We start from the raw sequence: 72,089 nt of genomic DNA on the forward strand, positions 1-72,089 counted from the left end.
AAGGTGTAACTGAAGGGGCATCGGGGATTTCAAAGGGTGTTCCTATTTTCCTATATAATGGAGGAGTCCTCCTTGTACGCATCATTGAGTGTTCAATCATTAATAGAGAACATGTCTTGGGATGTCTGGTTATCGCTTCTCTCTCTATCTCTCCCTCTTGCTGTGTTTATCTCTTTGTAATTCTTCTTTATCAACAACATTAAGGGTGTGTGGATGATGCTCTTAACACTTGGCGACCACGCAGTTGATCGAACCTCCACCCTTTGGTGATGATGGCCATTGCCGAGAGCAAGAGATTGAGGGGACACCATGCTGAGGGTGGCCGGGGTATGCAGTGTCGAGGGAATACGGTATGAGAGAGGGAGATCCTCTCTGTGTGTGGGTAACCAAAGAGCAAGAGAGTTCTCATGATGAGCCAGGTTGGGTGCATCTATATATGCAGACTGCCAAAAGCAAGGAATTCCGGGAGGAATTGTGGAGGTTATTGACAAAGGCACAGAAAGTGCTCAATGAGTTTCCTACATAGGATGTTGATCTCTTGGTCTGCACTGATTGTGGGGTTCCTCCAGCCTGTGGCAGGTGTGCTGCATTGCGGGGTTCTTCCAGTATGCGGGACTTTATGCATGGTTACGATATGACTCTCTCTCCAGATTGCGGCATTGAGGAGGTGCCAAAGAAGGGTGGGGAATCAGAGCGGTCTGTGAAGCGAGAGAGCCTTTTGGGACAGAAAGTGAAGGACTTAGATAGAGCTCTTGCAAAGAGGGAGACCAAGTGCAAGAAAGGTGAATCGGACTTTTCCATTGAGCGGGCACTCTTGGAAGATAGCTTGAGTGTGTGCAAGCTTGATTGGAGGAATAAGCGGCAGGTGAGAAGCTTCTGGCAGCACACATGGCATTGCAAGCGGTGTCGCTTGGTGGTACATGAGCACAGAAGGAAGTGTGAGCAGTTGGAGGCCCAATGGGTGACGACAACCAGGGGATGGACGATGGGCTGGAGGTAAATATGGTGGCGCCTACGAGCAGCTGGTGTATGGTGGTTTAGTAGGGTAGTGGGTGGCAGCTTGAGCACACAACGGCAGAGCCAGATAGAAAGAGAAAATCGAGGGAGCATGGGAAGCACCGAGACTGACTGGAGGCAGGAAATGATGAAGGAGCACTGTTTTGAAGTGCAACCAAGCAGCAGGATCATAATCCAAGAAGCAGTAGTAGAGGATGGTTGGTTGAGGGTCAGATGAAATAAGCAGTGAAGATTTTGAGCGAGGGTTTTCTTGTTCTAATGCTGGGGCACAGAAGCTGGAATGTGTGAGTTCTGCAGGGTTCTTCAAGGGCAACAAGGCAAGATTCAAATGAAGGAGAGTATTGTCTGCAGAGAAACGAGAGTGGGAATGCAGGAGTAGGGAGAAACATCAATACTGTAGAGAGAAACCAAGTAAGGAACATAGAACCGGATGAGGCAGAGGATCGATTCACACATGCGCCCAAGACGAGCCAATCGACCTGAGGTGGGGAAGTAATAAGCGTCTCAATGTCTGACGCGCCTGAAGGTGAAGCATTCTGAGATGCGACAACTGATGCAAAGGAGCCAGGGTCTCTCTCTTTCTGCAGCTTGCCCACTCTGCCACTTGCTCTTTCTCTCTCTCTCTTGCTTGAACCGGATGCCTACGGTGCCTGCTGTGTGGGCGATATCGTGACTACATCGGGAAAATATCTATTGTGTGTGGTGGCTGCCTGTGTGGTGGCACATGAGCAGGATAAATCATAAAAATAATATGTAGTTACCTTTTCACACACACTTAACTATTAAGCAAGGATTTCCACAGTTCTAGATGCGGCAATTGCATAAGCATTTTGCTTCGTAAATAAAACATGTGCGCATGTTGATGGCAAAATGTGGAACAACGCGGCAAGGGGTTCGCAAAGTTTGCGGCCAATTACAGGAAAAATTTCACCGAGTCCGAGATGTGGGTAGATGAAGATGATTGGTCTAGGAGCAAAGAGCCAAAGAGCCTGGAAGCGGCCTTGACGATCATTCTTGCGTCACACTTCTCGAATTCCAACTGAGCCAATCAAGGGATGCACTTGTGGGTTCGCACAGTCCACCGTGCGTGCCAAGTGTATGTGCCCAAAATGTACCGCACATGACCGCATTGGGAGTGTCGAGCATGCCTCGTGTACCTTCACGTGGGAATGCACTCTTAGTAGAGGGGATCTCAAAAGGTGTAACTGAAGGGGCATCGGGGATTTCAAATGGTGTTCCTATTTTCCTATATAATGGAGGAGTCCTCCTTGTACGCATCATTGAGTATTCAATCATTAACAGAGAACATGTCTTGGGATGTCTGGTTATCGCTTCTCTCTCTATCTCCCTCTCTTGCTGTCTTTATCTCTCTGTAATTCTTCTTTATCAACAACATTAAGGGTGTGTGGATGATGCTCTTAACATGAACCGTTTGTAGTATCCACAATGCCCCATGGAGGCTTGTACCCCCTTGATTGTTGTTGGTTTAGGCAATTCAACAATGACATGAATTTTTTCAATATCAATAGCTATGAAATTTTTAGACACTATATGTCCAAGAAATTTTCCTTGTCTATATGAATGTACACTTTTCAGGATTTAAGCAAATCCTATGAATCCTACATTTTTCGAATACCTTTTTTAGGTGTTCAAAATGATCACTCCGGATTGATGAATGTACGCATAGATCATCCATATATACTTCTAAGAATTTCCTAAGATATTCTTTAAAAGCATGGCTCATCAATCTTTGAAATGTGGCTGGAGCATTAGTTAACCCAAACGGCATAACCCGATAGGCAAATATACCCCATTCTGTTGCAAAAGCAATTTTATGATGATCTTTTGGGTCAATCAAAAGTTGATTGTATCCCGAAAAGCCATCTAAGAAGCTATAAGCTTCTTTTCCCGCAACTCATTCTAAAACATGCTCAGTGATTGAAAGAGGAAAGTACTCTCTAATGGTAGCGGCATTCACCTTTTTGAGATTAACACATACTCGTAATTTTCCATTCTTCTTGGGTACTACCACAATGGGAGACACCCTCTCTCTGTGTTCAATTTCGTAAATGAATTTGGCTTCCTTTAGTTTTTCAATCTCTTCTTTTATCTTCCTGGCAAATGGTTCATTATACGTGTATAGCCTTTGTCTACTTGGTTTCGCATCATCTCTCATGGGTATGGTATGTTGACAGATTTTTGGATCAACACCCTTGAGATCCTCGTAAGACCAAGCGAAGATATCTCGGTATTCCTTTAGTAAGATTAGCAAAATCTCTTCTTCTTTTTTTGTTAGGTCATTTTCAATGTAAGTAGGTCTAGGCTCTCTCCTAGTTCAGTCAAGTCTATTTTTTTAGCATTTTCAGGCCCTTCGTAGGACTCGCCCTATTTTTGTAGTTCCCTAACAGGTTGTTCGACTATGATTTTTCAATCTTGGAGAGTATACTTTTTGTAATGGATGGAACACTTATTACATCCTTACCATCCTCTTCCTAGTTTCTATTTCGATCGTATATATTTCCTTTAGAGTTTTTTTAACTCTTGATGTTTCTTTTTCCGCTCAACTCGTGTCATGAGTGGTTTCTTATCCTATGGGTTTGCTTGAGTATCCTTCCTTGTTTTCCTCGATGTTTTAGACATTTCTGAATTTTCGTTTGAAGGATATCTGCTAGTGATTTTGTCCTTGACACAATCATTTTCATCTATCTGCATCAGGAATTGTATTCTACTGGATACTGATGGCATAGGTCGTGTTTTCACATTTCTGGTGTCTCTTTTTTGTCTATACCATTTTTGTCTTCTTGATTTCTAGTTTGGAAAGTCAAAAACTTTTCCTCTCCTCCTTTCAAGAGTAGCTTAGCTCACATATTCTTTTTATGACCCCGAATCTTCTAAGGTAGTTGAGTGTTCATATAACTCATCTGTTGCATCGTAGTAGAGGTCTAAAAAGATTTGTTAAGCTTTCATCAAGTCCTTGGGTTCCTCATCTTCGTCTTCAATGTTGAGAGTTGAAATCATTTGGATGGGAATTATGTCGTAGCCATCCTTATTGAAAAATTGAGTAGGCATAGACGTATTCACACATACATGCATGGTCGCTAAAATTTGAGTCCACTCGAATGGCTCAAAAAAATGCGGGTTCAGGTACATAGGCTTCGTATGTGGAGTCCCTTTCTAGGATACATTCTTCTTGTTTTAAACTCCTATTTTCTGAAGCTCCACACATCCAAATATGAGTGTCTTTGTTTAACCAAGGTGGAAGCTTAGTTTCAGCCGAAGAGACTGAATCAAACTCTTGTATGGGTGTTTTCAAGATATCTCTATAAGTGTGATCTTTTAGATTTACTCTTGTTATAGATCCCACTTGCTTCAAGTACAGATAATTGTTTCCCCAATCTTGGATAAGTTGTACCTATCTCATGAAAGGTCTTCCCAATATGATTTATAATTGAGTTTTTTTCCAAAGTCTACTATGGCAAAAGTGTGTTGATATTCAATTCCAAATGAATTGACTATCAAGTTTTCAAGCAGCCCTAATGGTCTCTCAATGTGTTCGTCAGCCAATTGCAATTTCATTCGAGTTTTTCTAATGGTTGGTTGTCCCCAAGATTCCCATACTGCTTTCGTGGCTATGGCTATGCCTGCTCCACTATCCAGTATTTCCATGGTTTCAATGTCATTATATTTCACTGGAAGGGTGGTGTTTCCTTCTTCCCCTTCGTAATATTCTCCGACTTTGTTCATGGGAAAAGATCGAATCTCTTTATTGTCCATTTCGTTTTTTAATTTCTCCAAATTTTTCTAGATTAACCCCGGTATCCCCACCTTCTTTAGGGTTTCTTGTAGATCATTCCATAAGTATGTTCTGAGTTTTAACCGTTCTCCCAAGGTAAGAGTGCATTGGATGGGTGTAGACATGATTGAATGAATTTTGTCTACTTCTAGGGTCTGTTCAACTCTTTTTACTTGAGTGGTCTTACACACTATGGATTCATCTTCGTTATCTCCCAAGTAAGAAGGTAATGTTTTCAAGGTCAATGGTTTCGACATTCCTAAAGCTTCAGATCCGCAATCCCCATACAAGGATTGTACATCCATATTCATATCAGAAGGTAGGTTATCCAACCAAACTTCCTCTATAGGAGCCGACTTTAGGCTCCCATCATTGATCTCTCTAACTTTTTCCCATAAGTGTCCTGGCTAGTCTTCCTCTACGAACGGAATTCCATCTAAGGCATCTTTGTTGTCCGGCACTATAAGTTCTGGTTCTTTTGTTTCAAGGTGGGGTTTTGCCACCACATCGGGTTTTTCCTTTGTGTCTCTTACCACAAGCCCCTCAAGTTTTGCGATACTTTCAAGCTTGGGTTTTTGTTTTTCAAACATTTCTTGCATGATTCTTACCAAATTTTGATAATCTTCCAGCTTAGCTTCTTCCATGTCTGGAGAAGGATAGTTTTTCCATTTGTTTTCCATGTTTTGGCCTGCTTTAAGTCCTGCTTGGTAGGCTTCCAAGGCGGCATTAATAGGCTCAAAAATTCTATCAACGAGAATGGATCCTCCATATTTCATGATTGTTTCCTTGATGTCACTTCCAGTTTCTTTCAACTTTTCCTTTTTTTCTTTCTCCTCGATTTCAACCCGTTGTTTTTGTTTTCTCATCTCATATCTTTTGCTTCTGCGTCTTTTGATTCTTTGAGAGAAACTTTCGTATTTTCCAAATCATCAAAGGAGTTGTGTTTCTTTTTCTTGCCCTGTGCTCTGGTGATTACCTTGATTGGAACAATTGGTTCACTCTCTGACGAGCTACTAGGTATCACTTGGACTACGTTTACTACTGTTTTACGCTTGTTTAAAGGATTTTTAGGACAATCTTTCGGAAAATGTCCTCCCTTTTTGCAACATTGTATGCAATAGGCTTCAACTGGTTTGAGGTTTTTGTCAGGCTCTGGACATTCATTTTTCCAATGATCATCCACACCACAGTTGTGACAGTTTCCCGTTCTTAGCTTAATCAGGGGTCTTACCATGGGAGGTCTGACATTTTGATTAGCTACATAATACATTGGTGCGAGCTCTGGTGGAGCATAAGTCACGGTTTCTTCCATTGGTGATGGATGTGAATTATACCAATCTCCTTCTACCATTATTGTAGATGGACTAGGCTTTGCATAGGGTGTAATAGGCACTAATGCTTGTTCATCTATGACTTCTTCGGAGTGCATATACTTTACAGGCACTGCATTATGTCTTGGGTATGGAGGTTGTTGACCCATAATGACAGTCTAAGAAAGCTCTAATATTTATCTCATATTAATCTAAAATTAATTGGTAAAATTATCATTAATTTATGGTTACAATGATTAATTTCAGCTCTAATATGATATAATAATTAATTAGCTTAGTATCCCTAAGCTTAATCACAATGATCAACAAAGAACATTTAATTAAGAGAGGATTTTTGAGTATACATAGGATTAATCTTCAATTAATTAAGAAATTTGTAAATAGGTTAACCTAGCTTTGCTAATTAAGAAAGGTTAGTGCTAATTACCATTGATTAACCAACTACAGCTTAAATCTGTAGGGATTTTTGTGTAGAGGTCTCTCTAGATGAGAGAGAATGTACCAAGGCTCCGAGTCTCCCTGAAATTATGAAGCAAGGGTCATATTTATAGGTTTTTGGGCACTCACAGGCTAGAAAATGGTAGTAACTTGCATCCCAAGCAGCCCTACAGAGGTTGAGGTCTTTCCATACCCATTTGTGGTCTTTGAGCTTGGGACATATTAGGCTGATATCTGTACATGGGTTGTCCTTGTGGCGTCATAGGCACGTACTGAACATTCCCATCATACTTTGGTCTAAAGTAGCACTCTTGGGTCTCATGGTTGGTCCATTTACCCTCAATTGTGCACCATTTTTGTGGCCTAATTGGTTGTCCCTTTTGAGGTGTCCCTTGTCCTGGTCCCCTCATAGGTGCTTTTTGCATGTTGTTCATCATCATGTCGTTCATCCTTTTGAGCATATCTTCTATGGTTGAAAGTAATGCTGCAGCAGCCGTTCCCACTTGTGCTAGTTTAGTGGATGTTGTTTTCTCGCTTTGGTTATCCTTAGGGACATCTTCTTCGTTAAAAATATCACAATTGTCTCCTAAGTCAATAGCATCTGACACACACTCTTCTGGGGTTGTATGCTTTTTACTATAGAGTATAGCATGAAGTTCTTTGTTTAGCAGTCCCTCTAGAAACAAAGATACAAGTCGTTCTTATGCGGGTATCTCTAGTCCTGGGCATCTGGCAATGTATTATTTCATTCGAGTTGCACAATCCCTAACAGAATCACCCTGTTTCTGTTTAAAGCTATAGATTTGAGCTACCGTATTATGTTTGATCCCTGTTGGACGGATACGCCGCGACAGACATCATCACAGCGAGAACTCACCTAACAAGATTTTTCAGTTAAGGACGAAGCTTGACCCGTAGGCGCGTGGAAGCAAGCATAGGGTGTCAATCTATACTTGACCGACTCTCGACTAATTCCTTCAGAGGTCTCTACCCAATGTCTAAGCTACAGCCTTCAGGAGTGCATAAGAGGAGATTTCCTACAACGCTTTCAAGAGCCAAATACCCATCAAACGGTCTCGAAACGCCACATAACTTGAAGGAGACCCTACTAACACCAATAGGTTGCTCTCCCTAAGGTCTATGAACCAAAATCCCAACCCAAAACACCTGGTGTAAAATCATGTAGGATGTTTGGCCGAAATTTTCAGGTCATCGTTTCCAAAAACTAAAGTGCCTAATGTGTAGCTCTACTCAATGCAAACGCGTGGATATGCTGCAATGCAAAAACAGACAACGTATGCTCAATGAATCACCAGATGAAGCTTGTAGGTCGAGCTTGAAAAACCGAAACCATACGCACGCAATGTAGGTATTGGCGTGTAGCTCTCATTGGGGGCAACACGTTGCACTTCTCCGCACTTGATTCCGACCACCGGTGCATGCGTAGCATCAAGATGAAGCTCTTACTCTCTCTCGTACACAGTACGCTCACTCACAGATAGTACTCTTTTTAAAATGACAAAGGTTTTTCATTAAGGTCAAAAAGTGGTATAAATACCTTACAATGTCAAACCCTAATGTTCCAATTTAACCATCTACTCAATCTAAATGTCAAAACTGGGATACAATCTGGAAATTTCTGTAAGCCCCAATATTTACAAAGGTGAAACGTCGGGTTTTCTCAATAAATGATTACAAAAAATAATAATCCTCCAAGCAGTCATTTTCCGTAGGGTGTTTCCAACTTCTAACACTCCCGCCCTCCTTGTTCATGTCGTCCCCGACATGGCTGTTGAGCTGCTTCTTTAGCGTAGGCTTTCTCTCATCTTGAGCAGTGACTCATATCTTGCATGTTGAGCTAGTAGTGTCGGGCCGAATATGTATGTGATGATTGTGAAGAAGCCGGTGTAGAAGGCTTCTTCAAAGGCATGGAGGTGATAGGATGGCAAAAACATGATCCTTTGATACAATGCATGTATCACCTTGTGAGAAGGCTGACCAGACAGATCGTATGAACATCTGTATGTATCTTGAAAGAAGAAGATATTGTCTGTCGTGCCTGGCCTGGTTTGAATGTCTCGAAGACTGCCAAAAGTGTTTTGCAAATCTTTCTCATCATAATGCAAGATAGGTCAGGCAAGCCAGTGAACAATTTGATGGCACCCGTTAGGGTTTTCACCATGTATTACTCACTTATTCTCTCGCCTGCCTTCGAGCCTGGCAGCTTCGGGTAATTTAGCCAAGTAGGTTGGCTTCTTTGTAATAGCTCATGGGCCTTCCACGTCCTCATCCTTGGTAGAGGGCAAAAACTTAGGTTATCTCTGATGACTTTAGGAGCCTCTACCAAATGGATTAGATACTATGGATACTTTGTCAGTCATGCCTTTCTCCACCTGGTTTAGAGTCGACTATCAACTTTACCCCTTCAGGCTTGGAGATGTCTGCTTTGTACATTGTCACTGTTGGCTCCTCTATGATCCACTTGTTGATTGTGGCAGCTTCATATTTTAGCAGAGGATATGGGAGAGAGGGCTGTAGCCATTCACGCCGAAGGTTGCTGGCATCTATCTTCTGAATAGTCATTGATTTAAAGACCCTCTGCTCCCATTCCAAGGCTTCTTTGGCGGTTTCTCTGACTGCTCCTTTTATTGCCTGTTGCAGCTTCTCTTCTTCTTCTTGCGTCAGATCTTGTGGCTCTTGTGAGGGTCCTACAAGGATTTCCTCTTGCATGGTGGTGTCCACTGGATCTGCCACATTCTCTATGTCTATTCCCTCCATGGCTGCTGGCCCGGTGCTAAACTGCTCTTCTATTTGTTGTTGGCCTTTCAGCTCTTCTATTTGCTTCTGAAATGTCTTCTTTTCTACTTCAGCTTGTTCTCCCATATTCACAAGGAGGTCGTTTAGATCCGTGTTTATCTTTTCCGCCTCCTCGAGCTTTCGCTTGATGGCTTCTAGCTCATTCTTCATGGCTGTGTTTTCTTCTTCCATGCGGTTTTGCATAACCATTGAGCCCTCAGCCAAAATCATTCTTTTCCGCTTCTCCAGGGTTAACTCCTTTTGGAGCTTCTTCATTTGCTCTTCATATAAATCTGTCTCAGAAGTAGTGTGAGTCGAGCTCGTAGCTCTGACTCTGGCAGGAGATGCCCGTAGCCGTTGGATGGTTTGATCTTTGACTTTCGTCTGGTCTTTAAGCTCAATAACCTCTGGCTTGCCTCATTCTCTAGCTCTACCTTTTCCTTGGCATTTCTTAGTGTTTCCACTTCCTTGGATTCTTCAACAAGTTGTAGGGTTAGGTTGTCCCTTTCCCTCTCTGCATCTCTGCCTTGCTCAGTTTTCTGTATTCTTCTTCAGCTCTTTGCAGTCTTTGATCTGCTGCCTAATTTTCTCGTTCCATCTCCTGGCATCTTTGCAATGCTGTGGCCAGACTGGCTTGCAGCTCTGCTTGTTTCTCTATCTGCTCTTGGCTCTATCTTTGTAGTGTGTCTACTGTAGATTTGATTATAACTTCATTGGCTTTGAGATTGTCAATCTCACTTTCCATGGCCAATGATTTTTCCCTGAGCCAGGTTAGCTTGTTCATCACCACATCCCAATCATTGGTAGGTGGTTGTAGGTCCACTGTATCAGTGGCCATCTCTTTCAGTTCCACTAACCGCAGGCTCTGCATCTGTTCTTTGGGCCTTGTTCTTGCCAAGTCAAATGCTACTGTAGTTGCCTCTTCTCTTGAATATCCTGTAGCTAGTAGATCAAGAAATGTGTCAAACCTTCTTTCCTCTGGCTCTGGCTGCTCATCTTTAGGCTTGGCTTCTTCCTTTTTCTCTTGCTCTTGGATCTTCTCTTGCCTTGAATCTTCTTGATCATCAGATTTTTCTAGCTCCTCCTTTTGTTGGGTTTGTGGAGGGCTAAGAGGAGGTGGTGATGGCGGTGGGCTGGACTCCGAGCTTGACGGTGGAGTTGCTGGCTTCTTCTTGAAGTCCCCGTCCGCCTTCGTCTTTCTGTCTCTCTCTCTCTCTTGGCCTTCCTACTCTTCTAGCAGTTGCCGTTGTACTTCATCCACTTCTGCTTTTGTAAATGGTACATTTGGGATATTTTCCGTTGTAGCATCCAGGATCTCAAAATTCTTGATGTAATATTCAAATCTATCTCTGTGCACCCTTCGGGATGATCCCTACATTGCTTCTATTGAGGGCTTCCATAGCTCACTCAAATCTCCCTTGAGGGCTCTTTCGTCTCTAAAGCTTTCCATTAATCTTTCAAGCCATGCAGCTTTCTGAGATTTGGTCTCTTTGATCGGCACTTGTATCGTTTCCTTCTTTCCTTTCTTCAACTCTGGCTGCTCCTCTTGCATGGTCTCTAACCGACGCTTCAATCGTGTGGCAACTCTAGGTGCTTTGGGCTGTTCATCCTCTTTATCTTCTTTGAGCCTTAGCCAGTCATTTTGTGATGGAGGGTCAGGCCATCTTCCCTTGGTGTGCAATGCTCCATAAACCACTTTTGTTATCAGTTCACCTGACACAATGTAGGTGGGATTCTTGTTGCCCATCTTCATCAGATTGTCATGGATATAGGAAACATAGTTGATCACCTTTGGCTTGCTCTTCTGCATTGCCCAGGTGAAGGTGTTAGCAATGGCTCCAGGCGGCATTCTGTACTTCTGTGGTTGCATTGTGTACATATGGAAGTACTGGTTATAAAGCTGGCTCATGACCGCCACTTTAGGTTTGCTATATCTTCAAAGGTGTAGTTGCTCTTCTTTTCAGAGTATACCTTGACTTCATCTCTTCTTTTGGTTACACTATCCCCTTTGTTGGAGAGGTCTAGTGCGACTGCGACCACCCTTTCTGTGATGATAATCATGGTGTCTGGCTTGTCCAGATGTAGACGGCTGGCGCGTCACCATGTGGGAACGTGTTCTTAGAAGATGGACAGTGAATCACTTAGTAATTACTATGGTAAACCCGAAGCATATAAATAGGGCCCATTACTTTGATATCGGGGGGGGCAATTGTTATCACTTGTATTAGCGCTTTGAGCTATAATTGCACTTGAGCATCAATGGCAATATTATCGGCTACACTTTCTCTCTCTGTAATCATATTCACTGTAATCTCAATCATGATATATATATATATTCCAGTGATACTGACTTCTCGACAGTCTTCTGAGTCTAAATCTGAACTTTATTCCAGTCTTTAAGTCTGATTCTCATTTCAGTATTCATATTTCAGTCTAGTCACTGATTTCTGTCTAGTCTGTTGTTTGAACTCTTCCTACTCTAAGTAGCTGAAATCCTTCAACACTGGAATTAGCTGTCTCAAGAGATCAGCTCCAATTCCATTTTGGCGATCACGGTGGGACGAGCTGAAGCTCGTTGACTGAAAGACTCTTCTCCCAGTTGAAGTTTTCAGCAAATGGCACCAAAATCCAATCGTGGCCGGAAATCTACCAATTGTGTGGACCCCATTCCTGAGGAGTCAGGAAGAGAGTTTGACCCCAAGCAAGAGAAAATGACTGACACGGAGGCTCAAGAGGAGCATAGTCAGGCTGATGAGGCGCAGGACTCACATCACTCCAGTCATTCTTGACGCAGACGGGCAGAACGAGAAGCACGAAAGGCAAAGAGTTCCAAGAGTTCTCAGTCTCGCTAGAAAGATGAGCATATCAAAGGCAGAAAGGGAAGTCACTGAACTTCTAGCAGACAAAACAGAGAGGATACTGATACTGAGACAGAGACAGAGATTGACTGGGATGCTGACACTGACAATTGCAAGAAGGTTCCCAAGCGTCATTCTGAAGCCAAGAAGAGAACTGGCGGGATCAGCAGTAATCGAAATGATTACACCGCTTCCCTGAAGATTTCCTTTCCCATGTTCAAAGGAGGGAAAAAGGATGATCCTGATGTTCACATACAAGCTTTTGAGCAGTATGTTGAACTAAAAAACATTGATGAAGATGATTGGGGGGATTACTTTCCACAAGCCTTGAAGGAAGCAGCAAGGAAATGGTATTACCATTACCCTGCATGCCAACTGAGATCATATAATAAATTACTTAAGTCCTTCAGGTTGGAATATTCCGACAATCGAGGGGATGAGGATATTCTCTGTGAATTGGATCAGATCAAACAGAGGAATTTGTTAGTCCGCAGCTATGTCAAAAAGATCAAAGAACTGACCAGACAGTTGCAAGAACCACCGTCTAAGAAGAGATTAAGGGAATGGTTTCTGAATGGGTTCAGAAGCAAGAAGCTGAGAGAACAAGAAGTACCAGCCCCTACAAAGAAATTCAACGACCTGGTCCAGTGAGCATTAAAACTGGAAAAGCAGGCTAAGAAAGAAAGGAGCCACAAGAAGCGAAGGACCAGTAGCAGTAGTTCGGCTACTGAAGCAACCGATTCCAGTGAAACATCCATCAGCTCCGAGAGAAGCTCCGATAATCGGACAAAGGAAAAATCAAAGAAAGGATCATGGACCAAGAGAATTGAAGAAATGGCTAAGCAAATTGCAAAGATTAGCCACACAAGACAGCCGGTCCGGAAGATGGAGACTTGGTGTTCAAGATGTAAATCCAAGGACCACATCTCCACGGAATGCCCACAATGTACCTACTGCAAGGCCTTCGGTCACCTATGGAATAATTGTGGCATCCGAATTCATCATTTTAAGAAAGGAAAGGATCTATCAGTGGTTGCCTACACTGAACCAGTGAAGGCAGAGCCAATCAAAGTAGCCCAAGAAGAAGGACCAGGTATCAGTGGTACTGGTCAAGGACGAGGCAGATACCAACCAGGAATGGACAGAGGAAGAGGAAGAGGCAACTTCCATACCAGAATCATGAATTGCTACACCTGTGGGAAGTATGGTCATTTTGCAGCCCAATGTCCAGATGCACTAGTAACGACTGCTACTGAGGCTAAGGCACTAGAACTAGTCCCAGTCAGAGTAGTTACCAGGAGCAAGGGAGTGATCATTGAAGAAATTCCAGACATTTTAGAAGTACTAGCTAATCCTAACAACAGCAAGTGGGCCTAGCAAAGGGAAGTTTAGAAGGCCAAAGGTAAAGAAAAGGTGGTAGATGAGTGGCAAGAGCAGCGGGAACTAGTAGCTAAAATCACAAAGGATTTAGCTAAGAAGCTGCCAGAGCAGCCGGAAAGTTTTGAGGCTAGGGTCATTCAGAAGATACCAGCCCAATCGACTGATAAAGATCAGTCAGTACCGGCCATGACAGAGACCATGCTGGCTGTAGTACATGGACTAGCTGATGAAATGGGAGTGGAAGAGTGTGAAGACACTAGTTCTTCAAGTTCTGACAATCAGTCTGACCAGGAGCGAGAGGAAATTCAGGTGAAAATTTGTGAGAGAATCCAGAAGCTGACTGTAGAACTGGAGGATATAAGAAAGACCTTACCGGAGGTGGCCAAGTTTATCAAACAACGCAGGAAGACTGAGGCAGAGGCTAGAACGGTGGACCTGAAGGCTGTCCGGGATGATGAAGTTCCACTTATTCAGGTAGATTACAAGGTCAGGAAGCAGTGGGAACCTCTCTCAAGCATCATACTGGATGGAGGAGCAGGAGTCAATATAATGGGAGACCATCTTTAGCAAAGAATGGGTATCACTAACATGAAACCAGCACCATTCAAAGTAAGAATGGCAGATCATCGAGTCGTACAAGCGACGGGCATGATGCAGATAAGAGTGGGGAGGGAAAAATTCAAAACTAGTTTCCTAGTTCTGGATGTCCAAGGAGCATATGGAATGCTGTTAGGCTGCCCATGGTTAAGAACAGTACATGCTGTTCATGACTACGCCAACCAGACCTTTGGCAGAATCAAAATCCAGACCAACAACACCAGGAGTTGGAAAAAGGAACTGAGGCCGAAGGAGTTGTGTCAAAAATACCGAGCTAAGAAAATTGAGCAAATGCTAGCAGTAATGAACATCTTTCCTTTGGCAGAAATTGATTTGAATGCAGTCCTAATAAACAAAGAACAAGATGACAAGCAGAAGAGACAATTCCCTAATCAGTTTACTGAAGTCAAACAGGGGAAAGAATCGTTCAGCTAACTGGAAGAATGGAGGAACCAACGGATACTGGCAAAATAGAAGAATTAGTATGTTCTGAAGAGGATCCACTAAATCAGAATAATGATTCAGAGATGAATGGACCTTCTTGGGACTACGCTGAAGATTCGACCAAACGAAAAGGAGGAGGACGAAATTGGTTGCTTCCAGATGATCAAGAAGTGGAGGAGTGGAACCTGGGATCAGAGGAAAATCCCAGAATGATCAAAGTCAACAAGCACCTGAAACCGGAAATGAAGGAAAAGGTAAGGAAAATGTTCCAGAACTATAAAGATGTATTTTCCTGGGAACATACAGATTTGAAGGGAGTAGATCTTGAAGTCTGTCAGCACCGAATACCACTAAAACCAGAAGCTAGGCCAGTCAGATTGCAAAGATACCAGATGAACCCCAACTATGCAAAGAAGGTCAAGGAGGAGATTGATAATCTTCTCAAGGTTGGGTTCATTACGGAGGTAGCAAGTAGTGATTGGTTATTTCCAATAGTCGTCGTTCCTAAGAAGAATGGGAAATAAGGGTTTGTGTCGACTATAGGAAACTAAATGCCCACACCATCAAGGATCCGTTTCCCTTACCTTTTACTGATATGTTGCTTGATGAGATCGCAGGATATGAGATGTATAGCTTCATGGATGGTTATAGCGGCTATAACTAGTTACAGATTGCTCCGGAAGATAGGGCCAAGACCACTTTCATCACTGAGTGGGGAGCATTCATGTATCTGGTGATGCCTTTTGGCCTCTGCAATGCACCAGCTACTTTTCAGCGGTGTATGATGGAGATGTTTAATGAATTTCTTCATCGGTTCCTCGCCATTTTCATGGATGACTTCACTGTCTATTCAGCTGAGGAACAGCACCTTCTATTCCTAGAGATGGTTTTTAAACGTTGTCAGGAGAAAAGGATTTGCTTGAATCCATTTAAATCAGTATTTCTGGTTTGGAAGGGACAGCTACTGGGACATGTGGTTTCCCACAATGGAATAGAAATGGCAAATGACAAAATACAATGTGTCTAGCAAGCTAAAGCTCCTAGAACTGCTTCTGAGTTGAGTTCTTTCTTGGGGTATGTGAATTTTTATAGAAGATTTGTACACAAATTTTCTTCTCAAGCAGTACCACTATATGAGCTTACAAAGAAGACCAGTAAGTTCAATTGGACTGCTGAATGTGAGGAGAGTTTCCAGAATTTGAAAAAAGACATTACCAGCAAACCAGTCCTCAAGCAGCCGAATTGGGATATTATTTTTCATGTACACGTAGATGCTTCAGGATTGGCAATGGGGGCAATATTAGCTCAGCCAGATGGCAGGACAAACTATCCGGTCTATTTTGCTAGTCGGAGATTCAGTCAGGCTGAACAAGGCTATACGACTACTGAAAGAGAAGCCCTCGGAATGGTTTTTAGTGCTACAAAGTTCAGGCATTACCTATTAGGAAAGTTTTTCCATTTTTATGTGGATCATCAAGCTCTTCTGTTTCTGATTAACAAAGTCATTATTCAAGGCAGGCTGATAAGATGGATGATGTTCCTTATGGAATTTGAGTTCAGAATTTTCCATAAGCCTGGCCGAAACCACTGTGGAGCTGACTTCCTTTCCAAAAGTACAGAAGGATATTCAGAATCACCTCTGAGAGATGAACCAGTGGATGCTGATTTATTTCAGTTAGAAGCAGAAGAATCAATGGATCCTAAATGGTATGATATTTATCAATTCCTTTCCCAAGGTGCCTTTCCAGAAGATTGGAAACAGAATCAGAAGAAGGCTTTGATCATAAAAAGCTTGAAATTTACCATCATTGGGGGAGTACTTTATCGATTGGGTGTGGATGGTATACTTCGGAGATGTGTTCCAATGGAGGGAAGAATGCAAGTTATCTCAGACGCACATAATGGAGAGTCTGGTGGACACTTTTCCAACGAAGTAACCTACAAGAAGATTCTGCAAGCAGGTCTGTGGTGGCAAACAATGATTGCTGATGTCAGAAGCTTTTGTAAAACTTGTGATATATGCCAGAGAATGGGCCGACCAACAGCTACAGACATGACTCCCTTAATGCCAATACAACCATTGGGAGTATTCATGAAATGGGGATTGGATTTTATGGGACCTTTTAAGAAGGTGACTCCCAGGAAGAACAAGTACATCGTGATGGCTACTTGTTATGTTACCAAGTGGGTTGAAGCTAAGGCTCTTCCTGAAAACACAGCCAAGTCAATTGCAATATTTCTGTTTGAGAATATTGTCTGCCGATATGGATGTCCAGTGGAAATTGTGACCGATCAAGGGACACATTTCATCAATGATACTATGGAAATCCTATTGGATATGCTTTCAGTCAAGCATCGGAAATATACTCCTTACTATCCCAGATGCAATGGACAGGCTGAAAGTAGCAATAAGACAATTAAGACTATTCTCACTAAGGTGGTACAAAAGAAACCAGACCAGTGGGATTTGAAGCTTCACACTGCTCTCTGGGCTTATAGGACAGCTTATAAGTTAGATAAACTCAGGCAAAGAGCTATATTAGAACAGGAAATTGTTCAACAAAGAAGGAAGCACTGGCATGATCACCGAATTAAAGTCCGAGAATTCCAGAAACGAGACTTAGTGCTTCTATATTAGTCAAGACTGGGTCCAAAGAAGCCGAATTTGAAGATTGCCTGGGCAGGACCTTTTGAGGTTGATTGGGTCTTCTCCAATGGCACAGTCAGATTAAAAGACTTATCGGGACTGATGTTGCCGGGAGTATATAATGGAGCAAAGATCAAACTTTATTACTCAGAGACCAGAGAAACTGGGTTAGAAGAAGTCACTAAGGAACTGGAGGTTGTTGATCAAGAGATACCAGAATCAGATATTTTTGGTCTTTTCCATGTGCAACCAGTTCCAGCTTCAGAACCAGTACCTGAAGAATCAGATCAGGCTGATTTAAGAACCAGTACCAGTATGGTCCAGCCAGAGTAGGAATCAGTTCAGAACTAGTATGAACACATTTTCCAAATTTTAAGTGGCCAACGGTCAAATGGTATTCCAGTGATAATTATTACAAGGATGGGTTGCAGTCTTGTCCAATGCATGTTTGCCACGTCAGCAACGGCGCACACAAGTCTAGGTGCGGCGAGTGGTGGAGCTTTTATGACGCGAACACGTATAACAGTCAGGAGAGTTAGCATTTTTCTTCATAAATCTCCTGCGCGATGTTTTCCTCCTGTCAACCATTCACCATCGCCAAGCTCTGAGGTTTCTTCACTATAGTCGCAAACTTCAACCTCTGACAAGACAGCTCACTGTCAGACAACCTTACCAGCGACATCAAGCAACGGCTTTAACACAAGTAAGTCCTCTTCGCCTTCGCCTATTTCATCGTCGTCGACCTCACAATGTATGGGTAGAAGGAAATGTTCAGAGAAGATGCACGAAACTCTTGAAGAAACCCAGGCTATCATTGCAGAGGCAAAGGCAAGCCTTCTCGTTCTTCCATACAGTAAAATCCAACGATATGTCTTTACTGATCATGCAACGACTCTGCTACAACTCTGGGATCTGCGAGTTGTATTGCAAGCGACAAGGATTGCTTTTGATGTAGGGATCATCAAGCAAGTTCTTGATTCCCTTGATGCAGAAAACAACAGTGCTATGATAAATAATAGGAGGGTGTCAGTGACACCAGAAGCCATTGCATTTGCATTTCGGATGCCCAATGAGCCTAAACCATCGGTGGCAACTGCGCAGCAAATAAGTATTGCTCTAAAGGAGGATGAAGCAACTCGAAAGAAGCGCAAGGCAAGTGCTCAAGGAGTTCCAGTAGCAGGACTGGAAGCCTCCGCTGCTTATAGGTTTGTAGCTGAAGCAGTCAGTCTTAAGAATAACCCAACTTATGTGTCAGAAAAATTATTTTCTATGTTGTTGGCCAAGATACTGGATCCACAAGTCCATATCAACCTGTGTCAAATACTCTCGCATAATGTACTTCAATAGACTGCCAAGTTGAAATCTCAAACTGTTTTCAAGGCATGGTATGTCTCGCAATTTCTGTATTGGGCTACTGCTACAAATGTTAATGAGCAGGTAAAGATGGCTTGGAGTGAGCAGCCTATTTCTGAACCTAAGAAAATTGAACTATCCTCAGACGACGAGGAAACGGGCAGTCAAACGATTTCCAATGACCTGAAAAGGAAAGCCACTGCAGAGGAAGCTGGCAGTTCAAAGAAGCCAAGAATTACACTGACAAAAAGCAGTGAGTTTCTGAAGCAAATAGAAATCCAGGTTAAGGCAGTGAGCACTGAGAAAGCTGAGAGAAGTAAAACGGAGCAGCATATTGTTCAGCAAACTGTGCCTGATCAGTTAGTTGGTGCTACTGGAAAAGATAAGGTAAAGCAACTCATCATTGAGGCAAAGGTACCAGACCAGTCAGGGGACAAAGGCAAGAATCAACTGGATAAGGGGAAAGGTCCGGTGTCCTCAACTATGTCTGAAATAGTTCCTGTCATTTCTCAAAACCCTCTGCAACTGGTTAAAAAGGATAAGTTACAGCAAATGCAAACTCAAAAATTAAGAGGGCATCTCTTACTCACCAAAATTGATTATGCATCTCTACCTTATGTGGCTCCTGTGGTAATATATGAACCAGTTGATTCTGATCCAACAACGGTCAAAGAAAGATGTTCAGTACTGATACAATCCTCTTGGAATACCATTGTCAGCTGTATGGGACAATTGGTGGAGGCTGCTGGATCAAAAGATGAAGTTAAAAAGCTTAAAGCTGACTTGGCCGAAGCACAACATCAGATTGCCACACTCCAAAAAGCCCAGGAAGTGCAGAACCAATCAGCCTCTTCCGAAAGGATGGATCCATACTGCTTCGCATTGTCATAAACTGGCCATAACCAGATTGAGCAAGGGCAGGCGTACACTCTATGATCCTGACACCAAAACCTATCCGAAGCAGTGTCATAAACTGACAAGAACCAGATTGAGCAAGGGCAGGCGTACACTCTATGATCCTGACACCAAAACCTATCATTCTGTCACACCTTATGAGGTAGAGATGACCACAGATCGTAGGGATCATCTTGAGCAGGAGGCCATTTACCGACTGATTCAGAAGGAGAATGATGATGCTGGGACTTCTCAGGCACCAACACGGTCAAAGAGCAATGGCAAAAGGAAGACGACGGTCCAATGGAAGGATACTGGGTAGTTCTATCTCAGAATTCAGGGGCGACTTTTCTTCTCAGCAGGCAGGGAGAGATGACAGCTCCACCTTGGCCTTTTCAGCTGCCTCTCGAAAAGATAGTGCTCTTTTCTAGAGCTATGCATCCTTCACCATCTTTTCAATGTCAGACTCTGACAATCCACCAGAAGATGGATTGTCAACATTAGAACCAGACAATGGATTTTTCAAAAATTTTGGAATCTTGCCAAAATTCAAGAAAGAAGGGAAGGATGTAGATGGCTGGCGCGTCACCATGTGGGAACGTGCTCTTAGAAGATGGTCAGTGAATCACTTTGTAATTACTAGAGTAATTACTACGGTAAACCCCAAGCATATAAATAGGGCCCATTACTTTGATATCGGGGGGCAATTATTATCACTTGTATTAGCGCTTTGAGCTATAATTGCACTTGAGCATCAGTGGCAGTATTATCGGCTACACTTTCTCTCTCTGTAATCATATTCATTGTAATCTCAATCATGATATATATATATTCCAGTGATACTGACTTCTCAACAGTCTTCTGAATCTGAATCTAAACTTTATTCCAGTCTTTAAGTCTGATTCTCATTTCAGTATTCCTATTTCAGTCTAGTCACGGATTTCTGTCTAGTCTGCTGTCTGAACTCTTCCTACTCTAAGTAGCTGAAATCCTTCAACACTGGAATTAGCTGTCTCAAGAGATCAGCTCCAATTCCACCTGCAGATCTGTGACTCTGGCAACTCCATCTTCTTTGATCGTGGTTAAAAATTCCCACACTCTTTTGAAGTCAATTCCTGCCGGCAAAGCTTCAAAATAGTTATGGAGATCTATCTTCTCCACGTACTCTACCATCTTGCTTCTGACAAACTCATTGAGCTCCCGAGGTAGCATGGGTAGCTCTATATTTCCTTCAGTATCTTTGAACACGCCTTGGTAGATCTTCAAATCATTTAGCAAATCCTCTTGAATCCATGTACTGGTTGGCTTCAGAGTTCTGTCTGGGATGACGAACGTCTCTACTTCTTCTAAATAGTCTTTTATTGTCATCCTCTTCTTCTTTGCCGGTGATTTTGCGGCTGCCATGGATCCTGTTGCACTCAATAGTCCGAAGTTAGCATTTTTTCCATATTAGCTGAGAAATTGAGTTTTAACTATCCAAATGACTTGAAAATTGAAAATAAAACTTAAAAGGAACTTAGGAAACCCTGCATGTGCTCACAGTATCCTTCTGGGATAAAATTTATCATTTAGACATCCTACGCGTAGGATGTCTATTTCATCAGTTTTTGGTGAAACTTGGCATGCTGGTGGTCCTCGACCTGCTGAACATGGCTAAGTGATTGGAATTGGGTTTGGGAATCAAAAAGTGCATTTTTGGGCAGATTCAGGCTTTAGGCTCACAAATTGGGTAGGATGTCCACAACAAGTGGAAAATGATATTCAAATGGGTTGAAATTTGATATATGGGCTCCTTGCACCATGGTAATGGCTCCCATGATGTCATTTCTTGCACAGAAGTTCAAAATCAGGCTGGAGACATCCTACGCATAGGATATCTTTTACATCAAAATTGCTTGAGATTTGTTCTGTGGGTAGCTCTTGGCATGTGGAACATGGTCCTGCTCTTGGATTTTGATTTGGACAAGAATTGGTCTTGGTGAGACCATGTGTAGTGTTTTTGGCTAAAAAAAGTGTATCTTGGAGGTGTTGGGGGCCAAAAGTGATGGGAATGGCTTGAAACTTGATATATGAGCTCTTGAAGGTGATATGAAGAGATCTGCAATTGAAAAACGCCATCTGTGGGCCAAAAATGTCATTTAGACATCCTACGCATAGGACGTCTATTTCATCATTTTTTGCATGTGACCACACAGATAGCTTGGCAATGTGCTCATGAATGTATTGTGCAAGTTTCATGTGATTTGGACAAGTTTTGGTAGGTCCATGGCCCATTATTGCCTCTATGCCCTGACTTTGCATTTTTTGGTGCATATGAGGTCAATTTTGTCCAAAGGTGATGAAACTTGGTGGCTAGTGTTAACCCTCACGGCTCACGGACACCCATCACCTACGATGGACGCGTATTATGTATTATTTAGAGTCAGGTACCGGGCTTGTCGGACCAATAGGGAAAGGTAGAGTGATCGCCGATGAGAGGCGCACTTTAACTTGGACATTCAAGGGATTAGTTGGCTAAGCATGGGCGCCCAAGTGTGAATGGGGTGAGCTCCTATAAAAGCCAACTAAACCTAATTTTTACTCATTCTCTCATTTGTGCAATTGAAGAGTGCTCTTGCTCCATCTCCATCTTCTTCTTCTTCACCTCCTTGTGTGTGTGAGAGAGAGAGAGAGAGAGAGGGAGAGTGTGTGTGCGATCGAGCATTACGAAGGCACGACGGCGGCGAAGCGGTTGAGCGCGGCACGACTGCAGCTTCTTCTTCATCGCGACGAGGAATCCACCACGAAGGCGAGCGTAGAGCGGTGAGTGACACACCCTTTGTTTTCTTGAGCTTGCTAGTTTAGGCTTGTTGTGTGCTTGGAGCCGTTTGTGGCTCGTACACGGTGTATCGGCAAGTCCCTTGCTTCGACAGGGCGGCAAGGAGCGCACATTTTTGGCGCTGCTGCCGGGGATATGCCCTACACTAAGCTCGGTTAGCACTTTACGCTTCCTTGTGGTGCAATTTCTATCATAGGAAAGGCAGGGAAGGGGTGTGTGGAGATTTCTGTTTTTTGCGTTTTCTGCATTTTCTGTCAAGTTTCAATTTCTGTTATGGTCTGCGTTTTTTCAATTTTCTGCAATTTCTGCATTTTCAAGTTCGGCGTTTTCAATTTCTGCAATTTTCTGCATTTCTACGTTTTTTTAATTTTCTGCAATTTCTGCGTTTTTTTCTGCAATTTCTGCAATTTTCTGCAATTTCTGCATTTTCTGCGTTTTTCAATTTCTGCGTATCTGCGTTTTTTCAATTTCTGCGTTTTCTGTATTTTTTGCATATCTGCGTTTTCAATTTCTGTATTTTCTGCACAAAAAAGAAAAAGAAAAAAAAATAATAAAAAAATATCGGAAATTAAAAACGCGAGTGAGAGGGCGGCGAAATTTTTCGAAAATAAAAAACTTGACTCTTAAAACGGGCGGGTTGGTTAGATAGATCGGGATCGGGATCATTTTCCCAGGCCCAGGCCCAGGCCCAGGCCTCAGTCCTCAGTCTTATGATATATACTAGACTCACTCTTATATATATACCCTACTCCCTCAAGAGAGAATGAGAGCATGTGGGACAAGTCCTCCACTCTCCTCCTTTCTCTTCCCACTGGCACCCTTAGACTTTCTAGTTTGGGCCTAGTTCCCTACTGGAAATTGACAGTTTTAGGGATTCCGAGGGCATAGAGTGACCAAACGGAGGGCTGTAAAGCACGGCACGACCCTTTGACCGATACGCTCGTTTCGAGCTATCACACGGCCCATTCCACGACACGCTCTAAAAAATCTAGCAAAAAAACAAACAAAAAACACGCTAAAAACTAGTCACAAGGCCTCCTAGAGCAGCTTTTTGACACCTTAGGATATCAAAAGCACATGCACTTACGCTCTGGGCGAGTGCTAGAACACGAGCATATTGAGGGTGCCTCTGTTCATACGGACACCCATTACCCATCCACGATAAGCTCTAGACCCTCAGCGGGGACACAAGGTAGCACCACCCAAGACCCTAAAATAGCCGCTAGTGATTCCTCCTCCGACTCAGAAATCATGGAAGCATACCCTACCCAAAACACTGAGAGAGAAGGCCATGCACCTCCCGAAGCTCCACAGCCTAGTACTAGTATGTTTAGCCGTTTCATGGAAACATTAGGTAGAGCTACTCGCTCGGAACCTGATGCAAATGAAGCACGCGAAGGGGGTGGGGAAGTGGAATCTCCTTTCACATCGCACGTGGACCCCACACCCCCAAAGAGTGTCCATGTGGATATCCTACCAACTTCTTACCAAGAAGGCCCTGTTGAGCTGCCTCCTTCAGAAGTTCCCTCTAGAGTACCGTTGGTGACAAGTAAAACCACGGGGAGCAATATTGCTTCTACCTCACAAGAAACCGTTAACACGTCGACTCTAGAAGGATGGTTCATTAATGATCATTGGACATACGACCTCCACACTGAGGTGTTGACGGATCTACACTCTGGCCACGCCTACCATGTAGGATGGATAGAGATTGTACAATCCACCTCTAGTGCCACGAGCATCGAAGATCAACAGAAAATGATCTGTAATGTTATCCATGGCATTATTCAATCAGAAAGGCAAAACCGAGGGGTAAATATACTCTCAAATGGCCCCATGAGATTTCTGGATACGAGCAAGGCTCAACAGCCTACTCTATCACAAATGGAGACTCCTCTAATGAGCCCCATGGACCCATCTTACGTCATTTCACCTGGGGTCTCTATGCAATCTGAGCCTCCGAGCGAAAACTTTAGCTTCCCTAACTTGGCTCAACCCTCTATCAAGGAAAACACAGTGCTCACTCCAGGGATAAGCCTGACAGAGAATGTACCGATGACATCTACGGTTAGCGCAGTGCCACTACCTAGTGTCGTAGTACCTAATATGGGGCCTCGAACGTATGTGCCTCTAGCCCCTTATGCACACATGGCCCCCACACCTCCAATTGTACCACTTGCTTATGCTCCTCGAGTGCCGCTCCCTAGCTCTTATCCGAGTGGACCTATGCCCGGTTATGTTCCATATCCTGCATCATCCACACATATGCCAAGACCGGTACCCGTTCCTCTCCCACATATGATTCCAAGAGTACCTCCACCGGCCCTACCTCCTCACATAGGTGACTTGGCAGCTTTTGCTCAAACCATAGGTCGATCTATCGCGGAAAATATGCGTCATGCATCTGATAGAGAGCCTAGAAGTAAGGCAGTACAAATTGCCAAACTCACACAAAAATTCAATGGGGACGAAGATGCTAGGAAACACATTGAAGTGTTTGAACAAGTATGTGATTCCTTAGGGGAACGCAACGAACTACATAAGTGCAATGCCTTAAGCTTGACATTAAGTGGGAAGGCTGGAGATTGGTATAGGACCCTAAGGGTGGACGAGAAAACAATCTACCCTACCCTTCGAAGGTTGTTTCTAAAGGAGTACATACGAGAAGGTGTGCTTTGGGGTGTAGCATCTCAGCTACAGAAGGCCGAACGTAAGGAAGGAGAGTCAGTAAGGGACTTCATTAGTCGTCTAAAGCACTTAAACTCTCGTTGCCCTGTAAATGAGCGCTTCAACAATAACCAACTGCTTGATCGATTCATTCGAGGGTTGAGGAATGAAGGAATCTATAATGGACTAGTGATTAGAGGTATCACAACCTGGGAAGATGTCACTGCCAATGCAATCCAACTAGAGGACAACTTGATGATAGCAGGCATGAGGGTGTCTACTGACACGAGATCCACTAGCTCACAAGCCATTGAGTATGAACCCATGACTGCAAAGCCCATTGCCAATGAGCCAAAGGTATTTGAGACATTCTTGACAGACCTCACCAAGGCAATCCAAGAGTCTCTTAAGGATAATCGACCCCCTCAAAATAGTCACATGTATCCAAGAAGGGAGCAACAATGGTGTTCCATTTGCTTAGGTCCACATAGCACTAGTGAGTGCCCTACGTTTAGAGTAAAATTTAATGGAACTTGCAATGCATGTGGTAGGTATGGTCACCAAGCTAAGGATTGTTTAATGATCAAACGTATGATGGCAAATAGACCACCTGTAGCCTGGACGGATGCGCCTCGAGCTCCTGTATTGATGCCTACTCCACCTGCTGAGCAACTACCGCAACACATGGTCCCTAGATCTCAAAATGTTGTACAAGCTACACCGTTACCACCTCCTATGCTAGGACCGCAGCCCCCGCATCCAAGAGTCGCCCCTATGAACCAAGTGGGTTGCGAGCCATCAAATGCTTATGCAGATGGCTGTGAGGAGGAAATAGACACTAGTATTGCCTACGGACTTGATACATTGGAAGAGTGTCCTATATACTACATGGAAGATTGTTGGGGACAAGTCAAGCCGGTTTATCAAGCTGCTGCTCTCGCATCCAGAGGTCAAAATATCAACACCCAGACTAGGAGGCCACCTCTTCAATGCTACGAGTGTGGTGGACCACATCGAGTAGCGGAGTGCCCTATTAGGCTGCAAAAGAATGCTGCACAGATGCAAATGAATCAAGGGAGCACGTCTGCAATGCCAATACTCACATGTAATCGTTGTGGCATAGATCACTTGATTGCCCAATGCCCCTATAACCCAAATGCGCCTAAAATCACACCCCTGAATTTGGTCGAAATTGCTAGTGTGACGTCGCCAATACCACCCGTCGCACCCGCTTATGCGATTACACGGTCCATGCTTCAAGGGCCAGGCCATATCCTCGAAGAGAGAGATACCGCGTCAGTTATCCAAGCAAAGAAAAAGAAGACACGAAGGAAGAAGTCGCAGAATACGGAAAATTCAAAGCCAAGTTCCAAAACAAACATAGGAACAGGAGATGACCCCGTGTGTATGAATGACCTCGAGGATGATTCAGATTCAGTCGAGACAATGGAGACTAGAACCAATACCACAAAGGGAAAGACCGACAAAGAAAACCGTAACATGGAACCAAATGAAAACCGAATAAGAGAAAACCATAAAGAGCCTCTGAAAACACCACAAGTGTTTCCAAATCCAATCCAAGACCCCCAAGATAAACCGTAGGGGCAAAAAGGGAAGAATCGTAAAAAGAAGATTAGGACGTACCCAAACCCAGTAGACGAGATTGAGCAGGTGAAACATCTAAGAGGTTTAGTGGAGGAGACTCAAAGGAAACTAGAACCAGAACCCATGCAGGTCAAAATTCATGACACAGTGTTTCCCACGCAAGTTCATCCACCCCACATGAACCATAGACCGTTAGCCATATCTAGTATCATCCAAGAAGGGAGTGAGGACAGGACATCAGAAAGTGAGCATACACCCTTCTTGTTGGAAAGGATGTTTAACGAAGGAATACCTGATCCCATTGAGGAATATGAGATTCCATCCTCACCAGTTCCTAGTCAAGGACCTACACCCTGCAAAACGCCAATGAATGTTGCCAAACTAGTGGACTTCATGTCTTCTGAGGTCCGAACCACGATCATAGCAAAGCTGTATGGAGATCCTGAGTTATTCCTTGCACTTCGAGCATTCCTTAACGGAGAGCTACGAACGGGATTACCGCAGTTTGCGCAACCAAATAGGCCTGACTCGATTATGATTGATGAGGAAAATCATGTGCAATCACTTGACTTAGATGGACACAAGTCTGTGATCGAGGTACCCATTAACGAATTAGGGCAGTATTTTGAAGGCGACGAGTCTAATGCGACCCTACCCATCACTACCAAGGGATTAACTATAAAGGGAATTCTTGATGGTGGTGCGGGAGTTAGCATCGTTACAAAAGATTGTTGGGAATCCATGGGAAAACCCCGCCTCAGTGTTACTAACATTGTGGTAAAGATGGCAAATGGTACCATAGCCAAACCTATGGGGATGCTCAAGGATCTTAAGATCAAAGTTCTAGGACACAAGGTTCGACATACGTTCATTGTAATGGATTTCTCTAAACACCTTATGTCATATGAAATGATTTTAGGACGACCATTCATGAGGGAAGCACAAATGGTTCACGATTGGTCTAAAAATCATGTCTATTTGCAATTCCAAGACTCTGTCCTTAGAGTGGATTTGGTGACTGGTACGGTACACCCCTTAGGGAGTAAAACCATTATTGATCATCGCTCTGACACCACAGTTCACTCGGCCCCACTACAATATTGTTACACTTGTAAGAAGGATACAGACATTGGCCAAGATTCTCCTTATATGGATATCCTACCTGGTATGACGGAATCAGACAATGTGGATTGGGTCCACCTAGCATCAACCATAGACACTTGGGGAAATAGGGGGACGACCTGGGTAACACCTGAGGGGGATGAAATTCCTGTACCCTTAAATATGCTACAAGCAATGCATATCGCTTCTGACAAGACTCATCCTAATGTAACGAAGAAAACATACAAGTGGGTCCCTAAAGCTTCTTTAGTGACCATAGCTAGTGCAAAAAAACAGAAGCCTTGTAAGAAACGTACCACTCGCTCCAAGAAAAGTAAGAAAATGTTGCGATGGATCCCTAAACGACTATTGGAAGCCCAAGGCTACTATCAAGGAAATGATCAAATCTGGGTGCCAAAACGTAGATTGTGCTGTTACCTATCACCTGACCCAAGTGAGCCCAATCCCGTAGCTCCAAAACGAATCAATGATCGTGGAAAGAAAAAAATCACAAAATGCTACACACCCGCTCCCGAGCTAGTTTGGGTACCAAAGAAAGAACGATTTGTTCCACCTAGCTCAGGAAGGGGGGAGTCCCATGAAGCTTCTAGCTCCTCATGTAATACATCCATAGAGGTAAAAGCTTCTACACAGCCTCCATCTATAGTAATGGACCTCAATGAAGCTACAAAAGAATCCACACCTCCCAGTGTTCAAGAATCACCTGATGAACCACTTCAAGTTCAATCCTGGGAGAGTACCTTACCACCCTTGCAGCTTGACGAGGCACCTAGGGTAATAGAAAACTACTGGCAAAAATCCTCACCTATTACCAACTGGAACAATTGGTTTCAAAGGGTGACAAGCTCATTTCAAACGATATGATCTACCCAAGGAAGGGGGGAGTGTTTACTGACAGTCATCATTCATTTGTTTCCCTCTCAACCTTTTTCCCTGACCTCTCAATTCCGATCTTAGGGAATGTACATATAAAGCTTTATACTCATTAAAAAAAAATAAAGAGCAAGAGCAATTAGCAAACGAGTATGCACATTAAAGTCAAAACATTGACTCAGACCTACACATGTCACATTTGGTACAGTGAAACAGAAACCTATGCCATAAAACACCTTTGATCCTCATCACTTGAGTGATGGAGGGTAGGTAAGATTAGTACGATAAGAGTGTTTCTGTTTTAGAGTTGAGTGATTAGCAAAGTTCTCTTTTCCCACTGATGTGCCTCCTAGAGGTATTGTTTGTGTTTCATAGTGTGTACAGGAACGTGTTGCTATTGATAGGATTTGGACCTTCATGGAACCTTCACATCAAGCGCGACCATCGACACAAACACGTGTTTCTTGTCCATTAGCATTGCCCTTATCTTTTTGCATCCATGTTTGTCTGCTTTGATTGTGATTGGTAGCATAATATTCAGCGCATTGGCTTAGTATCAAACATTTAATTCAATGTAGTGTTTTGTCATAGTCACTTGTTTAGGGGTAAAAATCAAGCAGTCCGACTAAGCTAGTTTGACCAAGTTAGGTGTTAGAGATCTTCTCTTAATACCATGGGGAATGCCTTCCTAATAACCAATGGTTACTTAGGTTCTTAATCCGATTTAGGCAGCATTGTATGAAATGTACTAGGGCTTTCTAGTGGGCTTAACCCTATTGACCTTTAGCGTAAGTATTATAAAGGGAGTTTACTAATGTGATGAGCCTGGGGAGGGTAACAGTGTTATATGACCCACAAAGTTACAAAATTAAAATGATGAAAATGAACAAACAAAAAATCAAAGTGCCACAATGTAAAATCTTAAGCTGGAAGCGAAATCTCGGCTTGATTTGGTACTTCACTCACATGTATAGCCTATGGTACTAGAGCCCTAGAGGTTCCCAGTGTGGGCGCTTTTCCTTGAAAAGCAAAAAACCCAAGGCATACAAAATAAGCACACACAACAAAACTGAATCAATGTGAAAAGACTTTGGGGAGTCAAAGAAAAAGTAATCAGTCAGGCGATGATTTCATGAGAAATTCCTTTTATGGTAGCTTAACTACAAGTTTTCTAGATATAGCCTCTAGTCAGCCCTCGAGCATGAATACTTGGCTCTCGCGATTAAACAACTTAATTGACCACAGAAAATTAAGAAGCTTACCCATGGTATTAATATTCGATCTCTAGTGCTTTTCAACCGTCAAATTAGCAACCCCAGACTTGTTTAATTTTTTACCTTTACATCTGTTTATGCATTTGATTACATTGCAATTTAATGTTCATTGCTGCCAAATTGTTTGAAATTCTTTGACCAATCAATGTGTCTACCTAAAACTGCATATGCTTTTTAAGAGAATGCCATTACTGTGCCAATGTTGTTTGATTTTGCAGTGACTGAAGAAGGCTAAGGACATTCATCTCAAATGCTCTTCCACCTCGACGAACCAGCTTCAACTCAATAGCTTCCGAGGACGGAATCTACATCAGGAAGGGGGGCATGTTAACCCTCACGGCTCACGGACACCCATCACCTACGATGGACGCGTATTATGTATTATTTAGAGTCAGGTACCGGGCTTGTCGGACCAATAGGGAAAGGTAGAGTGATCGCCGATGAGAGGCGCACTTTAACTTGGACATTCAAGGGATTAGTTGGCTAAGCATGGGCGCCCAAGTGTGAATGGGGTGAGCTCCTATAAAAGCCAACTAAACCTAATTTTTACTCATTCTCTCATTTGTGCAATTGAAGAGTGCTCTTGCTCCATCTCCATTTTCTTCTTCTTCACCTCCTTGTGTGTGTGTGTGTGTGTGAGAGAGAGAGAGAGAGAGAGAGGGAGAGTGTGTGTGCGATCGAGCATTACGAAGGCACGACGGCGGCGAAGCGGTTGAGCGCGGCACGACTGCAGCTTCTTCTTCATCGCGGCGAGGAATCCACCACGAAGGCGAGCGTAGAGCGGTGAGTGACACACCCTTTGTTTTCTTGAGCTTGCTAGTTTAGGCTTGTTGTGTGCTTGGAGCCGTTTGTGGCTCGCACACGGTGTATCGGCAAGTCCCTTGCTTCGACAGTGCGGCAAGGAGCGCACAGCTAGCATGTAAAGTCTATTCAAAAACTTTGTGTGATGAGAAATGTTAGGGTTGGTGCCCAGATTTGGCCTTGAGACATCCTACGCGTAGGACATCTCCTGATGAAATTTTCCTTGGAGGTGCTACAAGTGCCTGTCCTGAGTCCCCTTGAGTCCCTTTTAAGCATTGTTTCAATAAAAAAGTCAAAATGATAGAAAGAAACTCCCTGCGTGGACTTCAGAGCCTCCGAGCCATTTTTTGACTTTTGGAGTGCTTTTCGGCGCTTGGGGATCCTTGCTGTATGGTTTTTGTCGACTTTGGCTTCACCGGAGCTCCGTTTGGCAATTTGTCGCTCTAAAAGCACCCGTGATTGCGTTTTCATGTCTTCGATGGCTTGTGGTGGTCTACCACCATAGGACTTGGTTGTTGATGGTCTAGGAAAGCCGCTCGTGAAGTTTGGTGGCAAACGGACATGTGATTTGGCCACGAGAGCTATTTGACACTTTGTGTGTCTGATGCCGTTTCTGAAGTTTAGTGCCGCTTTGGGTCACCGTATGGTTATGTGGGCTATATAGACTTGTCGAGCATGTTGAGATGCGCCTACCCATGAGTTTTGGTAGCATTTGGGTGCCTTTCCACTGATTTCCCATTTGGTGGCCTCTTGCGGGGCTCTAGAAATTAGGGTTTTCCCCGATGGTTTTCTACTACCTTTGGTCATCCAAAAGTGATATCCTATGCTAGGGTAAGCCGCCGATGAAGACTCATTGCTTTTGGGTTAGCCGTTAGGTGGTCACTTCTACTTGTAGGTCTCTACTGCTCGATTTCTGGAGCCTGTTTGGAGCCTGTCGGGTAGTCGTACGCGTCGTAGAAGCTGCCGGAAGTGCCGTTCGCTCTAGGTGGCAGAAGCTCTGTCTCAAAAGTCAATAGTGGAAATGAGCTTAAAATGAAGTGAAAATTTCTTATAATGGGGGTCCCCGAACCACTTTTCATGAAATTTGACATGTGCTCCCAACTTCTTGCGAGATGCAGTTTAGGCTCAAAAATTTCTTGATTTGGACTCCATTTGCCCAGTTTACGAGAAATTTGACGTTTCGGTCAAAATTTGGTCAAAACACCCTTTTCGCTTCATTCTCATAATTGCACCCCCATTGTACCATAGGTTGTCCTATGTGTCACTGATCATCCCCATATTTTTTTTTTCATTACGACCAGTTTTCACCTGCTTTTTGCTTTTTTGAAGTTTTTCTGCCGAAAATTAGCAAAATTAAAAGGAAAATAGCAAATCAAACCCAGAAAATCCCTTAAAATCCTAATAAATCAAAAACATCACCGCAAAACACTATATACACTCACATGCAATTTTTATGGCCGGATTTCTCCGTTTTACCAATATTTTGCTCGAAAAATGGCTATTTTTACTTACATACACACACCTAGGGGCTTGATTTGGCGTTTGGCCCCATATACTTGTAGATTCATGTTGTATAAGGGCATATGTACTTGGGTTAGTCCAGAAAATTTCGCAATCAAACGACAACCCTTAAAAATAGTCGAAAAACATGCCCTTTTTTGCTCTTTCTGCCATTGCGTCCGCATTTGAGAATGCCTCCCCCCCTCCTAGCCTAAGTCCTCCTGGATGACAAGGTATCACCTCAGTGTATGTGCCGTGCATGGGTTGAAAACTCGTGCTAATGCTTGGCTGTGTAATGTGGCCCTATACAATGCATACTCGGTCAATGCATGGGAAAATTAATGTTGTGCAAGAGGAAGGTATAAGCAATATTCTTATTGGCATTCGCCGTCGAGGTGTCCTATTTGTTGATTTGGTTAGCAGATTTTATTTGCAAGTAAAATTTGTAACTCTACCGCTCTTTGTTTGATCGTCTTTCTTGCAAAAGTCACTTGGTTTGTCGCTATTGTCGATATGGCCGTAGTCGTCTCCTTGGAGAGAATTTTCATGGAGGAATTGGCCATAGACTTTGTCTCTTTTGCTTGCCATCGGTAGCTTTGTTTTGCCAATTTTGGTAGGTTTATTGCTACTTTCGCGGTTGTCATTATTTTGTTGCTGATTGGCACCCACATAAATCGGTTTACCGGTTTCGTATGTTGTGTGTGTCTGCATGCCGATGTTGCTTGTACTGAAGGGAGTTCCTTTTGTTTTGGTTTCGGGATCCAAATGCGAGTCGCATTTAAGTTTTTGCTGAGCATTTTCTTTGGGATCCATATCTGTTTTATTCCCGTGGTGTTTGGTTGAACTATCTGCTTCTGTTGACTTCTTTTGTTGTATTGTGGTTTGTCTGCAATGTCACTTCTATCCTTCCGCACCCATACTTGTTTTTCTCGTGTTGCTAACTCTGATCTCTTCACAGCGGTCGGTGACTTTTTATACTTATAGTGAACATGGTTGGCAGTTCCCTGTTTGTTAGCCTTGGGTATCATGTTGTTCTTTAGTGGCACCCTTTCTGTTGTCTCTTTATCCCAGTGATTGCATTGCTGGCAGCTGATTCTTCCGGGGTTGTTGAGCAAAGGCTACCACCTGTTGTTCTTGTGTATGCAGAATTTTGACTGCATTCGCATTCCAATCTATCTGCACATTATACTCTTTTTGCCAAGGTTGTCCCAACAACATGGGGTGTTGTGTGCTTTCATCCTCAATCACATAAAACTTGTGTGGGTAAATATATTGATATAGTTTTACATGCAATATAGTCCAGCCCAATGTCTTCAGCGAATGTGATGTACTACTTTCCAACACTTGTGGAGTAGGATGTAGTTGACCTGTGGGCTTGAGCTGTTTGTATAATCGGTAAGAGATCAAATTTGCTTGAGCTCCAGAATCAAGAAATGCTGTTGATTCAACTTGATTGCTACCCACTTTGACTGCAATTATTGGCTCCACTGTGTCTTCATCAAAATTCCTTAGTTGAATAGCATTTATTCGCAATGGTGATCAACATTGTTGTTGTTGTCGTAGAAGCCGTCTTTTTGCAATGCGTTCTTTTGCTTCTGCTTGAGCTTCTTCTCGTACCCTCTGTTTCTCCTTCATCCGCTATTTTTCTTGATGTATTTGTTGAAGCATATCCTGTGTTAGTGGTAAATGATATTTCTTTAATCGACACCCACTAATCCAATTTGGCATTTCTTCTCCTGCTAATGTAGCAAGCTTGACAGTTCCGCTTTGTGATAGGTCACGAATCACAAAGGGTCCCATCCCTCGCTTCTTAAGTTTCTTGGCATGTTGTTTCAAGGTATAAACAAGTATATAATCACCTGTTTTGAACTCTTTCGTGCGCACATGCTTGTCAAAAAAATCTTTTTGTCTTCTCTTTTTAGCATAGATCGAAGCTACAGCTCGTAAATGAAGTTCATCTAGCTTTTCAAGATCATCTATCCTTGAAGAGAGCTCATGTCCTGTCCATTCTAAGCGTTTCGCTACTCGTAGAGTTGGAATTAAAAACTCTATGGGTAATATAGCATTTAAGCCAAACACCATGTTGTATGGTGTTGTTCATATTGATGTTTTGTAAGCTACCCTGTATGCCCATAGTGTTGAGTGTAGCTGCTGATGCCAGTATGTTCTTGACTCTCACACAATTTTAGTGAGAACCATGCATAGTGTTTTATTTCTGGCCTGTCCATTTTCCTGTGGATGATATGGAGTAGATTTTCTATGTATGACCATGAATTCCTCTAGCAGATATTCAATGACTTCATTAAGAAAATGTGTTCTTTGATCACTGACAATTTCTATTGGTAATTCGTATCGTACAAAGACATTCTCATACAAAAATTGTGTAGTGGTTCGTGCATCTGCTTTTTGTGTTGCCTTGGCTTCTGCCCATTTTGTGAGATAGTCCGTAGCCACAATGATATATTGGGTATGGGTGCGATATGCAGGGGGTGAAATAGGCCCCACAAAATCAATGCCCCATTTTTCAAATGCCCTTGCTCCCATCATTGGCCGTAGTGGCATCTCATCTCTCTTTATCGACACTTGGTGAGCTGACATGCATCACAATGCTTTACAAACTCTTCAGCATCCATATGCAATGTAGGCCACCATATTCCTGCGGTTAAGACAATTTTTGTCATCTTATCGCCCGAAAAATAGCCTCCACTTATGCCTCCATGTGCGTGTTCTAAAATTAGCAGGTATTCACTTTCACTTACACAGATTCTAAGTTGATTGTAATTTCCTCGCTTATAGAGTTGGTTCCCAATTAAATTATAGTCGCGAGCCTCCAGCTCTATAGCCCTTTTCCGTGCTCTTGTTATGTTTTTAGGAAACGTCCTTGTTGTTAAGAAATCAATGATATATTGACTCCATGTAGGTGCAATGTTTACCTGAAACAATGTCGCGTGATCCACTGGTCATTTGGCACTACATATAGTACAATTGTTAACATAAGCATGTGTGTCAGCATACATAGTTGGCCAATAAATCCCTAATTGTTTCAGTCTCTGGTGTGTTTTCATTATTGAACAATGAAATGCACAATCCTGAATGTGTGCTTCTTCAAGATAACACTCGAATTCCTCCGGATTTATACATAATCGTAGAATCTGGTCCGATCCTAGATAATACAGCCGTCCTGTAATCAACTGGAAGTTTTTTGTTTGTCGAATTGTTTGCCGTTTGGATCTGTCTTCCTTGTCATCAAATCTACCTCCAAAGGAAAGAATGCTAACAATTCCCTGAGACCATTTGGGTATCATTTCAATATTGAAAAGATAAGCGTCAGGTATGTCATCATCTACTCCTTCAGGAGCTTCCTCGTTTTGCAGTCTTGAAAGATGATCCGCTGTCTTCCTTGTCATCAAATCTACCTCCAAAGGAAAGAATGCTAACAATTCCCTGAGACCATTTGGGTATCATTTCAATATTGAAAAGATAAGCGTCAGGTATGTCATCATCTACTCCTTCAGGAGCTTCCTCGTTTTGCAGTCTTGAAAGATGATCCGCCCGTAGATGAGTTTTACCCTTTTTGACCACCACTGTGAATCAAACTCTAGCAATATAATAAACCAGCATACAATTCTCCCAGTATTGCATGGTTTATTTACCAGATACAAAAGAGCTTGACGATGTGTGAAGAACACAAATTTGTTTGCGAGAAAATAATGTCAAAATTTCTTTACAGCATAAATCATTCCTAACCCCTCTCTTTCAATGGTTGTGTAGTTATTTTCTGCACTGTTTAACTGTTGGCTTGCATGAAATCCATTGTTCCGTTGAGCCAGAATACTCCCAATTGCATATGCAGAAGCATCAATGTGAACATGGAATATCTTTTCCCAATCTGGTGCCTTAAGTATCGGTGCTGATACAAGGTTTTCCTTCAGATTTTGGAATGAAGTTTCACACTCCTTAGTCCAGTCGAAACTGACTAACAACAAACGATACAGAGGTTGTACAATGACTGCATACATATATATGAATCTTCGATAATATCCGCAGTGTCCCATGAAGGATTGCACTTGTTTCGCATTAGTAGGCCTGGGCAGGTCTACTATGAATTTGATTTTGTCTAGGTCAGTGGTTATGCCATTTATTGAGACAATGTATCCTAAGATGTGGCCTTGCCTAACCATAAAAATGCACTTTTCTGGGTTAAGACAGATTCGATATGTTCTGCACTTCTCAAATACCTTTTGTAAATGGTCAATATGTTCCTCTCGTAGAAGAGAGTGTACACAAAAATCATCCATGTATATTTCTAAGAATATTCTCAGGTATTCTTTGAACGCGTGTGTCATTAACCTTTGAAAGGTAGTTGGGGCATTAGTTAAGCCAAAAGGCATAACTCGATACGCATAAATTCCCCATTTTGTGGCAAACACCATTTTGTGTTGATCCTCTATTGCAATTGCTAGTTGGTTATACCCTGCAAATCCATCTAGAAAGGAATCAGCCCGTTTCCCGGCCACCCTCTCAAGTACATGTTCTGTGATCGGCGAGGGATAATTATCCCTTATGGTGGCTGCATTTACCTTTTTGAGGTTCACACATACTCGCAGCTTTCCATTCTTTTTGGGGACTACCACAATGGGTGACACCCAATCTGTATGCTCGATTTCATTGAATTCCGCATCCATCAGCTTGTCAATCTCCTCTTTGATTCGTTTAGCAAATGTGTCATTATATGTATAAGGTCGCTGTTTGCTAGGTTTGGCATCTGATTTCAAAGGAATTGTATGTTGGCATATCGATGGATCAACTCCTTTGAGGTCTTTGTAGGACCATGCAAACACATCTTTATACTTCTTGAGAAGTTGTGTTAACTGTTCTTATTCTTTAGGCTCAAAATAGATCGACTGAGGCTTTTCACCTGGTTCAGCGAGGTCTATTTGTTTCGCATTTCTGGCCCATCGTAAGATTCCTGGTTTATTCTTTTCCTGACTGGTGGTGTCATTATGATTTTTCTATCCTGGATGGTGAATTTCCGATAGTATGATGGTACATTCATGTTTCCCTTTTATGACTCCTCCTTACCATCACTATCTCCCTCAGTAGTCCATACCTCTCGTAAAGACCGTTTCAGTTCTTGGTATTTCTTTTTACGCTCCAATTTGGTCCACTCTAGGAGTCTTTTGTTTTTTCTTGTTTTGATTTTTGAGATTTTTGTGATTTTGTTTCTGTATCAGCTTTCCGTACTCGTTTTATTTCCTCTTGCATTCTTTCCCTTCGAACTTTTGAGAATCTTCCTGATATTTGGTCTTTTACACAATCCTCTGCTTTGACAAGCAGAGGATAGTGAGTTTTATCTTTTATCTTGGGCATCAGGCTCTCTCTCATTTTGTTTTCTGCTCTTTTTCTCCTATAGCGTTCCTGGCGTCTAGGGTGCTTATTGGCAAAATCATAAAACTTGATATTCGTTGTTTTCTCCCCACGCTTGCTTGAACCGTCTGAACACTCATTATCTGCATCGTTATTCATCTCCAGATGCTTAGAGGAGTAATAGGGTAGCACATCATAGCCATCCTTATCACAAAATTTTGTCGTTGGGCTATCCGTAATGGTACAAACATCCAATGTTGCTAGTATGTGTTCACATTCCAAAGGTTCCAAGACATCTTCAGGAAAAGGTTCCGGAATATAATCCTTGTACTCAATCGCTCTTTCTAAGACGTATTCCTCTCTTTTTAAGCTCCCGCAATGTGAAGCTTCTCACATCCATAGCTATTTTTGTTGCCATAACCATGTTGGGAGTTCTGACCCTGCCAACGTAGCTGGATCAAACTCTTCTACTGGTGTCTGGTTCACATCCTTGTAACTATGGTCTTTCAAGTGAATTTTGGTTGTAATCTTGCCATGTCTGAGGTATATGTGGTCGTAAATCCAATCCTGGACCATCTTTAATTGTATCATGAATGGTCTTCCCAAGATGATCTCGTAATTGTTCTTTTTGTCAAAATCGACTATTGCAAACGTATGCTCATACTCGATTCTGCACGAAGTGACTATTGCAAATGTATGCTCATACTTGATTCCGCACGAAGTGACAATTACTTTTTCTAAGAGTCCTAAAGGCTTTTCCATGAACCCATCTGCTAATTGCAATTTCATTCTGGTAGCTCTCAAAGCCGGTTTTCCCCATTTTTTCCAGATTTCCTTAGTGGCAATAGCGACTCCTGCCCCACTGTCTAGAATAGCTTTGGAATTCTACTCCTTGGAATTCTACTCCTTCTCTTCTGGTTCGGTTACTGTTGGTGTGTATCTTATGCCAAGTGGTCGTAATCCTGGTAGGGGTGGTTGCTGCCCCAACATTGGTTGTGGTCTCTCTACACCTACAGGTCCTGGTAGGTTGCCCGCCTGATACCTAGGCATTGGTGGAAGTTGAGGAGGTGCTACTTGAGCTTGTGGAGCATACGGTCGTTCTCTCACATACCCCTTTTTATAATAACATTCCTCAGTCCCATGGTTTGTCCATTTTTGTTCAATAGCACACCACTTTGGTTGTTTAGCCTAAGGTTTGGCGTACATGTTAATCTTCCTTAGCACTTCCTCTACAAGCTGCTCCTAGCTTATAGCTACTTCTCCTTTTAGTGCTGTCTTAGCGGATTTGCTTCCACTTTGTTGTGAGGATGAATCATCATCAAGATCCTAGAATTCACCCTCTTTGTAGACCGCACAATTGTCTACAAGGTAAAGAGCCTCCTTAGTCAACTCATTTAACGTCGTGCTCCTCTTCATATGTAAGTCCTTCTGGAGATCTGCATTTCTTAGTCCTTGAATAAATAAAAGCATAAGTCTGGACTGAGTTGGTAGTCCTTCCACAGGGTAGAACTTAACATATATTTTTAGTCATAGGGCCGCCTTTCGCACAGATTTCCCGTTTTTCTGTTTGAATTTATGGATTTGTGAGACTGTATTATGAGCTATTCCCCTTTGTGAGAATTCCTCAATAAACTCGTCAAACACCTCCTCCATAGACTCAAAGTCTCTATGCTCCACAGAGTTAAACCAAGTAGCAGCATCACCCTCTAGGGTTAGTCCAAACCCTACAAATTGGGTATGGAAGTCTAACACCTCTTCAGCTCCAATTACACACACAAAGGCTGCTACATGTTCTCTAGGATCTCTATTTCCCGTGTATTTCTTGTTTACCCATTTCTGCACTTGAGAAGGTCTAATTCTACGATGGTCTACAAATCTCATCATTGGATCTCCATGTCCTAATCGATATACTTCCTCTGGCCTTTGGTAGTGGGCGGGTTCCTCTCCCAGTGGTGCTCCTAAGCCATAATTTCTAACGGTTCTTGCAAGAGATGGTTCATCTCTTCGAACTCGTTCTATGGGTGGCCTTCCAGGCTCTGTTGACCCTTGAGTTTTTGGCTTACTCTCTCCTTGATACCTTGAATAGAGTGGTGGTTCTTGTAAATCACTTAGTCCTCGTGCGGCTTGATAACCATCTTGGTTTAGGTCTTGTTCCAATGTTGCACTCTATTGAAGCCATGCCTGCAATGATGGCTGATTTGCTGGTTGGCTCTGGTTGTTGAACGTATGATATTGGGTAGAATGTGAAGTTGCATCATACTCCTCTGAAAATGGATTTGTCGACTTGCTAGGGGTGTAGGTGGCTCTTGGCACTTCTTCGGGGGCATATGTTGATGCTCCTGGAACTGTTGCCTTTTCTACCTTCTCCGGGAGAATACATTTGTATTCTCGCCCGTACCTATCAACAAAAACAATATCCTTCCCCATAGAAATTTCATAAGAGAATAAGTAAAGAACCTTGTCTTTGCTTACTTCGTTCGGGTAGGGTTCTTTGCAACGAAAGTAAGAGACTATTCCCTCGCTCTCATGCTTGTAAATTCCCACATTCTCATTATAGGTTGAGACCCTTGTTGTTTTCTTATCATACATAAAAAGCGCTCCAGGTTGATCAATGTTTGGTGGCGGTTCTTGTTTTTGAAACCATTTTCCCTTTCGCCACGTTATCTCCATATCTATTGTAATCCTCAGGGTTACTAACTATCAGATAGTGGTTCCCCTTTTCGTCTCGGAATCTATCTCCATCATCATAGACTAGAATTATCCCCAGTCTCTCTGTCGGTCTTTCTTCAATACAAATACACTTGCATCCTCGATAGTCATAATAAACTAGGGCTCCCCTCGAGTTTGTTCCTTCCAAGAAGATTACAGTGAATTTGGAATCATTTAAAGGATTTAGGGAGGTGCTTCCTCCTAGCATCGGTCCGTCATAGGTGAAACCTCCTGGCTGTTGACTACCCATCATGAAGAAGGACTTATCTGATGAAGTGTCAGTATCACTACCCTCCTCGATAATTGGTGCTAGTGGATCTAGCCTTGCTTGAGTTACACTCTCCTCGGTGGACACTAAGCTACCTTGATCTCCTTCCATCTTTTGGTCTCTAAAAATGTATCTTCCTGATCTTAAATTCATCAAAATTATCAATGCAACTTACACAAATTTAACCACTCACCTGGCAAGGATCAGTCTCCGCACGACTTCTTGCTTTGCTGCTGAATATACATGTACACAAGCGTTTAATTTCGGCAATCGAATCAAAGCATCTAACTGCTAGAGGTGATTTTAGTAATGATTGGTATAACTGGAGAGTTAACCTCAACCACTACTGTATTTTATACACTTCTGAAGGTCTGGATTAGGTCTGCTAATCTGGAACTGTACTTCCCTCGGAGTTGGTCAATTGACATGAAAAGTCTTAATTCCGTCTTTGCTCCATCAAAAGGTCAAACAAGGTCCAAATTCACTTCTGAAAGAAGTTCTGGAACTCTTAAGTCAAATGGAACATCACTGTATAACCTCAGTCAAATTTTCTCTTCACTAAGCCCTAGTAGACATCCTACGTGTAGGATGTCTCCTGCTCTGTTTTGCCTGGATTTTTGCACTATGGATTCCCCTTGATGTGCTGAGTCCACAGTTGTTTTTACTTTTTGATTTGGACACCTATAAGCTGGTCAATGGATCAAAAATCTGTTCCGATAGCCTGATGTTGGTCTGACCAGTCAAATCAACTCCAATTTGGACCAAAATTGACTAGGAGGTTTGCCTTAGGCTATACAACACCCTGCTATGCCTACAATCAACTTCTGGCTTCAATTTCATGCATTAGAAATTCTACGTGTAGCATGTCTTTTTGCTCAAAATGCCTTCAAATGCAAAGCACAAACTCTCCTTAAGGTGCTGATCACTTTGGTATGCTCAAATATGGGTTTGGAGTGCAAAATCACACAAATGACATCCTACGTGTAGGATGTCTTTTTGGCATGTTTGACTCCAGACTTGTGCCACACCTTTCCCTTGATGTCATCAACCCAATGGTATGCTTAGATTTTGGTTTGGATTTCAAAAAACCCCAATTTTAGCTGTTCTAGCCTTTTTCAGTCACAAGTACTAAAGTCTGCTGATAGCCGTTTTTCGGCTCTCTGTGATTGCCATAGTGAGTTATCCCCCCCTATCAAATCACTCAAACACTGTGGTTACCCTCACCCTTTCACTGTATATAGGTGCGTGTGAGTTAGGGGACTTTTCCCATATTTCCTTATTGAAATAAAAAAACCTCAATTAGCTAGTCATTGGGCTAGTTGAGCCAAAATAAAAAATTTAAAAAAATAAAAAATATAAGTATATTATGGCCCATGCGTATGTAAATATTTCTTTGTATATAGGGCCTAAATAAAAGATTTTTTCATAATTATTTTGGTATTTATTTAAATATTTCTACCTAGGTGTGTGTTATTTATGCTATGTACATTGACTCACCATTACCATTTTTTTCTTATCATTTTGCATACTCTTTATTCCATATAAAAAGAATTTCATGCAAGCTTCTCTTATTTTTGGTGTAACTCCATCCCAACAAAAATCCAAAAAAACTAGTTCTATTTATGTGTATATTTTTTTCACTATTGTGATTTTTTCCTTCCTACATATATTCTCTATTACTCTCATAAATTAGACCACAAAAAATATTCATCTTTTTATGGTAGACTTATAATGAGAGAGATTTATTTTGACCCCTTTATATTTTTCCACCTATATTATTTATATTTGACATGTACATATTTTTTAGACCCCTCAATATTTGATTTTCTTAGTTGTACTATTCACTTATATCATGATCTCAACAATATCTTCAATTATAGACCTACCAAATAAGGTCAAGGGTAGGTGGCATGCATACATGCACTATGGAGGGCTCACTCTTGGAGGTATTCAAAAGAATCATCCAAAGAAGGACCCCACAAGGACCTTGTGCAGTGGAAAAACACGGTCGGTTTTACTGAATTTTTAAAGTTCACTTGCTCTCTGAATTTGAAAAGGTGATACAAACAAAAGTTGTAGCTCGTGGGCTGAACTTTTTCCTCAAATTTTTTCATATTTTTTTGAGCTACGAGCTGTGAGCTATGATTTTATTAGTGGACCCCAGTTTTCCCATGCTATGCAGCCACACTCTCTCTTCCACTTTATCATTTTCCTCTTTCACACACACTTCTCCACTCATCATCCCCACCTCTCTCACCACTCCTCTCTGCACCCTACTCACCTTCTCCTCAACCTTGAAGAATAAGAGAAACCATGGTGAACTCATACCTCCCACACACAATGCCATTCCAAAATTGACCACCTAGTCTCATTTTTCCTCCTCCAAATTACCCATATCTATCAAAAAAACCACAAAATTCAGCCTCTTCTCTCAAAAGACAGCATCATGGTGGTTGATTACTCAACTTCAATTACCTTGTCTCTCAAGGAAGGTCAAGAGTGGAGAAAAAATGTACCGTCAACACGCGTCAAAATTGGCCCTACTCAAGACACTTGGAGCATCAACCTTGTAAGAAATCCACCTTTTCTTACCTCTTAAGAGTTTTTCTTCCTTATTTGTATCCTACATGGATACTCCCATTGTAAATATCCAATTCCATTTGTAAATTAATACTAACTCTACTAACACTAACCCACTATGAAAAGTCCTATCACCTCCATTTCTCTTCTCTCTCTTTCCCCACCAACTTCTTGATAATTCCAAGCAAAAGAAATTAGATAAATTGCTGAAAATCTAACCCAACCATGGTTAGAGGAGTAACCCTAGCCTTCCAAATTTCTATAAAAGGAGGGTGTAGCTAGCACAAAAAGGGGGAGCCATAAGCAAGAGCACTATGCTATAGCTTGAGAAGCCAAGCTCAACCTCTCTAGAAGGAGCTCTTGAGTGGAAGCTCATTGTCTTATGCATGTGCATGTGTTGTAATAGGGGATTAGCAAGGGAACTCTATGCCATTGTAAGAGAGAGAGTGATCATTCAATTGAGAGTAGGAAATCTATCATTTCTCCTACTAGTGTAAGCCCAACATTTGCTGAACCAAGGAGGGTGGATTAAGCTTGGATATTTTGTCTCCCTTCCAATGTGAAGTAATGGACAACAATGATGCGTAAGTGTCTTGGTGTTTTTTGTTAAGTTCTTGATAGCTTGTCTCTGGTGTTTTCATCAATCTAGCCATAAATCCCACATACTGTAAGAGGGCGACAGGGTGGAGAGGACTCCCCTGGCTTTAAGACAGTGATTGGGGTGGCTTTTCTTGTGATGTGTTGTGGTGAAATTTACGCAAGCTATGTTGAACAAATACTAATTTCACTTTGATTTTTCATGATAGATTTGTAAGAAGGTATTAATGCAACAAGCACCCCCTCCCCCTTTCTCTCTCTTTCTTAAATATATAGTTGTGTTTGCTTGATCATTGCCGATACGTTTCAAAGCAGCCCGAGCACTCTCTCTCTCTCTCTCTCTCTCTCTCTCTCTCTCTCTCTCTCTCTCGTGTTTTAGTGTGTGAGAGTGTTCCATTGGTGTTAAGGTTAGTGTAAATTCCTTTCTTGTTTGTGGGTTTCTCTAACGATTCTCCTCTTTTGCGTCCTAGTTCGCTCTTAAACTAGGTGGTGCCCCTTGTGTAGTTGGGATTTGGGTTGTGGGTTTGTTGTTTTGGTTTGTGTTGTGTTGTGCCCCAGCCCCATTGAGCAGCACGGGAGCCTTGAAGGGTGTCTAGAGGTTGCTCTTCTTGTTGCCCGCCCCGGACCGCCTCAAATTGGTGCCCCCACTGAGGAACGGCTTGTGTATTTTTGTGTAGAATCAACTTTTAGCATAGTCAAGTAGTTTGCATGAATCACGAAAATTTGTATGATCCCTTCATTCCCATTGCAAGGCAAAAGGTACACATAATTGTTAGCACTAAGTTGCAATTTCAACGTGTCATTCGTAGAATTTTAGGTCCTCTTAGGTTGGCCGAGATAAACGCTTTAGTAAATCCTTTTATTTTGCCTCTCATTAGGTACGACCTTAGTTTGGACGTCTATATTTTTGTTTTGTTTTAAGCATTAGGTCATGCATAGACCATGGATAATGGCCCAGGAATAGAGGTTTTCCTATTCCTGAAGATAGGACGCTCACTCATAGACAATACTCTTTTTAAAATGACAAAGGTTTTTCATTAAGGTCAAAAAGTGGTATAAATACCTTACAATCTCAAACCCTAATGTTCCAATTTAACCATCTACTCAATTTAAATATCAAAACTGGGATACAATCTGGAAACTTCTGTAAGCCCCAATATTTACAAAGGTGAAATGTCGGGTTTTCTCAATAAATGAATAATTATAAAAAATAATAATCCGCCGAGCAATCATTTTCCGTAGGGTGTGTCCAACTTCTAACAATCCACGTTTTGGAACAAGCAGCTACAAATCCTTGAGCTAATGTGTTCAAGTCCATGATTGACCTTGGTGGAATGTTTTGAAACCATGTCAATGCTTTTCCTTCTAATGTCATTCCAAACCCCTCAAATTGAGTATGGAAATCGAATATACATTCTGCTCTACCACTTGTTTAAAGCTTACTAAGTGGTCATATGGATCCCTTGATCCACTGTATTTTCTGACCCATTTCTGAAAATCATCTGGTCTAACGCGTCTGTTTGGTTCAACTCCCGGTCTCCTGAGGTTGATCCTGTTCCGAGTCCTTCAGTGACTCATGTAGCCCTGGACTGGCCTTAGTGTCACCTGGTTTTCTACATGATGAGGTGGTTTCTGCTTTCTTAATATTACTCTTAGATGATCTCTCACGGTGTTCATCTCTTGGAATTGTTTGTGGTCCTTGTCCCAATATCTAATCCCTTATGGAATACCCTTAGGTATTTGGTTTGTTCTACCTCCTCAGGAGTCATCATAAAAAAGTTGTTATTATAACAATCCCTAAACAGGTAGGTTGGTAGGTCAGTTGATCCCTTATCTTTGATCTTGAAGATATAGATGATCTTCATGGCCGTTAGTTGTCCTGATTTGGCATGCGACGTCCACAGAAGATCTTTTATGTTTCTATCTTCCCAACAATAGACTCCGATCCTAGGATTATCTATACTAAGCCGTTTCAAAGGCTTCAAATCTACTTGATCGTATCCCTTGAATTCTAAAGTTGGTGGTCCTTCTTTTGCTGACATATCTGGGATTATGGTGTTTACTTCTAACCCCCATTTGTCTATCACATCAAGAGTTTTGACTTGTACATATTGAGTTCCGTTTTTGTCCATGTACATTTTTCCTTGTTTGTTTGCCCTAATCTCTTTTTTGAACTCAATACCATGGTCATCAACGCGAATAGCATACTCCTCGTTAGGGTCCAAGTAAACATGGGCTCCATGGTAGTTAGTCTTATAAAAAGAGAGTATATGCTCATAGCTCATTGACGTTCCGGTTTCTGAGTGAGTCGAGTAAGAAAACATTTCAGATGCTGAATCTGAAAAAGTGTTTGAAACTTCTTCAAAAATTGTGTGCAAGGAATTGCCTTGATTCACGATTTCTTCGGTGGATACTCTACTAGAGGTTTCTCCGAGTATGCCTTGATTTCCCAGATATAAGGTTCATATAGACTTATGAAGCCCTGGTTAGAGTACTTACCTTTGGATTGACCTGTCGTCAATTTCCACTTGATTCGATTGCAACTTTGTGTCAAGCTACTAATTCCTCGTCTGCAACCTGATTCCTGTACAAATTTGATCAAGTTAGCTATTCTTATATAAAGACAGTAGAGTTTTTGCTAACTCTCGTGATTGATCTATGTGTATCAATTCCAATCGAGCTATGGGAGTCAAACTGACTTTCAGATTCACCTTTAGAAAAAAATCAAAGGATTAATCTGCAACCTGGAAACTGAGTGAACATGTACCAATTTGAATCCGATTGAACCCAAAATTTCTCAGTGGCTTTGTATTATGTTGGTCTAACACTGTATAAGTTCAAAAGTCAAAACTGATATCCCTGGGTAGCAGTAGAAGTAAATAATCATGATTATTTACTTTTGCTAGTTTTTTGTACTTTTTGGATTGGTCTGGCAAGTATACAACTTGTTAAAGTCCCTGGACAAGTTTCAACAAGTTTGGACACAATCTGATCAAGTTTATCAACTGTTTTGTGTCCGCGGACTCTGATTTCAAGAATCTGGCTTAAGTCTCACTTTTGTGATCCAAATTTCACCAAAATTGATCTGTGGGGTCTTCTTGATATGCTTGACCTTGTGGTATACTCAAATGTGCAAAATTTCAAGTTTTGAAGCAGATGTAAATAATCGTGATTATTTACTTCAGCTAAATTTTTGCAAATTTTTGTCCCAACTTTGACACAGATCTGTTAAGCACCTCAAGTTAAGGTCACTAGCCAAGTTTCATCAAGTTTGGATAATTTTTGGTCAAGTGGTCATCAATTTCTGTCCGCAGACTGACTTTGCAAATTTGGTCACAATTTTCAATCCAATGATCCAAATCTTACCAAATTTGGTATATGGGCTTATTACAACATGTAAAACTAATGGTATACTGACTAGATCAAAAAAATTGAAAAATGGGATTGATGTAAATAATTACGATTTTTTACAAACAACTGATAAATTTTTGCATCTTTTTGGTCAACTGAGCATGTACACATATTTATCACATCAATATAAGCCTATGAATCAATTTTCAACAAGTTTGGATAATTGTTTCCCCAATTTACACTCAAGATTCAAAAAGTCAGTACCAACTTTAGCTTTTACCCAATTTTTGGCCAGTTTCGTGATCCAAATCTTTTGGGCCTTTACAAAAGTTGTTTGTACACATGCAACGAGTCAATGATATTAACCTTGGTCAAATCTGAGCTAAAAGTTAATAATCGCGATTATTAACTTCAGGTTTGAAATAAATTTTTTTTTGCAATTTTTTCAAAGACAGTCTTTACATGAGTTATTTTAAGCCTATGAATCAAGTCAAAACCTAATTTGGCTTAAAATGTCAAGAAAAAGTACATAATTTGAGTTTTGGTCAACTCTTGAAATTTTTACCTCGAAGTGTCCTTGAACTTACCAACTGGTTTAGACAACTTTTAGGCTTACTCTCCAGTCAGATTTAGTGGTTTGGAGTCTTTTCGTGCTATTTCTAGCCGTGGGCCTAAAATTATGCAACTTCCAATAACAACTCACACTTGATTCTTTCAGAGAGAGCAATGTTTTGAAATCCACCCCGGATCCTACTTGCCTAGTACTCCTAGATTCTCATGCAAAGGGATTGTGGAAAGTGTCCACAAACACTCGTTTTTTTGTCTTTTATGGTTTTTTGAGCATTGATCTTAAGACTTGTCTCATCTACCAATCATCCTCAAAATCCTAATCTATTTCTACAATCCTAAGGCACTCAGCAAGTACGATTACTTCCAAGCTACCTCTACACAGCAAAAGACGACAATCTTAAGCTATGCGGTTTCTAAAAGAAAGTTTTGAACTCTAAACGATCCTAGAGGTTAAAGGATAACTTCACTGTTGGAATTAGGGTTGCAGAGAAACGCACACAACTTGGAGATGATGAAGAAAGATCAAGGCACACAATAAAGAGTGTGTTACTTAGTATGCAATGGAAAGATAGATAGCCCTAGATTGATGGGCGTATATACAATGCACGGGGGAAAAACCCTCCTAAAGAGGGAAAAAATGCCCCGGCGGTCCTAGTGTGTTCACACACATCACTAGCACATGTATATGGCAACAAATCCCCCATGGAGTGATGCAGCGAACGAGAGCTGGCACAGGAGTAAAGGGAAGTGCCATGCCCTGAGGACATGATCAGTCCACAGAGGGGAGTAAGCCCAAAGCTTTGTGGAAAGCTTCGAGATTCTCACGAGACAATGCCTTTGTGAAAAGATATGCAAGGTTGTCCTGTGTTGGCACATAAGCCAAGATGATCTCTCCTACTGAGAGCCTCTCCCAGACATAGTGGTAATGCACCTCAATGTGCTTTGTGCTAGCATGAAAAATTGGGTTCCTCGCAACTGCCAATGCGCTCTGACTATGAGTGTAGATAGTGTTGGCAGTGTCCTGTCCAACCCGCAAATCATCCATAATGCATCTGAGCCATACACACTCAACCGTAGCTGCGAAGTCTTCTCTATACTCTGCCTCACAACTCGAAGTGGCCATAGTAGGTTGCTTCTTGCTCAACCATGATATACATGAACTACCAAGCATGAAACAAAAACCACTTGTGGACACTCGCCTGTCAAAACAACCAACCCAATCTGAGTCCAAAAAAGCATGTAAATCTGGCAGCAATGATCCCCCCTTGGGATAAAACAAGCCAAGATGTAAAGTGCCACTAAGGTAGCAAAAAATCCTCTTGACAGCCTACCAATGCTTAGACCCTGGGCTATGCGTAAATCTGCTGACGTGTGAGACTGCAAACTGAATATCTGGCCTCGTGTTGCATACATAAATGAGGCAGCCAATAGCAGTTTGGGAAAGAGTGACATCAGCAGGATTTCCAGCATCATGTAGACTCTTCAAACCTATTTCCATGGGAGTGGCAATAGGTTTGCAATCCTCAAGTCCAAACTTACATAGTAGTGTCTCTATGTAACTTTTCTAACACAAGGCAATACCACCATCACACTGCTTAAACTGTATGCCCAAATAATGACGCAACAACCCCAAATCTTTCATCTTGGAAGTAGCATTCAAATCAGCCTTAAATTTAGCAATATGTCCCTCATTTTGTCCAATGATCAACAAATCATCTACATAAAGAACCACAATGAGAAGTACATCACCCTCACGCTTTACATACAATGTGCTTTCTGTTGGACTATTACGAAAGCCTTGTTTGACCAAATGAGTGTCAGCTGTCTCATACCAAGCACGAGGAGATTGCTTCAACCCATACAAAGCCTTGTCACATTTGCACACTTTGTCCTCTTGTCCTTTCTTGAAAAAACCGCAAGGTTGCATTGCATAAACTTCCTCAAATATGTCACCATTCAAGAAAGCAGTAAACAATGTCTGATTGATGTACATCCCAACCAAAATGAGCTGCCAATGCACATAGAAAATGCACAGTAGTCATACGACAAGTGGGAGCAAAGGTCTCTTCATAATTTATGCCTTTTTGTTGTGCATAACCCTTTGCAATAAGTAGAGCCTTATGGCAATTTATCTCACCATCCGGATTGCGTTTCGACTTGTAAACCCACTTTGTACCAATGGCCTTTTTGCCAGGAGGCAAATCACATAAAGTCCATGTGTCATTTTCTATAAGTGCATCATATTTTGATTGCATGGCAGCCATCCAATTTTTTGAATTCTGTGCTTCATCAAAAGATAGAGGCTCCTCAACATCATGTAAGCTAGACATAGCCAAAGCATAAAAATCTGATGCATAAGATGCATGGCGAGAGCCTGAACAAGTATGACTAGACAAAGGTGCATATAATTTACTGTCACGCAAAATGTGCACCAGCCATTTTGGCATATCTCTAGCCTGCTCATTTTCAGCTCTTTCCTCATCAAGTACATCATGTACATCTGCATCAGTAATAGGCTGACCTGTAACATTTTCAGAAACCCCCATAGGCTATACATTTGCCTTATTGGAACTTACATTCGTATTTCCACCACTGAAAAGAGGCAACAAATGTCTTGTGAGCTTACATTACTGTCTCTAGTACATGACAGCAAGGGCTGAACAGAATCTTCCTCAAACACTAAATCCCGTGAAACGAGAATTCGTTTTGTTTGCGGATGATACAACCTGTAACCTTTTCTTTCAGCACTATAACCAACAAAAATACATTTGACAGCCTTATCATCCAATATTTTGTGCTGTGTTTGTGGCACCAAAGCATATGCCAAACAACCAAAAACATGCATGTGCTCAATAGAAGGCTTTCTAGCATGCCATGCTTCATATGGAGTAATAGAATGCAAAGCTTTTGTAGGACACCTGTTTAGTACATAAGTGGCACACATGATGGCCTCAAGCCAAAAAGAATGCGGCAAAGCTTGACTTTTGACCATACATCATGCCATTTTCGTAAGTGACCTATTTTTCCTGTCAGCAACACCATTTTGCTGAGGTGTATAAGGCACTGTACATTGGTGTTTTATCCCACGACTAGCCATAAATGCATTGAATCCATGAGACATATACTCCCCCCTTCGATGGGAATGGAGGGTGCCCATAGTACATTTTGAGACATTTTCAACCATAGCCAAAATTTTTTTGAAGCACATAAAAACTTCGGACTTCACTTTAAGCAGAAATACCCATGCATGCCTGGAGTAATCATCAATGAAAGTCACGAAGTAAAGGTAATTGCCCAAGGATGGAGTTTGCATGGGCCCACAAAAATCACTATGCACAAGCTACAACTTGCATGTGGCCTGAACTGAACCATCCTTTGAAAACTTAGAATGCTGCATCTTACCCAAAGTACAGCCTTCACAAACATGTTTGACAGGTGCTTCAAGAGGCAGCAAAGAAGCAACCATATCAGATTTCTGTAAATGCAGCAAACTGGAAAAATTCATATGACCAAAACGTGCATGCCAAAGTTTTCCATCTGAAATAGCCCTTGAATCTGCAACAGCATTTGCAAAATTTTGTCCACACTTGTCATACAAAGTGAGCTTATACGGCCCACGACACAAAAGCCCAGATGCAACAATCTCATCACCAAAATTGAGATCATGAATTGTACATTTGTTATCCACAAATTTGACTACAAGTCCAAGTCTATCAAGTGCAGATACAGACAAAAGATTCTTCTTGATCCCAGGTACATAAAGTGCATCAACAAGTGTGAAAGAACTGCCATTAGCAGCAGTAAGCAAAATCTTTCCAACTCCCTGAACTGGATAAGAGGCATTGTTGGCACAAGTGACAGAGTTCTCATGAGGGACAGACTCGAGAGAAGGTGAATAAATCACGATGTGAGGTAATGTGCTTTGTAGCACCACTATTGAAATACCACACATGTGAATCCGCAGTAACTGACAAGCATGCATCATGGATAGCAGGATTGTAAGTGCACTCTGCACTAAAAGCCCATTCTGCATCAACATCAGCATCACAGTCTCCTTTCACAAAAGACTCAACAATGGCTACATTTGTAGTGGAACCAGCATTTGCATGGAACCACCCTCTTTCTTCTTAGACTCTTTGGCCTTCAACTTAGGACACTGCTTGATCAAGTGATCATTAGCTTACAATAATGGCAACGCAACTTCTTTTTGCCCTTATCACCAGAATTTCCAGATGAATTGCTTCCAACAAAAGCATTAGGAATAGAAGTTTTTCCACTCGCAGCAGAACCATAAGAAGTGGCTGCATTGCTGTTACCACCCTTTCTTTGAGAAGCAATAAAAGCCTGTTCAACTGCATGCTGCCTAGTCCTGTTTTTTCTGGAAAGTGACTCTTGGAATAGAAATGTGCATAATGCATCAAACTTGTCAATGATATCATTTCAATTAACATAAGTTTATTCTCTCTTAAGGGTCAAAGAGAATAAAAGCATCATGTTCTCTTACCTTTCCCCAAGCATGGCATAGAGGAGCTCCTTTATGGTGAGTTTCCTCCTCTTGGATTTTGACCAAGGTAGCTCTAGGAGGATCATGGCGAGTGTTCTTTTAAGGACAAGCGTTGTATGCATGCCCTTGCTCGCCGCACTTGAAATAGCGGTTACTTGTGACAACGCTCAAGCTCTTTAGGAGAGTGTTTATTTTTGCCTTTAAACTCTCTTCTCTTTAGCTTTGTTGGAATTGCCCTTAGGAGACATTTGGACATTGTCCTTCCCCTTAGGCTCATTGGAACCCTTGTTTTCTGTGGGCTTAAAATTTCTTTTAGCCCCTGTTTGGAAATTGATTCGAGAGGCCACCATAGTATGGTGTATAACTGCCGATATGGTTCGTGGCCTTTGGGAGTTGACATACTCCGTCATTTCTTCAGTTAGGCCCACACAAAATTGTTGCTTTTGCTCTCCAAAATCCAACTTTTTGAAGACAGCGGCTTTGAGTTGTAAGTCCCAAAACTTGTCTACATATTTGTGAATGGATTCATAGGGAGAGAGCTTCAAGATTCACCATTCGGTGAGTACTTTGTCTTTGTCATAGGTGGCCAAAAACTGCCTCATAATGGAAGCTCTTAAAGCTTTCCATGTTCGTGGATCTTCACCGTTGGCCCGTAGGCTAGACCACCATTGCCTGGTGGACTTTTGAAAGTGCATAGCTACATGGCATAGCTTAGAGGACTCCGTGAAGCCCTCATCTCCAAACACCACATTGAACTGTTGGATAAAGGCCAAGACTTTGTTCATAGCACCAAAGGTGCCATCGTAGGTAAGGAAAGATATGCTCTTCCCTCCCTCTTTGAACTTCTTGAGCTTGAACGACCTCTTCCATGAGGCATAGGATTTCCTATGGCCTCTTCTTTTTGATGGTTCAAAGGTTGCACCATCACTTTCTTCAGAAGGTGAAGAATTTGAGGAAGATGGAGAAGAGGGTGACCTCTTTCTCGCCTTGATCTTCTTCGTCTTCACCATCACTTTCATAAGAGGAAGAGGATGAAGAAGATGGAGAAGAGGGTGTCCTCTTTCTCGCCTTTTTCTTCTCTTGCTTTTTGTCATCCCTCTTTGAAGTATGGTGTGGAGAAGTATGCGATGGTCTTCTCCGTTTTGGAGGTGATGGAGAGCATTGAGCCCACTGTATTTGTGGATCCATCTCCATCGAGGTGGCAAGAGACTCACTTCTTTCTCATTCCTTCAATGGGGGCTCTTGAATTCTCCTTTGAGAAGGAGATGCGTCATCAAGAAGTAAATTTTTGAGCCCTTCATATGGATCCTCTTTTTCTTGCTGAATCGGAGAGAGGCCTCTTTTGGAAGTCCCGCAAGGAGGCTTCCTAGGTGCTCTCTCGTCATGGTGGGGAGCTTGGAGGATCCCATGAGCACGAAGCTACTATTGCACTTCACTTTGGAGGGATGGATTTCCCATGGCTTGTTGAAGCCTAGAAACAAGATAGTTAACAAGCATTGGGGCATCATTAGTAGCCTGCTCATTAGCAAAATTAAAGTTATCAACATTAATTTCACTCTCTTTACTATTGTCAGCCATTCTAACAACTTTTAGGTGTAAAATTTTTAGGTGTACTTTGGCACTTTAAGCCCTAGTTGCTACTCCTCTTTACCCCTTTAGAAAAAGCACTCAAGCTACTATACCGTGGCTTGAATACCATTAATTGCAAGGAATAGAAGAGAGGATCTTTCAGCATCAAAACAGCACAGGCTCTTGTCAAGCTTCTAATAGCTCAATAGTGGTTAAGCCATAGGCAAGCCCTATAGGACTCCACTATTAAGACCATAGCTCTCGACGGTGATGCTCCCGTTAACTGCACAAAAGCAGGTGCATTGCAAGGCTGACTTACTCACATGCAATTAATAATATAAACCATTTATAGCTAGCTTGAGGACTTCCCTTCTTGAGCAAGAAAAGAGAAACCTTGTGCTATGATACCAATGTAACATTTAATGGCCTAGTAACTTGTGTGTAGTGGAAAATAGCATGAACATAGTGAGCATTTCATTAGAATAGATTCCTAATGAGAATAACAAGAGTGCTTGGGTGGAGATAGCAACAAAAAGCATAACACCTATTTAGATAGCATGAACAATACTTCAAAAGAGAGAGAAATTAAGCAATTGACAACAGTTGAGGACCGGATTTTCATGGAGCCGGTCCCTGCTCCACTGCTCCAAAAGGTTTTGTATTATGGTTTCTCCCATCAAGAGAGACATTTTACAATACAATTCTTTGTGTTCCTTCAATACTAGCTAGTGCTATGAAGATGGAAACTTCAAGCACTAAGCACAACACTTATTAAACACAACATCAATTCCCTCACGGTCTTAGACCCAAGACCTCACACATCTTCGAAGATGGTGAGAGCTAGCGGGGTATGAGAGTAGATTGAGACAAAGAAGGAGTATTCTTACGAGAAAGATGTACATCTCCTCACATAATCACTCATATTAGCATAGCTTAGCTTAGTAATTAGCATGGTAGAGGAGATGAGCATGCATTGCAGCTTGGCTCTTGGTTGGATTTGCATCACAAAGCCAAGATTTGTTGGTGTAGGCCTCCCTTCTCACAAGCTTGGAGTAGGTGGTAAGATTGGAGTAGGTGGTAAGCTTTCCAGTAAAGCTTGAGAAGGGGAGAGAGAGTCTTATTGCTTCACACATAAATTGTGTGTGTGTGTGTGTGTGTGTGTGTGTAAGTCAATAATGCCTTTGAAAAATCAGTCCCCCCCCCTCTCTCTCTCTCTCTCTCTCTCTCTCTCTCTCTCTCTCTCTCTCTCTTGGTCGACCCCTCTTGCTATTTGCTCATGCTCACATCCTATTCGACCTCCCCAGCCTCAACCAATGAAAATTAAGCAGCATAAGTGATAGCCTTTTGACATGTGTCCCCCTTTCCCCTATTGTGAGAGCTTTACGTAATTAATAAATGCAACTAAACCCTCATTGGACCCCTTTGCCTCCTAGCCAATAGGAATCAGGCAAGCCATTGGGCTGTTGAATGCTCATTGGACCCCTTGGGAGACTATCCAATAGTCTTCTAGAGAGCTTAATTCTTGTTGGTTCTCTTATTAAGTGTTTTTAAATTGATTAAACTAGATTTACTCTAGCCTAATTCTCATTGGTCCACCTCCAAGGTCATCCAATAGGATTTGAGTACACCTTGTGGGCATCTGGGCTAGGGAGCTGACATGTGTCCCTCATTCCCTTTGTGTAAAGGGAGCTTGTGTGTGTGTGTGAGTTTCTCTCTCATCTCCTACAACTAGGGCTTGCCCCTTCCTATGTAGGGATGCATGAAGACTTTTGGGACACACACAAAGTATCCAATTTCCCTAATGTTTGACCTTTGGACACAACCTTTGAATTTTGGAACCTTAGCATTTTGAAAGTCTTAATGGGCTGAACCTTAGGGTCTTTTAAGCCCATTGTTGCACATTGCTCTTTTGCAGATGCCCCCCCCTTTGGATCCCTACTGTGGCCGGTCTGCCAGCTTAACCAATATTCTAGCTTTTTCTCCCCTAGCACTTCCCCATATTAAATGATCAATTTAACATGAGAAAATCATTTAGGAGAATTAGATATTAGTTTTTATGACAATAACCATCCTACAAGGTGAACAATTCTTCTTTCTTACCTAAGGCAATGGCTGACATTATATCCTTGAAATCAAGGTCAGTAGCATACTCATATATCATAGAAGATAGATCATCGTGAGTTGCTATAGACACTGCATTTACTTTTGGTTATTGTGATAGTGCATCAACCACTTGATTGTGCTTGCTAGCAATATGAGCAATAATAAAATTAAATTGCAAAAGAAAATTTGCTCACCTCATTTGTTTGTTGGAAAGCTTGGTTTGCATCATGAAGTACTTTAAACTTTGGTGTTCCGTTCGTAGGATGAATGGAGTCCCCAAAAGATAATGCTTCCATGTGTAAGGGCATGTAGAACAGCTAAGTAGCTCCTTTTTGTATATACCCAACACTCGCTCATTGGAATTGAGTCTTCGACTCTCTATGCTATGGCATGCCCTTCTTGAAGCAAAAATACTGCAAGGCAATCTCCACAGGCATCACATTGGACCTCAAATGGTCTTGAGAGATCCAATAGTGTAAGTACATGTTGAGAGTTAAGCTTCTCTTTGAGCTTCTCAAAAGCATTTTTCTCTTTTGCGGTCCATGAATACTTAACTTTATTTTTTGTTAAGTCATGTAATGGTCCTACTATTTGTGAGAATTTTTTAATGAAGCTCCTAAAGTATTCAAACATACCAATAAAGCTTTGTAGCTCATGTAGATTCCTTGGGCTATGCCATCCTTTTATTACCATTAACTTTGATGGATCCATACGGATACCATCTTGAGAGATAATGTGACCTAAGTATCGAGTCTCTTGAAGGAAAATTTCACTCTTTTTTTATTAATAAAAAGTTTTTTCTCCCTCAAAGCTTGAAAAATTACATGGAGATGTTGCTTATGCTCCTCAAGAGAATTGGAGTAGATGATGATATCATCAATGAACACTCCTGTAAACTTGCGATAGGGCCTAAAAATTTTCTCCATTAGGTAGTTGAATGTGGCTGGAGCATTGGTCAAACCAAAAGGCATGACAAGATATTCATAAAGAAAAGATGTTGTGCAGAAAGCGGTCTTTACAATATCTTCATTCAAAGTGTTCAATGAGCTAGAGCAAGCAAGCGCCCCTTGGATGTCATTCCTCGAGGGTATGATTTTGTAAACTTCCAAAGAAGTCCTCTATGGCTTCTACGCCAGCAAATGCATGTTTCTACCTTCACACAATATGATGGCATTTGAGAAAGCGTTCTACACGGGATTCTTTACTTGGCGAACGAAGATATTTGCGCTAGTGATCAACAATCTAACCTCAAGGTTTGTAGGCTACTCGGTAGTGGAGCTGAAGAACAGAGTAACTATTCACTTTTTGCAAGTGCCAGATAAAGAAAGGAAAATCAGATACCAAAAGGCACTGAATGCGGTTAAAGACCGCCTCACCAACCGCCAGCCCGAAGACTACTTCAGTGCATAAAGCTGTGTCAAGGAATGACACAGGCGAGGAGGGGGGGAATGTTAGCAGCAAGCTAACACGGATACCATTTTTCGGAGTTCTCATTATAAAACACTTATTATTTTGATAAAGCGGGAATATTGTAACTCCTACTTTCTCGGATAAACTCTGTAATTAATGAGCCGAGGCTACAAGCTTCCAGATTGTATCAACCTGTCATTACCCATCTTTGGTAGGACTCCCAGATTATTAGTTTTGACCACCAAAAACCTTGGCTAAGGTATAAAAGCCAATTTTTGTAAGTTACTTTGAGAAGTTTTGGATAATGAAATACACAACGTGAGCTAATGACACTCACTCCTCTCCTTCTCGCGCTTCCTACTCCCTCCTCGTTTGTCACATTGTAGTCATGGTTGTTGCATTGCAACCGCAGGTAAGAGCTCTACACATTGACGTAAGAAGTTCACTGTATTTCGTAGCTTTCTGCATCGCCGACTAATTTTATCATAACTAGGAATTTACACTTTCAAATAAAAAACTAAGTATAGGCAGGGTATTGGGGCATCATTGCTAAGCATTTAGATGCATTCTGGGTCAAACACGACTAGGTAAAAAATGCACTGCTGTTAATAATCGCGATTTTGGAACTTGACCTAAAGTGGGGTTTGAAACCTTAAGCATGTATGCTTAGGTCTTATAAACATATCCTATAAGTTTTGTTACGTTTGGATGTCATTTGATGTTGTAATGGATGTGATTTGTTTGCCGCCGATAAGCAATTGGCTTTTGGTGATTTCAGTCACTTGAGTGTAGCTTGAGTTAAATGAAAGTTGTTAGTTTTTTTTCGAGAGATTGACAAACTCTTGTAGGCTCTATGCACTATTCGAGTCAGCTTCGTTCCATGGATTGACAATTTAATCTGAAATAGGATAGGATGGTGAGGTTAGACATGCATCCCACAAGGACCAAGAAGAGGTGCTGCAGCCCGAGTCCATTCTCCAACATGAAGACAAGGTACTAAAGGCAGTAAGACTATTCGACAATATCTTATGAAGTTTAAGAATTATCCTTTTGAAGATTCTAGATGATGAAAGGCATACAATTAAAGGATAACCTAAACCTTGTCAATGCTTACAATGCTTCCCTAGAGTAAGCAAATGTACAAATGGTAAAAATGAACAAAGTTTTTGTCTTATAAGACTCTCTTTTTCTTTATTGTGCACAAAAATGAAGTAGTATGCATGCTTAGATCAAGTTTGCGGAGACGACATCTCCCAAACACCAAGTAGAGCTTGTCACTCTACTATGGAAGATTGATAGGACTAATGTGCAGACATGCTTACGGTAGCTTAGGCTCTCAAGCGTCAAATGGACTAGTTATCCATTCTGAAATGATGTTGTAAGGTAACATAGGGATCCTCTAGCCACTAGAAAAAGGACTAATGAATATGCTTTATCTTCTCTACCCCATAGTCGAGGACGACTATGATTTCAAGAGAGAGGTAATGTCATAAAAACTACTATCTAATTATCCTAAATGATTTTCTCATGTTAAACTGATCATTTAATATGGGGAAGTGCTAGGGGAGAAAAAGCTAGAATATTGGTTAACCTGACAGACTGGCCACAATAGGGATCCAAAGGAGGGAAAATAGGGATCCAAAGGAGGGGCCATGTGCAAAAGAGCAATGTGAAACAATGGGCTTAAAAGACCCTAAGGTTCAGCCTATTAAGACTTCCAAAATGCTAAGGTTCCAAAATTCAAAGGTTGTGTCCAAAGGTCAAACATTAGGAAAATTGGATGCTTTGTGTGTGTCCCAAAAGTCTTCATGCATCCTACATAGGAGGGGGTGAGCCGTAGTTGTAGGAGATGAGAGAGAAACTCACACACACACACACACACACACATACGCTCCCTTTACACAAAGGGGACACATGTCGACTCCCTAGCCCAGATGCCCACAAGGTGTACTCAAATCCTATTGGATGACCTTGGAGGTGGACCAATGAGAATTAGGCTAGAGTAAATCTAGTTTAATCAATTTAAAAACACTTAATAAAAGAACCAATAAGAATTAATCTCTCTAGAAGACTATTGGACAGTCTCCCAAGGGGTCCAATGAGCATTTAGCATCCTAATGGCTTTCCTGATTCCTATTGGGGTTCAATGAGAGTTTAGTTGCATTTATTAATTACCTAAAGCTCTCACAAAAGGGGAAAGGGGGACACATGTCAGAAATATCACTTATGCTGCTTAATTTCCATTGGCTGAGGCTGGGGAGGTCCAATAGGATGTGAGCATGAGAAAATAGCAAGAGGGGTTGACCAAGAGAGAGAGGAGGACTGATTTTTCAAAGGCATTATTGACTTACACACACACAATCTATGTGTGAAGCAAGAAGACTCTCTCTCTCCTTCTCAAGCTTTAATGGAAAGCTTACCACCTACTCCAAGCTTGTGAGAAGGGAGGCCTACAACAACAACTCTTGGCATTGTGATGCAAATCCAACCAAGAACCAAGCTTCAATGCATACTCATCTCCTCTACCATGCTAATTACTAAGCTAAGATATGCTAATATGAGTGATTATGGGAGGAGATGTACATATTTCTCGTAAGAATACTCCTTCTTCCTCTCAATCTACTCTCATACCCTGCTAGCTCTCACCATCTTCGAAGGTGTGTGATGTCTTGGGTCTGAGACAGTGGGGGAATTGATGTTGTGTTTAATAAGTGTTGTGCTTAGTGCTTGAAGTTTCCATCTTCATAGCACGAGCTAGAATTGGAGGAACACGCAGAATTGTATTGTAAAATGTCTCTCTTGATGGGAGAAACCATAATACAAATCCTTTTGGAGGGGGTACCGGCTCCATGAAAATCCGGTCCTCAACTATTGTCAATTGATTAATTTATCTCTCTTTTGAAGTATTGTTCATGCTATCTGACTAGGTGTTATGATTTTTGTTGCTCTCGCCATCCAAGCACTCTTGCTATTCTCATTAGGAATCTATTCTAATGAAATGCTTACTATGTTCGTGATATTTTACGATACATACACGTTACAGTTATCTTCTCCATGGCAAAAGGCTATGTGTTACTAACTCCCTTCATGAGAAAGTAATGTATGAATCCCATAATCCTCCCTATGCAGGGCATAGAGGGATTCAACCTACTCTTTGAAGAGTAGAGATATATTTCTATTGGCCTACCATGAAGTAAACATACAAGAGTATGTTTCAAAATGCGTGGTATGCCAAAAGACCAAGTATGAGTATGATAGAGGGAAGCAACTTGGATTACTCCAGCCATTGCTAATTACTAATTCACCGTGAGAGAGTATGTCCATGGATTTTATCTTTGGATTACCCAAGTCTATCCATGGGAATACAAGAATATGGAAAATAGTCGATAGGTTTAATAAACAAACACATTTTATACCTGTCAAAAAGACTATTAAGGGACATCAAATGGACACCCTCTTCATATCATAGATTTTCAAACACCATGGCTTGTCAACATCAATTGTGTCAAATAGAGATCTTTGAATGACCAATAATTTCTGGAAGGGTCTCGTAGGTACAAGGCTAAATTTCTCTTTGGACTATCACCCACAAACAGATGGCCAAAGTGAGATACGTAACCTTATGATTCTAGATCTACTCAAGACCTATGTTATGGAAGTAGATCAACCCTCACAATGGGAGAAGTATCTATATCTTGTAGAGTATGTGTACGATAACATTGTCCATAAATCATTGAGGGAAGACTTAAAAGTCCCTTGCTACTTAAAGTACATGGGAAGATCTTCGCTACCGATGGGTATAGCCGAGACCTACAAGAATCTTTCCAAAAGCTTAAGGAGGCTATATCCATCTCCCAACAAAGGAAAATATTTGATGCTAACAAGCATAGAAGGGCCTTAAATTTCAAAGAAAATGATTGGGTCTTACTCAAGTTTCACAAGGTTCGATTGAGGCAACAAACTATGGGGAAAAAGCATACGGGCCACCAAAAGTATTATGCTAAGCTAGCAAAAAGATACTATGGTCCTTTTCAAATCCTCAAACCAATCGATGAGATGGCATATCAACTAAAGTTGCCCAATCATTGGCTCATACACAATGCTTTTCATGTGAGCCTACTCAAGCCTTACAAAGGAGAGTCACCAAGAGAACCAATAATTGAGGACCCACCCGAGATCGAGGATCATGAAGAGGTGCTCCAGCTTGAATCCATCCTTTGACATGAATACCAGGTAATAAGACATGGCAAGATTATGCGATGGTATCTTATTAAGTTCAAAAATTATCCTTTTGAAGATGCTAGATGAATGCAAGGAACATAGATTAGGGTATGAACCTTGTCAATTCTTTAAATGCTATACTAGAGTAAGAAAATATAAATGTTTTTTTTTAAATGAACAACATTTTTGTGTTATAATACTAGTACTCTTTTTATTGTGCACAAATTTAAGTAGTAGCATGCTTAGAATCATGTTTGTGATGGTGATGTCTCTCAAACACCAAGTAGAATTTGTCACTCTACTTTGGAACTATGATAGGGACTGAAGAGTAAGCATGCTTGTGGAAATTGAGTCTCCCAAGCACCACATGGATTAGTCATCCATTTTGGAATGATTTCATAGGGTAAAAAGGTATCCTCTACCCACTAAGAAATATAGACTAATCACTAAGACTTTATCTTCTCTACCTCATAGTTGAGGATGACTATGATTTCAAGGGAGAGGTAATGTCATAAAATATAATATCTAGCTTTACCCAAATGATTTTCTCATATTAAATTGATCATTAATATGGGAAGGTAAAAGGGGAAACAAGAGCTAGAACATGGATATGTGTTGTTAAATTTAACTCAGCACAGGGCCAAAAAGGAGATGGTTACATCTTGACACTGGCTCAAAAGGAGATGGTCTATTGAAGAACGATGTGAAAAGGATGGAGATTAAAAGACCTTGGGTTTAGTTTCATTATTAAGTCCTCCAAAGATTGGTGTTAAAAGTCCTTAGACCTTAGGGTAAGCTAGGCTTGTGCTTAAGGTGCTTGAGGTGCTAGTCGTGCTTGAGCTGACTAAGGTACTTGAGGTGCTTGTCGTGCTTGATGACCAAGGTTCTTGAGGTGCTTATTTTGCTTGATGGACAAGGTTCTTGAGGTACTTGTCATGCTTGATGACTAAGGTGCTTGAGGTGCTTGTCATGCTTAAAGGCCAAGGTGCTTGTGGTGTGCAAGTCAACCATGATCCCTACAAAGGAGGGGACGAGCCTTAAAGGAAGCGTCATGAGAGAGCGGCATGAGAGAGAACACACACACACACACACACACACACACACACACACACACACACACACACACACACACACACACACACACACACACACACACACACACACACACACACTCAAGGCAATCCCTTTCCACAAGAGGCATATAGGACACATGTTAAGCCCCTAGCAAGGTTGCCCTCATAGTGTGGCTAAAGCCTATTGTATCGCCTTGAGAGAGGTCCAATGAGAATTTAGTTTAATTAATTAAGCCCTCTCTCTCAAAGGGGAAATAAGGACACTTGTCCAAATTCTATCCCTATTGCTTGAAATGACCATGGCCTGTGATTGTCCAAGCTTGGCAAGGGCCAACAGGGATCAAGCATGAGTAGAGAGAGAGAGAGGGGTTGACCTAGGCAAAGAGGGGAACTCGTTTTTGGTGCATACTCACACACATTCTCTCTCCCATTGTGTGTTAGCAGATTCATCTCCTTCTCCAACACCTCTTGGCTATGGAATGCAAATCTCAATAGTCATGGCTCAAAGAAATGCTTGTCATCTTCTTCATCTTCATTGCTATGCTATGCTATGCTATGCTATATGAGTCATGGTATGAGAGGAAACTACTTATTTCTCGTATGCTACTTTTCTTCCTCTTCCCTTTCCTTAGTCCCTACTAGCTCTCTCCACCTTTGAAGGTGTTTGAGGTCTTAGGATTGAGGCCGGGGACAAGCTAATGTTTTTGCAAGGTAATTACGGGAATAATCTTGGTGCACGAAGCTTATCATCTTCATTTCACCAACAAGGTATCAAGGAACACAAAGCATGTATTGTACCAAGTCTCTCTTCATGGGAGAATCTATAATATAAAAGCCTTCTGGAGGGGGGACCGACAAATAAATCCGGTCCTCAACTATTGTCAATTTCTCTAATTCTATCTCTCTTTTACAAGTATTGTTAATGCCAAGCTAACTAGGTAATATGGTTGGTTTTCTATCTCCAGTCAAGTACTCTTCTTATGCTCATGATGAATTCTCTTAAAGAAATGCTCACTACACTCATCTTAATTCCGCTACTTTCAATGTTATTAGTCCAATTTGGTTACAAAGTGGTAGTCCAAATAAAGAGAATTTCCGTAACTAAGTTAGATTGGTATTAGATCAAACAACTAGGTATTCAATTCCATTAAGCATCATTGATCTTTATGTACCTTAGGTCAGTATAGCAAATCAAGGTTTTAACCTAGAAATTGAGAGCATAGTGTCTACTAAGAAGAGAGTCTAGCTAAGGGGGAACCTTAGATACCATTGTTGAAGAAGTTCCCTTTACTTACTTTGAATCAACCTCAGACATGTCTTCCTTTTACACTCTTTTAGGTGTTGGGACCTCACTACAGTTTATGCATATATTGACCTTTTACAAGATCAATACTCATGGGTATCGGGTTTTATCTAGATTGCAAGATTGAAAGCAAGCCAAACAATGAAAAATGGAAAAATTATCCAACTCCTGATATGGAACCAACAAAAGTGGAAGACTATCAAAACATAGTGAGAATAACACAAACAATGCTTGAGCATAAAAACCAAAATTTTAAATTATTGGATTTCCTATAAAATACAAAACAAATCTTGGATCAATGGAGATAAAAGATACGAAAGAATTGAGGTAGTCTTTAGTTGAGAAAGAAGAACCTAAAATCATAGTATTGGACAATGAAGATGGGCTAGAGGGAATCCCCTTAGTGGAGGAAGATTGGCATGAACACATAGGGAAAAAGTAAGAGAAGTCAACAATAGAAGCTTGACCTTGAAGTTAGCTCCAATTGAAGAAGTGCAACTAGACTATCCACCTATGGAAGTGGACATAAATTTTTTGTATAGAAATTGGGAGTCAAATCAGTCAAGCCTTACAAAGCTCAAATATTCAAAACCCACTCTCATACCTAAGAGATGACAAATAAAAATATTTGGTGTGTAAAACCACTAAGTTGAGTCAAGCAAAGCACACCTTAAAAGAGAAAAATCTTCATTCAACAATGTCTACTCCCATCCCATGTACAATTACATTGGAAGAACTATTGAAGATCGGACCACATCTATGGAGAAATATGCAAAACACGTTAGAAAAAGTGGGAATCACGGTACCAACAAAGGAAAAAACAAAACAGTTATAGCAAGAAGTATCTCGAGAAAAACTTGTCGAATCTATTTTGATGAACAAAGTAGGAGATTATTGTGAAGGGAATGAAGGAAACACAACTCTTTCTGTGGAGTATAATGATGTAAAAACCATGGTGGTAGTACTAGAAAGTGGGGCTGGAATTGTCATAGCCACCAAAGTAGTATGAAAAGCCCGAGGTAGACTAACAATAAATCAAAATTTTTCCAGGTAGTGAACCAGTCTCAAGAGCACCCTACAAGATGTCACTTCCAAAGGCTATAGAGCTCAAGGAGCAGCTTAAGCAGTTGATTGAGCAAGGGTTTATCCGACCCAGTATCTCTCCATTGGGGTGCACCTGTTCTCTTCCAAAAGAAAAAGGATGGCTCTCTTCGACTTTGCATAGATTATAGAGGCTTAAATCAAGTTACCATCAGGAATAAATATCCAATTCCTCATATTGATGAGATGCTGGACATATTACATGGAGCCAAAATTGTTACAAAGATCGATCTTTGATCTGGCTATCATCAAATTCGAATCCAGGAAGCTGATATCTCTAAAAAAACTTTCAACATGCGTTATGGTCATTACGAATTTACAACGATGGCTTTCAAACTTACGAATGATCCTGCAATTTTCAATCGTCTGATGCACGATATATTTAGAAAATTCTTGGATGATTTTGTCCTAGTATTCTTTGACGGTATCTTAATTTATTCCAAATCATAGGAAGAGCATGAAGGACATGTTAGGAAAGTGTTAGAGCTTTTATGCCAAAATAAGCTGTATGCAAAGAAAAGCAAATGTACCTTCTTTACCCCTAAGGTCTGTTACTTAGGGTTTATCATTTCACCTGAAGGAGACTCTGTTGACCATGACAAAGTCAAGGATATTGTGGAATGGCCTCAACCCACTTCACAAACCGAAGTCAGAGGGTTCTTAGGTATCATAGGGTGGTACATGATCTTTGTAAAGGACTATGCTCTTAAAGCTGCACCACTAACCGACTTGCTAAAGAAAGGAGCCACGATAATTTGGGAAGAACAACATGAATCTTGCTTCAAACAACTTAAGGAGTATCTTGCTTCAGAACCTCTTTTAAAACTTCCAAAATTCACCCAAGAATTTGAAGTAATCACAGATGCTAGTAACCTTGCATTAGGAGGAGTTCTTACTCAAGAAGGAAGGCCTATAGCTTACACTTCTCGGAAGCTTAGGATTCATGAAGTGAATTATGCTACACATGATTTAGAATTACTAGCATTTATTCACGCTCTCAAGCTATGGAGACATTATCTATTGGGACGCAAATTTCAACTGATAATAGATCACAAGAGCCTTAAGTGGATCTTTACCCAACCTAACCTTAGCATGAGATAGAGGAGATGGATAGAGCTCATGCATGAATATGATTTTGATATTAAATTTAGACTAGGTAAGGATAATGTTGTGGTATATGCCCTAAGCCGTAAAGCGTTTTTGGGGGCAATTTCCATGGCTAACAACCCTATTTTAGACAAGGTCTCGGATGATTCTATCAGAGATGTAGATTGCCAGATGCTTGCTAGTATCCTACGTGAAGAGAGGATATCATCAAATCAGCCTAAACCTCTACATTACTTTTAGAAGATGGAAAAATTTACTATAGGAATCAACTATGCATACCTAAGGATTCTACCCTAAGGAATGCTATCCTATATGAAGCACATGATGGCCCAGCTTTAGGACATCCCGGTTATGCCAAAACCATCAATGCACTTCGCAGAAGTTACTATGGGCAAGGTATGAAAGGCGATGTCATATGCCAACACAGGACAACCTTGCAGATCTTTTCACAAAGGCATTATCTCGTGAGAAGCTTGAAGCTTTTCGCAAAGCTTTGGGCTTACTTTTCTTTGTGAATTGATCATGTCCTCAGGGCATGGCACTTCCCTCTCCTCATGTGCCAGCTCTTGTTCACCGCATCACTCTGGGGGGATTTGTTACCATATACATGTGGTAGTGATGTGTGTGAATACACTAGCACCGCCGGGCCACTTTTTTCCTCTTTAGGAGTTTTTTTCCCTTGTGCATTATACATTAGGAGAAATATGGACTTTGCATGGGCCTTGTAAGAAATCCTAATTTTTAGGGATTAAGGCTAATGTTGTGTAGGGTTAAGGGGACAAAGGCATTCAAGAAGCTAGTTTTGAGTAGACTTTTCTAGCCTTTCTTTTAAACACATGTAGGATGTGGACCTAAGAGGTCACTTTCTCTCTTTAGCTTTTGGAAAGTGAAGGGAGTAAAGGGGTGTGGCCACATCAGCAAAAACGTGGGTCACTAAGAGCCAAAATTTGACTTTTTTTCAAAAAAGTTATTTTTACTTATTTTTGACTTAAAACTCCCTCCCAACATATATACACATCAAAAAATCATTTTTTGACATTTTTTAAAACCTACAAACACTAAAAGTCCACTTTTTTTAAAAAAAAACCTTTGTTCTCTCCTCCTCCTTCCTCCTCTCTCCCTCTCCTCTCCCTCCCTACCCCCTTCTCTCCTCCTCCTTCCCTCTCTCTCCCTCTCCCCCCACTGCCCCCTTCTCTCCTCCCATGTTCCTCTCCTCTCCCTCCCTACCCCCTTCTCTCCTCCTCCTCCCCTCTCTCTCCCTCTCCCCCTCTGCCCCCTTCTCTCCTCCCATGTTCCTCCCTCTCCCTCCCCCCTCTTTCTTTTCATTCTTTGCTTCCTCACGCAACAGCTGTCATGGTGCTCACGGACATCACAAATCGTATGCCTCCACCACCATGTACTCCGCACAACAAAAGTGTACATATTGCTTGTCCGCGGTGTTTGCATCGAAGGCCGCACGTGAGGATGAGTAAAGGTCATCCCAAGATCGTCATACTGTCGGTGAGACGAATGTGTATGGTTCTTCAATATCTTGGGAGGGGAGAAGTAGGCTTGTTAGGCTATTGCAATTGGTTGTGTATGGGTGCCGGTGCTTCTTTGCATTTGTGGATGCACGAATGTCAAGCTCTTCAACTGAAAAAAGTGGCATTACAAGAAACAGTGGGTGCAGGTTAGAGAGGTCAAGTGTCACCACTTTTCCTCTAAAACAGCCTTTTTTGTTATATCTTGCAGGTAGGTGCTTCAAATCCATCCTTATTAGAGGTGGGTAATCTCATCCTAATGCAAGAATGGCTCAAGGAACTAGCATAACATGAAGCTTTTACGGTGGCACAAAGCTCTCCTTAAGCAATGTGGCTCCCACTACACCAAAAATCACTATGCTAACATGGAGAGATCCCTAGTAGGACAATACAACAACTTTTCATCAGCAACACACCCTTTCCTAACACGAGGGCACCCCCACCAGAGATATTTTTATATGATAGGTCACCCCATGAGCATACCATGTCATGGAATGGATGTAAGAACTATGATTGCACTACCCCTTGGAAGTTGTTCACGAATGTATGTTTATCAAAGTTAATGAGAAGAAGTTTAAATTTTTTTGTTCGTTGATGTGTAAGAGCACTCTTGGTCTACCACATTTTAGATTGTTTGATAAGTTAAATAAGATTTGTAGTCATTTAAAGTGTTTTTTTTTGGTAAGATTGTACATGAGAAGACATGATAAAGTACAAGAGATCTTGACGGAATAAACCTCGATGAGATTCCCACCATGCACTTATGACACCATACGTCTCCTTGAACCCTTTGACTTCTATCATTGTGGGGAGTCCAATGGGGGGCTATTTTCAAATTTTTAGCATAACTTTTTTTTGAAGGAAATTTTGGTTATTCTAAAGTTTATACACAGTCTAGGAGTTCATTCTGATTGTTTTTCTTCAGTTTCAAATTTTGACCGAGTACACTCCTTGGAAGCCACTTTTAAAGGTGTTAGGGCGAGATTTTGGGAAAGTTTTGTATGTAGGAAATACAGTCCTCAACACAATAAAAAACAATGGTTCTTTGAGTATTTTCAGATTCCATCGTTTTAATGCTCGTTGGAGCCCGTAGATTAAGAAAAAAGAAAAAAATGTATGTTTTACATCATTTTTAAATAAATTGTCAACTTGCACATTGATTTTTGGAGAATGCGAGCAAGATATGATTTTTTCTCATCACATGATGGTCAAAGAACGCGATGAGATGAACAAATTCGTGTGAGACAAGCCCAGACAGATTCGGAGCCGATTGAAATCTAGAAGCTGTTGAAAACAACAGAAAAGTTCAACAGTTAAAAAAAAAAAAAACAACTTAACACTTGAATCATGGCCATGCATCAAAAACATGGTCACACGGTGAAGGAGGTGCTTCAAAGCTATGGAAATCAGTATAAAATGCAAGCAATAGCGTTGGAGGCTATTCAAGAAGTTGTAGAGGCTCACATCATTTCAAATGACTTTGCAATGACAAAATGATTAAGAGTTGTGTCTACTGTCTCCATAGTGATTTGGATTTTCGATTTATCGATGTGTTTTAAGTTAAGTGGTTTTGGCCATGAAGAGTTAAATTTAAATCAAATATTAACATTTTTGCCATCCTAAGGGGCAAACAAAGCTAGAAAATGCAAAAAAAAGGGTGGCCACAAGGGCGCGCAGATGGCCCATCCAGCAGTTTTGGATGGCTCATCTGCGCGCCCTTGTGGCCACCCTTTTTCTTGCATTTTCTAGCTTTGTTTGCCCCTTAGGATAGAAAAAATGTTAATAGCTGATGAAACCAGATGTTTATGTAGCATGAGACTAGATTTTTATATTGTCCAATGTGATTTGGCCTTTTGGTGCAGGGAACTAGTAAATTGAGTTGAAGGAAGGCATAATGTGTTTGAAAAGTTAAATTTTACATTCATCTCACCTTTTCCAAGGTCCTGGAGTGCAAGAACAGCCTAATTATGCAAAAAAAAGGGTGGCCACAAGGGCGCGCAAATGGCCCATCCAACAGTTTTGGATGGCTCACCTGCGCGCCCTTGTGGCCACCCTTTTTTTTGCATTATATGGCCTTGTCTGCCCCTTATAATAGCAAGAATGTTAATATTTGATGAAACCAGATGTTTATGCAACATGAGACTAGATTTTTATACTATCCAATGTGATTTGCCCTTTTGGTGCAGGGAACTAGTAAGTTGAGTTGAAGGAAGGCATAATGTGCTTGAAAAGTTCAATTTTAGGTTCATCTCATCTTTTCCAGGGTTCTAGAGTGCAGCAATAGCCTAATTATGCAAAAAAAGGGTGGCCACAAGGGCCCACATATGGCCCATCCAGCAGTTTTGGATGGCTCACTACGCGCCCTTGTGGCCACCCCTTTTTTTGCATTATATGGCCTTGTCTGCACCCCAGGATACCAATTTTTTTTTAGATTAAGTGAAAGCAAATCTTTATGCAACATGACAGTACAAATTCCACTTCTTTTCACTCAGATGTAATTAGAGCTCCTCCCCCCCTTTCTTTGTGTACAAAGGTCCGGAGCATTCACTATGTAAAATTTTCCTATATCACGTGCGTTCACTAGAATGGATTAAAAGTACTCCTTATAGGCCTTATCTACACATGTTTCTGCAACTTTACAAGAATATAAAATTCCTTCTGTTGAACACATGTGCTATGTTACATATACTTTAGTGAACTCCCCATGTCAACGGCCTCACAAATCCTGTGCACTAAACATTAAACACTAGAAATCGACCAAACAAGGAGCCAATTTTTACTTCCTTGTGTCCACCTAGTGTTCTTGTGAAACATTGCTAATGATATATATTCAACATCCCCAAATGAGGACATCTTGACAAAGTTTATGATCCACTTTAATAAGAATAACCATTAATGATTAAACTGAAATCAAAATATTGCTTGAATTTCTTCAAGGTGGAGTGATTAAGACTTGCGACTTGAATCATCGTACAGGCAAATCAAAATATCCATAAAAGTAAACAATATTTCTCAGATCTGTATGAAACTTCAATAATCTAAATTAAATACTCTCACTCAATGCGACACGATTTAACAAAAAAACATATTTATATTGCATTTATAGAGGAATCTAACCTCATGAAAAATAATTACAAATAGAGACAATGTTGTTGCTGTTAGGCTTATCTTACAAGCATTTGTCTTCCTCATCTAGAGATTCATATACACTTGAGTATTTGTGTGTCTATGACACTAGGGAAGATAGTAGTTCTATATGGATGGCTTCTATGAGAGCTCCTAGAGAGTCCCTATTGGTTCAAGATTCTAAAAAACACCTACTATTCTTATCAAAATCTTTTAGCATGGTAGTGAAAGGTTCCTTAGGAACAAAAATAGAGTGATTTCCATCTCTGCACATGGTTGCTTGCTCATGTCCTCTTAAAACAAGTTGAATCTGTAAGTAAACAAAAGATTATGTGAGCACAAAGTTATAAAGTACAAAATGATATCATTCCAATTATAGGAAGAATAAATTACAATAAAAATCTTTGACGACTCTCCATAGATAACACAACTTACTTACATTGTGAGACTCAAATCACATGCTACACAACTATAGATGGCGCACCAAAGTCATCAACAAAATAGCACCACCCAGTGTTATGAGGTGTGAAGCCTAAACACTGAAATCCATAAAGAGGTTAATTCTCTCTAGCATGATAAAATTAAAGATGGAGATGATGTTAAGATCTGAATGTAAGCTACAAGGGTAGTTTTCTTACCATTCTATCTTTATGTTGGAGATGAACCCTTGCAATTCCCACGCGATATTCACACCTCCTATTGTTGTGGTATGCAACTCATGTGAGCTCATACTTTTGCCACCTTCGGGAGTAGAGGTTTCCATGTAGTGTGAGTGAATGAAAGTAGAAGGAGTAGAATCTTGTTTCATGTTGTAATGGAGATGAGAGAAGGGAGAGGAGCTAGCTTGGTGTGAAACTATGTGGTGGGCAAGGAGAAGAGATGGAGGAGGAGCTTGCTTGGTGCTACAATGGAGGTGGGAGAAAGCTAGCAGAGAGATAATGATGGACTATAGGGGGTGCATGTGGTTGTTGCAGCAATGGAGAGCTTGGAAAAGGGTTTGTAGAGAGAGAAAAACACTTTTTAGCTATAGAATAGGTTTGGAAAGACTTTGGAGGGTGAAAATGATGTTTTGATTTGTTTTTTAAAAAAATCAAATTTTTGGATTTTTTAGTGCACGTTTTTAACTTTTGAAGGTCAAAAATACTTCTTTGACCATGAAATAGGTTTGGGGACCTTTTAAGGAGGGAAAACTTGAAATTTGAAATTTTTAGCGTATTTTTAAATCCGGGCCAAAAAGTGGGGGAAAAGAGGTCAAAGTGGTCCCCCCCCCCGTCTTTCCCCTAGCCACCTCCCTTACCTTCTCACTGGGTAAGAGACAATTAAGAGGTGTAAAGCTACCTTGTCCCCCTACTTTTTTGAGGGTATAGAGTGTGTCCACCACCCTCTTCCTATTGGCTGACCT

The sequence above is a fragment of the Adiantum capillus-veneris genome, chromosome 14 (genome assembly GCF_014529385.1).
Source record: "Adiantum capillus-veneris isolate H3 chromosome 14, ASM1452938v2, whole genome shotgun sequence".
NCBI classification, from domain to species: Eukaryota; Viridiplantae; Streptophyta; class Polypodiopsida; order Polypodiales; family Pteridaceae; genus Adiantum; species Adiantum capillus-veneris.